The sequence below is a fragment of the Schistocerca americana genome, chromosome 7, assembly GCF_021461395.2.
Source record: "Schistocerca americana isolate TAMUIC-IGC-003095 chromosome 7, iqSchAmer2.1, whole genome shotgun sequence".
In the NCBI taxonomy this organism is placed as follows: domain Eukaryota; kingdom Metazoa; phylum Arthropoda; class Insecta; order Orthoptera; family Acrididae; genus Schistocerca; species Schistocerca americana.
Genome location: NC_060125.1, coordinates 334,956,743 through 335,028,831, shown reverse-complemented (window position 1 = coordinate 335,028,831; position 72,089 = coordinate 334,956,743). Strand labels below are relative to the sequence as shown.

Below are 72,089 nucleotides of genomic sequence, written 5' to 3'. Positions count from 1 at the left end.
TTTGCAACCATGACTCACTGAACCAATAGTTAGGTAGTATTCACACTTGTCAGCACCTACCTTCATTGGAATGGGAGTTATTACATTATTCTTGTAGTATGGAAGTATTTCTCCTGTCTCATATATGTTACACAGTAGTTTTAATTGTCATAGCATTGCCAGATCTCCCAAAAATATCCCAAAAAGATCTCTACTGGAGCCTTGTTTCAACTTACGTCTCTCTGTACCTTGTCAAATTCTTCTCGCAGTACCATATATTCTATTTCTTCAACTGCTTCCTCTTCCCTCTCTATCGAAGTTGCTTCTCCTTCCGTCTTTCAGGTTTCTCTTCTATGCTCGGCTTACCATCTGAGCTTTTGATATTCATACAAAATACTCTTAGTAGCTCATTTCCGACATCTCTTTTCTAGACACAATTTTATTCGTTCAGCTGCTCTTCCAGGTCCCTAGCTGCCCCTGACAGATTACAATACTCGTTCAACCTTTCAGCTCTCCCTTATATGCTTAGCACTGGCTTACCTTGTAAGCTTTTGGTATTCATACAGCTCCATGCCTTATTTCTAAAGGCATCTTGTCGGCAGACGATGGTTGAAGTGATCGCTACAGCAATCAGAAATCTACATATACCAGTTTTCGAATTCTGGCCCCTGTTTTTACCAGAACCACTGTGGAACCTGTTGGTCAATGGCCTGAAGATGGCGTAGCATATCGCCGAAACTCGTGGGCAAATAAAATAAACTTGGAAACTAGACGGCTGAAAGGTGTTTGGTTTGATATACAGTATCTAATAGCCGAGTCTTGCAACCATCTTTGAAGAGATGGACATAAAGAAATGCATCTTCAGTTTTCTTATAAGTGACATCTGTCTTTTCCATAGTCAACCCTGCGCCATAGAAGCGTCATTTATGGAAGATAAAGGTTCTTCATCTTGCTCGACTTGATATTCGACAGGAGACTCAATAGAAATTGCTGTGGTTTGTCCTGTAGATGTTGCTGTCAGTTTTTACAAGGTCCGTAACAAGAACACGATCTGTATTCTTCACTGCTGCAAAATGATGTCCGCTTAACGCAACGGGATTTTAAAGCTCGATACCATTTTCCTTGAACTCATTCACTGCGTTACCGAGTGTACCCACTTTCAATACTCAAAGCTCCGTAAATGCTTAACAGATGATGGGATAGTGAATCTCGCCTTTGATCTTACAATAGTTGGTTGTGTTAAAAGTTTTTGACGTAGGATTAACAAGACATAAATGGGTAGAGACTGTGAAATTCTTGCTTTGTGACACTGTTAGGTAGAAGAAAGTAAAATGATATATCCACATTATTATTCTTTTAGAGAATATTTTTAATGCCCTGAAAAATACAAATGCCCTGAAAATTACAGCGCGTCAGCCAAAACACGTGACAGTTACCAAACACACTCTGAATTGGCATCAACGGTTGCACAGTGCGATCTTTAGTATCTCACTTTATGGATGTTAGCAGCACCCTAATGTCAGCTTATGAAATGCACTGGGTCCCGAGCGACAAAGCTATTATACATTCCTGGAAATTGAAATAAGAACACCGTGAATTCATTGTCCCAGGAAGGGGAAACTTTATTGACACATTCCTGGGGTCAGATACATCACATGATCACACTGACAGAACCACAGGCACATAGACACAGGCAACAGAGCATGCACAATGTCGGCACTAGTACAGTGTATATCCACCTTTCGCAGCAATGCAGGCTGCTATTCTCCCATGGAGACGATCGTAGAGATGCTGGATGTAGTCCTGTGGAACGGCTTGCCATGCCATTTCCACCTGGCACCTCAGTTGGACAAGCGTTCGTGCTGGACGTGCAGACCGCGTGAGACGACGCTTCATCCAGTCCCAAACATGCTCAATGGGGGACAGATCCGGAGATCTTGCTGGCCAGGGTGGTTGACTTACACTTTCTAGAGCACGTTGGGTGGCACGGGATACATGCGGACGTGCATTGTCCTGTTGGAACAGCAAGTTCCCTTGCCGGTCTAGGAATGGTAGAACGATGGGTTCGATGACGGTTTGGATGTACCGTGCACTATTCAGTGTCCCCTCGACGATCACCAGTGGTGTACGGCCAGTGTAGGAGGTCGCTCCCCACACCATGATGCCGGGTGTTGGCCCTGTGTGCCTCGGTCGTATGCAGTCCTGATTGTGGCGCTCACCTGCACGGCGCCAAACACGCATACGACCATCATAGGCACCAAGGCAGAAGCGACTCTCATCGCTGAAGACGACACGTCTCCATTCGTCCCTCCATTCACGCCTGTCGCGACACCACTGGAGGCGGGCTGCACGATGTTGGGGCGTGAGCGGAAGACGGCCTAACGGTGTGCGGGACCGCAGCCCAGCTTCATGGAGACGGTTGCGAATGGTCCTCGCCGATACCCCAGGAGCAACAGTGTCCCTAATTTGCTGGGAAGTGGCGGTGCGGTCCCCTACGGCACTGCGTAGGATCCTACGGTCTTGGCGTGCATCCGTGCGTCGCTGCGGTCCGGTCCCTGGTCGACGGGCACGTGCACCTTCCGCCGACCACTGGCGACAACATCGATGTACTGTGGAGACCTCACGCCCCACGTGTTGAGCAATTCGGCGGTACGTCCACCCGGCCTCCCGCATGCCCACTATACGGCCTCGCTCAAAGTCCGTCAACTGCACATACGGTTCACGTCCACGCTGTCGCGGCATGCTACCAGTGTTAAAGACTGCGATGGAGCTCCGTATGCCACGGCAAACTGGCTGACACTGACGGCGGCGGTGCACAAATGCTGCGCAGCTAGCGCCATTCGACGGCCAACACCGCGGTTCCTGGTGTGTCCGCTGTGCCGTGCGTGTGATCATTGCTTGTACAGCCCTCTCGCAGTGTCCGGAGCAAGTATGGTGGGTCTGACACACCGGTGTCAATTTGTTCTTTTTTCCATTTCCAGGAGTGTATATAAGCGGAAATGAAGAGGCGAGCAATCCACAGCTACTAATTGTTCAACAAAAATCCGAGTGTGCCCTAAAACTACTAATACACTGCAGTTGGGGATTACTCCCACCATCATTCACACCTACAAGTGGTATGCTACCCATGTTAACCCATGGACAACAACGCTTCGATTTCTGTTCTTCTTGAATTTATCACCCCCTGCTCTTAATCGTTCCGATTGTTTTAAGTTGGCAATATATCTCAAATTTCTAAAATATCCTGAGAAATTCTGGGACCTACATATTCCATCAGCTAACTCACTTTGACTTCTCACACTTCACCCAATGTAACCACTATCAAAACTCTACCAACGTACACCTTCCCTGTACCTTCACGCACTCCATATATTTTTAGTGGGTATCTTTAACCAAGTCTTACTTTGTGATTAAAAAACTCGTACAGAAATCAGATCCTGCCTACAAGCTACTGTCCCCCCTTATATGCTCCCTCTATGAACCAAGGTTCTGTAACCTGTCCGTTCCGATTCATAGTAATTGTCTTAACTGCCATAGCACTCACTTAGAAGTCTCTTTGCAATCCACCCGCAGGTGAATGACCTAGAGTTGCAGCTACCAATTTACCTGCAGTGAACAGCCATAAAGTAGTCACGTTCACCAAGATATCCATTTAAATCTAAATCGCTGTCTGAAAATAGGCCCTTAATTTTAAAAACGAAGAGTAAAGATATAGCCTGAAGAGTGTCATAATGTTATCTTACAGGTTTTTCCCATAATGATGGACAAAAAGAAAAATAAATACGGACGAGCAAGAAATAACCGTATTGTACCTATTCACGAATTCCTAACCAGCCGATGTAATTTAGCGGTATCTGTATTTCACGGATCGCAATATACGTTCGGAACACTCTTTGTATTAAGTGAATGTCATGGAAGGTATTGCGAAGGTTCGTACTACGGTACTGATTGGTCTCGTGCTACTAGCAGCCGCATGTTCGTAACCGTTCATTTCTGTGTGGCTAAACAGAGAGTTCCCACACTCCGTGTGGTTTTGATGGTATCGGTAACCACATTAAACCCAAATTCTCTAATATTTAGTTATATTTTGTTACTGCTGTCATAGATAAATCTCCGTAGCATTTTTAGCAAACGAATATGATAAGTCAGATCTTTAATTTCACAAATATTTAAACACATTTATGGTCTTTTAATTTGATTTTGTTGTTTGCACTGGTACTTCTAAAATAACAAAACACTTTGCTTAAAACTGCATTATTTTAGTAGCTTTGCTTCTATGCTCAATCGTACGAAAATACTTATATTACTAAAAACTTATATTTTTTAACCTTACTCAACTGAGCCTTCTACTCATTATGTGATATGCAGTGCTTTATGCCATCGGAGTCAATACAAACCGATCCATCACAGTATCTGTATATTCTTTGGCTGTGAGTGAGCTTTCAATTTGTCTGCGTATATTTGCACTAGGCAATTTCGTATGTCGCAGCAAGAGACCATTGGAAGGAAGAGAACCATTTGCATCAACATCAAGAGCTCAGATGGAAACCCAGTTCGAAGCAAAGAAGGGAAAGCAGAAAGATGGAAGGAGCATATAGAGAGCCTATACAAGTGCGATGTACTTGAGGACAATATTATGGAAATGGAAGAGGATGTAGATGAAGATGAAATGGGTGATATGATACTGCGTGAAGAGTTCGAGAGAGCACTGAAAGACTTAAGTCGCAACTAGGCCCCGGGAGTAGACAACATTCCGTTAGAACTACTGACAGCCTTGGGAAAGCCAGTCCTGACAAAACTCTACCATCTGGTGAGCAAGATGTATGACCCAAGAGAAATACCCTCAGACTTCAAGAAGACTATAATAATTCCAATTCCTAAGAGAGCAGGTGTTGACAGATGTGAAAATTACCTAGCTATCAGTTTAATTAGATACGGCTGCAAAATACTAACACGAATCCCTTACAGACGATTGGAAAAACTTATAGAAGCCGATCTCCGGGAAGATCAGTTGGGATTCCGTAGAAATGTTGGAACACGTGAGGCAATACTGACCCAGTGACATATCTCAGAAAATAGATTAAGGAAAGGCAAACCTACGTTTCTAGCATTTGTAGATTTACAGAAGGCTTTTGACAGTGTTGACTGGAATAATCTCTTTCAAATTCTGAAGGTGGAAGGGGTAAAATACAGGAGCGAAAGGCTATTTACAACTTGTACAGAAACTAGACGTCATTTATAAGAGTCGAGGGGTATGAAAGGGAAACAGTGGTTGGGAAGGGAGTGAGGCAGGGTTGTAGCCTATCCCCGATGTTATTCAATCTGTAAATTGATCTAGCAGTAAAGGAAAGAAAAGAAAATTTCGGAGTAGGAATTCAAATCCATCTAGAAGAAATAAAAACTTTCATGTTCGCCGATGATATTGTAATTCTGTCAGAGACACCAAAGGACCTGGAAGAGCAGCTGAACTGAATGGACAATGTCTTGAAAGGAGGATATAAGATAAAGATCAACAAAAGAAAACGAGGATAATGGAATGTAGTCGAATTAAATCAGGTGATGCTGTGGGAATTAGATTATGAAATGAGACGCTTAAAGTAGTAAATGAATTTTTCTATTTGATGAGCAAAATAACTTAGGATGGTCGAAGTAAAGAGGATGTAAAATGTAGACTGGAAATGGCAAGGAAAGCGTTTCTGAAGAAGATTAATTTGTTAACATCGAGTGTAGACTTAAGTGTCAGGAAGTCGTTTCTGAAATTATTTGTATGGAGTGTACCCATATATGGAAGTGAAGCGAGGACGATAAATAGTTTAGACGAGAAGAGAATAGAAGCTTTCGAAATGTGGTGCTACAGAAGAATGCTGAAAATTTGATGGGAAGATCACATAACTAATGAGGAGGTGTTGCAGAGGATTGGGGAGAAGAGAAGTTTGTGGCACAACTTGACTGGAAGTAGGGATCGCTTGGTAGGGCATATTCTGAGGCATCAAGGGATCACCAGTTTAGTACTGGTGGGCAGCGTGGAGGGTAAAAATTGTAGACGGAGACCAAGAGATGAATACTGTAAACAGATTCAGAAGGATGTGGATTGCATTAGGTACTGGGAGATGAAGAAGCTTTGCACAGAATAGAGTAGCATGGAGAGTTGCATCAAACCAATCTCTGGGCTGAAGACCACAAGAACAACCACTGCAAGTATGTGGAACCTAGAAAAACTTTAGTTGTGTATCAGATATCTCAATACAATACCTAATCTCAAAATAACGCAGCATCAGGTATCATGTCCTATTTTCCTTATATGGTATGCCGTTACGGGACCGTTTCTCGAAATGGAGCCACAACATGTATTAACAAGATTCAAATTGGGGATCCACCCTCAACCTGGGCATTTAAATGATCTTAAATGCACGAGTGATGGTTTGTTGTAGTAGTATAAAAACGGACTCGCATGCTATTGGGAAAAAAAGAAAGTGTTTTGGAAGCAAACTCGACGACACAGTCAATGAGTGGTACACAAAGACAGCCAGGAGCCCCTTTGTGCTGCTACTGATAAGGCACCACAAGAGATGGCTAATAAGAAAACCACCTTCAGTACCATGTATCTTCTACTCCTGTCTTCTTCTGCTTTTACTGTAAATTTTGTAGTATGTACAATTAACCAATATAGAGCAGTAGGCAATATTTTATGTTTTCTCTATGTCTAGTTATTGTCGAAATTCATTAGTGATTTAACCTTGATAAAGTCGCTATCAACTATAAAAAGCGATTACTAATTTTATTCATAATTTTCATAATTTTTCAATGTATTCTGTGGTCCGTCACTTCCAGTCCAGTCGATATCTGTACATCTCCACTTTCCCCTTCTCACTTCACGTTATTACGGTCATCCCAATAGTTGGCTGATGGTCCATCCTCGACAGTATTTCTTTCCAGATCGCACCTAACATGTGTACCAAATGGCGGAGAAACCGTTCCGGCAGCTTAGGATGAGCTTTTTACGAATGGATTTGCGATTTCTGCCCATGTTAAATGTATTTCTCTTATATTTAAAGTATTTCCCTTGTTTATGTACACGTATTTCACATGTATCGCTAGCGAATTTCGCCCAGCACTTACGTTTTCACGCAGCTCAATGTTTATGGCGTCGTTCTCCTGAACTATTCGATGTACAGTGATACTTTGCAAGTTCATCCAATTGTATATGAGGCTACTGTATGCGAAATGTATTGCTAATATAGTGAGAAGTAAAGAAGTAATCAATTAAAACATCATGCGTGATGCGGCAGATTTTCACCCATATCAGTATCTGATGTCATACCTCTTGAACTATGCTTCATTCAGGTATATAATGTTTCTGGTATATTCAGCAGTATATGTCAGTACTACTTCCAAAATGTGTCACGAACGCCGTTAATAGTAAAGAAAAGATAAATTAAAATGTCACGCTTCATGAAGGAATTTTACTGCATGAACAGCGGAAATATATTATGAGAGAAATTATTTTAGTTTCATCTTTTATTGGGGTTGTAAGCGAGAAAAAATTCGAAAAGGTTTGAAATCGTGTGTACAATTTGTTGTAAGTTCACTAAGTGCTCTCATTCTCGAATACTGGTTAACTAAAGTATGGGAATCTGCGCGTCGTGGTCTACACTACTCTTTCCCTTCACTCCCACCCTCACACCTTTGATAGGTAAGCGGTTAATACACCCAAAGTGATTGTCTCCAGACTACATGTGCTGTGTGAATCCAGTTTGGTTGAGATCGGTCCAGTGGTTTAGACAGAGGTGTGGAAACATGTACATACACGGATCAGCCAAAACATTATGTCCACCGACCTGCTATCGATGTAAACTCGTCCAGGCGATAGCAGAGTCACCTGGCGAGGAAAGACTGCTAGTCACCCACACACACGGTGCCTGTAGTATGCTGAGTGTGCTATCCTTGAGTAGCAAGGGAAAGGTGAGCAAACTATCTGAGTTGGACCGAGGGCAGGGCCGGCCGGAGTGACCGAGCGGTTCTACGCGCTTCAGTCTGGAACCGCGTGACCGCTACGGTCGCAGGTTCGAATCCTGCCTCGGGCATGGATGTGTGTGATGTCCTTAGGTTAGTTAGGTTTAAGTAGTTCTAAGTTCTAGGGGACTGATGACCTCAGATGTTAAGTCCCATAATGCTCAGAGCCATTTGAACCATTTTTGAACCGAGGGCAGATTGTGATGGCCCGGAGGCTCGGAACGAGCAGTTCGGAAATTGCACGACTTCTCGGATGCTCGAGGAGTGCTGCTGTAAGTATCTTCAACACATAGTGAAGCCAAGGTGAAATCGCGTATAGACGTCGTGGGATTGGACACCCTTCGCTCATTAGAGACGTCGGAGATCGTAGGCTGGGAGGACTGGTAAATCAGGGTAGGCAGCAATCTGTGGCGGAACTAACGTCAGACTTTAATGCTGGGCAGAGTACAAGTGTGTCTGAACAGACAATGCACAGAACACTCCTAGCGATGGGCCTCCGCAGCCGACGACGCATGCAAGTACCAATGTTAACAACACGACATCGGCAGCTACATTTGAAATGGGTACGTAACCATCGGCACTAGATGTTGGGCAGTGGAAGAGCATTGCATGGTCTGATGAATCCCGATACCCTCTTCATAATGCCGGAAAGGGGAGGGGGGGCGAATCTGGGGGAACAGCTCCTTAGCATCTGCACTGCAGGACTGAGACAACCTGGTGGCGGCTCCGTGAAGCACTGTGGAACATTTACTTACGCAGCCATGGATCGAGAAGCTCAACATGACGGCCAAAGAGTATCGTACACCGGTTGCAGACCACATTCACCCCTTCATAAGGATCATGTTTCAAAACTACAGTAGCATTTTATAACAAGATATCCAATAGCCCAGGTCACAAGGCCAGGAGTGTGATGGAGTGGTTCTAGTAACACAGTGATGAGCTCCTATTGATGTGCTAGTCCCCCAAGTCACCAGATCTGAAACCCGTCGATCATATGTGTAATATGACTTAAAGTGGCGTCAGAGCTCGTCACCGCCCTCCCTGGAATTTACGGGAATTAGGTGCCTTATGTACGCAAATCTCCCTCCAGCGGCGTACTAAGGCCTCATCACATTTATGCCATGACGCGTCGCTGCTGTTACCACTGCTAAAAGCCGACATACTGGCTATTAGGTAAGTGGTCACAATTTTCTGGCTGATAAGTGTATATAAGGACTCCATTTTTGTAATAAGAATGAATGTCGGCAGGGGAACATCAGCTGTTTCTACGAGGAGTTCTATGAATTAGGTAAAACGTTCTGCTGTTGAAATATTGAGAATACTCATTACTTAGTTTAATTGAAGAACAGAGCAGAATAAACCCGTCTGAATTTTCTTATCTCATTTAAGGCACCTTTCCCATGTTTTCTCACACCTTACCCGTTCACCTCTATACGCGGAGCATAAGTCTGGAAACGGGAGGTACTTGTGCACTGCTGACGAACTTCCCAGCATCAGCTCTGAATTTGCGCCCTCGTACACTACCTCAAGCGCAGACGTCAGCACAGCATGACGAAGAGTAAACGCAACTCAGAACGGACGTTAACTATTCAGCAGCGGCAAGCATTTAACATTCATCGAGCAAGCCAATTTGCATCGTGCTCCGGCATGCGCACCATAGCGCAGCGATATTTGTTCCCTGAAACACGTTTACCACCTACGTTTTCTCCAGCTCCACGGAATTGCAGCTATTGTCTGGATTTTCGATTGTGCCCATTTACCAGACTATCTTAACGCATGACATCATGTCGCGACATTAATCCCGACTCTCACCTCTTTCAGCAATCTAGTTTCCAAGTCTGACAGCCCTCAGTTATAGAAAATGCAGTCTCTTGGGGATGTACGTCTCGTCTCTTTTATGTAGATGTCTGCGAAGCATGTAATGAGCTTAGACCTACTCACAAAATCGTTCCAGGAGTTCATCCTTGGGCCCCTTTACACTACGACATTCAAAACTTCTGTACATAGTAAAATTCTAATTTGCTTAGCCATAATGACAAATGGAAGCAGCCACGCCAGACTTTTCAGCTAGATATTACCACTGACAGATGATTATTACTGGAGCAGCATACAAGTCACGCTTTCCAATAAAAATGATTGTAATTTCTCATATCAGTCGGTTCGCTGGTCTGTTAGTAAGAGGGACAATTTTTGTTGCAATAGTAGAGTGGTGACGAATTTGAATTAAATTAATCTCTAACAAATTTTCTGAGGGGAAGGGCAAAGGTATAATCTGATTAAAACACGGCCCTAAAATATTCTTCAACGTTAATCTACATTATTTCCAATTTGTTAGACTATCATCACCATCACCATCACCATCACCATCATTTAATATTTAAGATAAAGGAACACTCCACACATTCTTATGCAGAATAGTTGTAAATTGTGTGTCTTGAATAGAAGTAAATTAGCCCTGTGAGCAATTAAAATAATGGTCCTGACATTTTGAACTATGCATCAAGTGCGAACGTTTAAGCCGCAGAATGCAATTGGAAGCGCATTATGTTAGACTGGTGTTGGGAGCGGCGCAACAGAGAATGTGGACAGTCTGAATTTTAGTAGATGAAATTTGCATATAAAAATTTGATAGTCCCTCTATGCTGTGTGACTGATTTGAAAAACTCGGATGTATTGTCTGAATGACCTGTGGTTCCACACATATAATGAATAAGGATGGCCATTGTAAATCTATATATACAAAGGCAATGTCCTGACAGGCTGACTCACTGACTGCCTCATCATCACCAAGCCCGAAAAGTCAAGGAGAAGGTGTGGATGCTATCCTGTAGATGTCGTTTCAGAAGGAAATTTTCCAAATTTGAACCCTAAGGGAGTAAAGTAGGCGGAAGGTTTTGATTGAAAAATGTTGCTCTTAAGGCAATTTTGAACCTAGGCTTACGAAAATTGGTTCGAAATGGTTCAAATGGCTCTGAGCACTATGGGACTTAACATCTGTGGTCATCAGTCCCCTAGAACATAGAACTACTTAAACCTAACTAACCTAAGGACATCACACAACACCCAGTCATCACGAGGCAGAGAAAATCCCTGACCCTGCCGGGAATCGAACCCGGGAACGAAAATTGGTGTTTGATCTCTCGGTCAAAAACAGAGAATTATGTGTTTCGGAATTGTGGGAAATTTAACTCTATGGGCATGAAATAGTGGATGAAGGTTCTTTTTCTTAAAAAAAATATCGTTATTAAAGAACCACTGTGTGTTTTTACAAGCTACATCCGTGAACATTGGTTAGAGATAAAAAAGTAAGTGTTTCATAGTTTCTGGATATTCATCTCTTAAAGGAGTGCAATAAGGGATGAAAATTTTTGTGAAAGTATTTTGTTACGTTAAAAGAAATTTAAAGCTAAAATTATGAAAACTGTTACGTTACTTCCGGGGTATATATATAGAAGAGTGTTTGTTAGGGGATGAAAGTTGCTATGGAAATATCTCCACAAGGCAGAATCTTCGGACACCTGGTACTAGAGTCGCTTTTTGGCCTAAAGCACATTCGGAAAAGACAATGCTTATATGGCCTCAATTAGCGTGAAAAGTTTGGACGGTGTTGCAGTTTGTGAACAACATAAAAATTCAATTACGTGAAAACAAAAAATTCTCTGGAGACCATAGTCGAGCGATGAGCAGGCGCTACGATAGCTAAGCTGAGCTGGCGGATCCGTACCACATCGAAGTGATGCGTCTTCCCTGCGAGACATGCTTAAAATCAAAACTCATGACACAATGAATAGTGAAATTAAACACATGAATTGGTTAAATGATAATGAAACAGCTATTACGCAATTCAAGATAAGCTAGTATATTGTGAAATCACTATAACTGTAGTCTACGATGTTTATAGTATGGAACTAGTAAGTAGAAAGGCAAGTGGCGTCAGACGAGGTTCAGTGACGTCTTCATTCGGCGCCAGGCCGGCTAGTATGATCTCGAACCGCTCGCAGAGCATCTTAAGATGTTATTTTATTTTACTTTGAAGACTAAAACTTTCAGCACTTCACTTTGGATGTCGTGAATTCAATCGTTACACTAGTGCTTCATTCCAAAACTTGATAGCAGCTCTTGCTGTCAAGTCTTCGAATGAAGCACTAGTGTAGCGATTGAATTCACGATATCTAGAGATTTATGGATCTATATGACGTTTTAGTTTATTTGGAGAGATGCACATGGGACCTGAACATGGAACAGTGAAATACTGAAACAGGTAGCCTTGAAAACAAAATAAGATGACGTCTTAAGATAAACGGCTCTTCATGAATTTCGTTTACATTGACAACTGCATTTTGCGGCTGGCACTCCGTGACCTTCGGACGCGGCACACCATGTTTACGTGAAGTGGAGAATTCTCAGTGACGATCTGTTTTGGACATGCATTTTGAGTTTCTGTACATGGGTATGCGCTAACGTCCCCTTGGCAGCACACGCTTGAAGGAGACGGGTTCAGTCCGTGCTTAGTTGTGTTTTGTGTAAGCCTGCTACCGGTGTTTACTTCGTATATAGTCCAGTACAGTATGTATTCGTGTGTTAGCGTGCTACGTTTGGATGATGCAAGGTTCACCGTGCAGTATGTCTGTGTGAGTGTTTTCAGTTATTGATAGGACGCCATTCTCAGGCTTTTTACTATTTACTCCGTTTTTTATCAGATCACCGCCATCTTTACTTTCTACGTAAAGTGCCCGTCATACCATTCAAAAGCGTTAAGCACTCACCAATGTGTAAGGCTGAGGTGCACCTACGCAAGGAGAACGATCTTACATCTATAGAGGCGAGAAATACTTGATATTATAATAAACATGCAAAAAAAAAAGATAAATGTTAGTTGGTGTTACCGCATATCTTCTTCCCACTGATGCGTGTCTATGTATGCAGTCATACAATAACAACACCATAGTTTGTATCACAAATATATAAAAGGCGTTGCATATTTAATGTTTATTCTAAAACGAAGCCAGGATTCGTGACGTTTCACGTTTTTCAATTTGTTCGACGTTCAGTACGAAGAATATTCTCGTAGCTAGTATTGATTACCTTTTGTTTTGTTTGTTTACTGGTTTCGTGTAAGTTGAAATTTCTTCAGTTCTTTGTGTGGATACAAACCTTGAATCTTATAGGTTCTACAATTTGTGAGCTAATAACAACCTGGGTACGGGATGCGTGTGTTGAAATATGGTCCCTCATAAAGTAGAGTCCACTGGCCGTTTTTACGTTTGAGTATTCCTTACACACAGAGGACCAATTTCTGGTTTAATGGAATAAGTATGGTGATTTTGGTCTCTATTAAAGCTGTATGTGTTGAGATATCACTGTAAGTTCAATACGAGTGAGAATTTATTTTAATCCGCAGTGAATTTTCACTTACCTTGTACGCTAGGGACAAGTACTGTCCACTCTTCGTGTCCATTCCTTGAGGCAAGCTTCCGCAAACGTTAGTAGTATGTGCTCGTCATTGTATGCTTTCTTAATTAGTCTTACTGTTAGTGTGTACTCGTCTGTGTACTCACGGCTATAGTTTTACCACCTCGATTGTGACGGCACTTCACTTAAGCATTCTTTTATTTCATACGTTGTCATAGTTTGTATAAACAATGAGATGGTGTTTTCTTTTTTCCTCATACAGTACATTGTTGGGGGAACGAACTCCCATTTAAAGTGTATGCTGAGAAGAAACTTCTTTTTGCTCGTTGAGAAGATGTGAGTTAGTAGTAGCTGTCGTTACTACTTACTAAGACATCTTTTCACTGATAGCAGTGCAACTGGGTGAACAATTTACATTCCTTTTCCTCAGGCCAAGTGTCAGTGTTATACACGGGTGAGCAGTGCTACACTTATAGGTATTAATTATGTGCTTATATTTTGTGTCAGTTATTATCGTACTGGTTTGCTGTCCTGGTCAGATTCATTACAATTTCCTCGCAATCTGTAGTCGAGTAGCAAGGTTCAGAGGAGAAATCGTCTGTTGCTTCCTACCCTTAATATTCAGGTCCTATGGATGGGCATTTTCTTTTACTCCATTTTCCCAGTTACCTTATACTAAAACTATACCCTAACCTTGGGCGACTAGAAATTAACAGCACTGATGCCTCAGCATACCTGACCAGGTTACCGCAGTATCGGCATGAAACGTGAGTCTGTGGCTACAAAACGTGCAGTATGATAGGAAATAACTGATTGCTCTTGCGTATAAAATTATTTACGTAACTCTATTAACACTGCTCGTGTCACGGTTTGAAATGCTTTACTTGAAAGCCAACTATACTCTGTATTTTCTCAGCTAAGGCAGATTTAAGATGTGTGTCATCGTTTTAATTTAATATACTTACTTATCTTATTCGTTAATGTTTCTTTAGAGTTTTTTTTTTTTTTTACTTTTGTATGTTGAGATATGTTGTTCCCCTGTCAGATCCATGGTTAAACTTATAATAGGTCATATTGTGCACATTTGGTGTTGCTTATTTGTTACTAGCAGCAGATTGGTTACACTGTTTGCTGGACATCGGAAAGTAATATGGAGTATCATTTGGCTGTTGTTTTTAATTACATTTTACTCGTAATATTGCTACGCCGTCGTTAATGCAAGTGAAAGTTCGGCTAATACCACCAATTACTTCTTCCTTTTCTTGTAGTCGTACGGGCAATGAATTAGTTTCCGTGCGACTGCTGGATTCTTTCAACAATGCTTTGACCCGAATTATGTATTAAAAATTCTCGTGTAACATGATAACATCCTAAAAATCTCATTAAAGCATCCAGATTATGCAATACGTGTTAGGGCAGTGTTTTGTTCTGCTTTGTCATGCATGTTGCTACGCTGGTTGATGTTATTAAAACGTTGTCAGAACATGAAATTACTAAGAAAACAAGCAGTGCCCGCAAATCGTATGGCTGGTTGTGACAGGACACCTTTCTGCACGGCATTCAGCCTTAGAGCTTGGTTGCCAAATAGTCTTTCGTGTTCACTGAAACATCGCTGAAATTTGTATACACGTCGTCGACCGGACGTATGTCAGGTACAAAATGCGCTAAAATTCAGATCAAGTGACACTATGTTCAGGAGTGATATGAGTTTATATGGCCTTATCTGTTCCTTTCTTAGATAAATTCTTTTAAATTTCTTCACAAGACTGACACAGTTCACATGCGTGGCAAATGTATCTTGCAATAGCCCATCACTTGCATTCCGCTTCACTATGGCTACTGAGCCCTCCATGAACCATAGACCTTGCCGCTGGTGAGGAGGCTTGCGTGCCTCAGCCATACAGATGTCCGTACCGTAGGTGCAACCACAACGGAGGGGTATCTGTTGAGAGGCCAGACAAACGTGTGGTTCCTGAAGAGGGGCAGCAGCCTTTTCAGTAGTTGCAGGGACAACACTCTGGATGATTGACTGATCTGGCCTTGTAACACTAAACAAAACGGCTTGCTGTGCTGGTACTGCGAACGGTTGAAAGCAAGGAAAATTACAACCGTAATTTTTCCCGAGCGCATGCAGCTTTACTGCATGGTTAAATGATAATGGCGTCCTCTTGGGTAAAATATTCCAGAGGGAAAATAGTTCCCGATTCGGAACTCCGGGTGGGGAAAACTCAAGAGGACGTCGTTATCAGGAGAAAACAAACTGGCGTTCTACAGATCGGAGCGTGGAATGTCAGATCCCTTAATCGAGCAGGTAGGTTAGAAAATTTAAAAACGGAAATGGATAGGTTAAAGTTAGGTAGAGTACGAATTAGTGAAGTTAGCTGGCAGGAGGAACAAGACCTTTGGTCAGGCGAATACAGGGTTATAAATACAAAATTATATAGGGGTAATGCACGAGTCGATTTAATAATGAATAAAAAAAGTAGGAATGCAGGTAAGCTACTACAAACAGCATAGTGAACGCATTATTGTGGCCAAGATAGACATGAAGTCCACGCCAACTACAGTAGTAAAAGTTTATATGCTAACTAGCTCTGCTGATGATGAAGAACTTAAAGAAATGTATGATGAAATAAAAGAAATTATTCAGATAGTGAAGGGAGACGAAAATTTAGTAGTCATGGGTGACTGGAATTCATTAGTAGGAAAAGGAAGGGAAGGAAACGTAGTAGGTGAATATGGACTGGGGGTAAGAAATGAGAGAGGAAGCCGCCCGGTAGAATTTTGCACAGAGCACAACATAATCATGGCTAACACTTGGTTCAAGAATCGTAAAAGAATGTTACATACAAGGAAGAAGCCTGGAGATACTGACAGGTTTCAGATAGATTATATAATGGTAAGACAGAAATTTAAGAACCAGGTATTAAATTGTAAGACATTTCCAGGGGCACATGTGGACTCTGACCACAATCTATTGGTTATGAACTGTAGATTAAAACTGAAGAAACTGCAAAAAGGTGAGAATTTAAGGAGATGGGACATGGATAAACTGACTAAACCAGAGGTTGTACAGTGATTCAGGGAGAGCATAAGGGAACAATTGATAAAAACGGGGGATGAAGTAGTGAAGGCAGCAGAGTTTCAAGTAGCTAATAAGACGAGGGCTAGCAGAAATCCTTGAGTGACAGAAGAAATACTGACTTTAATTGCTGAAAGAAGATAATTTAAAAATGCAGTAAATAAAGCAGGCAAAATGGTATACAAACGTCACAAAAATGAGATCGACAGGAAGTGCAAAATGGCTAAACAGGCATGGCTAGAGGACAAATGTAAGGATGTGGAGGCTTATCTCACTAGGGGTAAGATAGATACAGCCTACAGGAAAATTTAAGAGGCATTTGGAGAAAAGAGAACCACTTGTATATGTATCAAGAGCTCAGATGGAAATCCAGTTCTAAGGAGAGAATGGAAAGCAGAAAGGAGGAAGGAGTATACAGAGGGTCTATACAAAGACGAGGTACCCGAGGGCAATATCATGGAACTGGAAGAGGATATAGATGAAGATGAAATGGGAGATATGATACTACGTGAAGAGTTTGACAGAGCACTGAAAGACCTAAGTCGAAACATGGCCCCGGGAGTAGACAACATTCCATTAGAACTACTGACGGCCTTGGGAGAGCCAGTCCTGACAAAACTCTACGATCTGGTGAACAAAATGAATGAGACAGGCGAAATACTCTCAGACTTCAAGAAGAATATATTAATTCCAATCCCAAAGAAAGCAGGTGATGACAGATGTAAAAATTTCCGAATTATCAGTTTAATAAGTCACGGCTGCCAAATACTAACGCGAATTCTTTACAGACGAATGGAAAAACTGGTAGAAGCCGACCTCGAGGAAGATCAGTTTGGATTCCGTAGAAATATTGGAACACGTGAGGCAATACTGACCCTAAGAATTATCTTAGAAGCTACATTAAGAGAGGGCAAACATACGTTTCTAGCATTTGTAGACTTACAGAAAGCTTTTGACCACGTTGATTGGAATACTTTCTTTCAAATTCTGACGGTGGCAGGGATAAAATACAGCGAGTGAAAGGCTATTTACAATTTGAACAGAAACCAGATGGCAGTTATAAGAGTCGAGGGACATGCAAGGGAAGCAGTGGTTGGGAAGGGAGTCAGACGGGGTTGTAGCCTCTCCCCGATGTTATTCAATCTGTATATTGAGCAAACAATAAAGGGAACAAAAGAAAAATTCGGAGTAGGTATTAAAATCCATATAGAAAAAATAAAAACCTTATGGTTCGCCAATGACATTGTAATTCTGTCAGAGACAGCAAAGGACTTGGAAGAGCACTTGAACGGAATGGACAGTGTCTTGAAAGGAGGAATAAGATGAACATCAACAAAACCAAACCGAGGATAATGGAATGTAGTCGAGGTAGCTCGGGCTATGCTGAGGGAATTAGATTAGGAAATGAGACACTTAAAATAGTAAAGGAGTTTTGCTTTTTGGGGAGGAAAGTAACTGATGATGGTCGAAGTAGAGAAGATGTAAAATGTAGGCTGGCAATGGCAAGGAAAGCGTTTCTGAAGAAGAGAAATTTGTTAACATCGAGTATAAATTTAAGCGTCAGGGTGTCGTTTCTGAAAGTATTTGTATGGCGTGTAGCCATGTATGAAAATGAAACATGGATGATAAATAGTTTGGACAAGAAGAGAATAGAAGATTTCGAAATGTGGTGCTGCAGAATAATGCTGAAGATTAGATGGATAAATGACATAACTAATGAGAAGGTATTGAGTAGAACTGGGGAGAGGTGGAGTTTGTTGCACAACTTAAATAGAAGAATGGATCGGTTTGTAGGACATGTTCTGAGGCATCAAGGGATCACCACTTTAGTGTTTGAGGACAGTGTGGAGGGTAAAAATCGTAGAGGGAGACCAAGAGATGAATACACTAAGCAGATTCAGAAGGACGTAGGCGGCAGTACGCACTGGAAGATGAAGCAGCTTGCACAGGATAGAGTAGCACGGAGTGCTGCATCAAACCAGTCTCTGGTCTGAAGAACACAACAACAAAAATGGCTACTGAGTCAATATTTTCACTTTCACTGAGCAAATGATTGTCTGCAAATGGCATGGCGGAAAAGCAGTTTTTAATTATTATGTAAGTCTGTTAAATCTGCAGTGGTAAAAGGTAGGACAGAAAAGTCGTTTCAACAATATTTTTCTACGCTAGGTTCATCTGATTGTTCAACATTTGCAAATGGTATTAAAGAGATATCATGTTCTGTAGTTTCTGTCTGTTTGCAAAAATTTGAAACCTGTGTCTGCAGATTAGCTACACCCGATGAAAGTCCTGGAATTTAGGTGGTGATATTTAGTGTTACCTCATCTAACTTTGTGGTCATTTAAGCAGAACACCATCGCAGCAATTTCAATTTTGATTTCATCTTTAAAAGTGACAATTATTTATTTCATTTTTTAATGTCGGCTTTTTGTCCTTAGTGGTCATATTCGTTAGTATTTTTTGCAATGTTTTAGCCCTATTTGGACCGCTGAAAGTTTGTGCTGGCGTGATTGCGAGGTCGGGTCAGGGTCGAACCACTGCGTTCGCCATCTGTTCGCCACTAATGGATGGTCGCTCATAGTTGTGTAATGTGGCATTTTCGGAATGCATACTGCTTTCACTCACAGAAGCATTAATATCTCATTTATTTACGACCATTTCGACTTAGTTACTTACTTCGTCTAAAGTTGAGTACTCTAAAATTTTTTGCTGATGCTTTGCGTTCCTTTGCCAAGTTTGACCACAATAATACAAAAAATGATGAATCGCAGTAAAGCATCTTTTGAATAAGTGACATTAACTGACGGCGAAAATATTAACACCGCTGCTGAATAGCGACTGAACTGACTCATTTATGTCAATAACAGGACGCGCCAGAACGTGCAATGTAAAACAAGAGCGTCCATCTTGAACCAGCTAAATTGCATCCTGTTAAGTTTGTCACTGTTACTGAACTGTATTGTTTTGTATGAAAATATGTTACTAGTTAAGCTACTAAAGTAATGTACTGCTGACGTGTTGAAATGAAGAAGCATAGTTTTCAGCCTAGCAGTCAGTAGTCTATAGCAAAGCGCATTAACGACTATGCTCTTACCATGTAGGCCTTTATTCTGGTTCCGTATTGACTGTGGGTATTTCTTTCCACATATTTCCTCTTTATCTATTTCTAGATGTTTCAAGTTCAGGATTGTGTTTAATTTATATTGAAGGAGTACTACTTTCAGCGATCACCTGGCTATTAAAAAGACCAACAATTAGCAGAATGAAAACAACGACAATTACATGCAATTTGCGTTATTTAATAACTGTGGGGACGCGGTCGCCAGCATAAATTGGGCTTCCAATTCTGCCAACACTAATATATTAAAATTTCACTGCCAGAACGAAGATTGTCGTCCGAAACTATTGTTGGGAGCGGCGCAAAAGAGGATGTGGACATATAGGATTTCAGCAGATATTATACGTTTGTTTGCATGGTCATCTTCCGCAGAAGCTTCCAAAATAAGATATTAATGCTTTTCTGTATTAAGCTTACTGCAATTTAATAAAAGATAATTATACCAGACACGTTTCGCTTTTAATTATAAAGCGTCCTTCGTGGATATTCTGCAAACTGGCTACAGATGATTGTACATTTTGCTTCTTTTAGACTGAAAATAGAGTATTGTTTATTAAGTTGGAGTACAAGCTACTTACGATGTTTCTTCACATATTCTCCAAAGCACTGCTTCTTTATCAGCGGTTGACGTCGAAAAACCTCGTTTCACATTTGCACTTGGCAGTTTTTGCAGTTCTGTAGTATTTGTTGTGCTGCATTTGGTTTACTTAACTTTTGTAAACTAAATCACATAGGAAAACAGAAACTAAAGAAGTGAGGTAAGCACTGGTGTGACGAGAGAGAGGTAGTCAGTAATGAAATCAAAAACCTAATAAGACATTTGAAAGAGAACAGACCAAACCAATGCAATACAGATTCCATAACACTGTCGAAACTTTGGAATAAACTATAGGAACACAGCACCATCATCACAAAGGCAGATAAAAAAACAGAGTGGCTCTCTTCGATACAGAGCGATGTATCTATAAGATGCAAGAGTCTATCACAAGAAATAAAATTACAAAACTAAAACCAGATCCAACAAAAAATTCCGAACAAAGTTGAGAAATACTCTGAAAAACTTTGAACATGCAATAGAAAACAATCCAGAAAGAAAACTGCTACAAACAAATCCGAGTGCACCTTCCCTCCAATGCCAAATAAAGCTACGCAAGAAAGACTTCCCCGTCAGCGCTGCTGCGAAATACAGAAACGCTCCCACATACCCACTTGCAAGATACATATTAAAAATCTTATCAGAAACCTACAAATTATAAGAGCATACAACTATAAGAAACAATATACAATTGACACATTATATAAAAGAGATACAGGTTCCAGATACAGACACCCTCCTGTCATTTGACGTAGAAATAGAAATTCCAGTATACAGGTAACTGAAACAACAAACACTATATAACAAAATCTTCACCCACACATTATTCTTCCACATGAATACATAAAAGAAACGGCCATGCTGCTATAGCTGATAGTAGAACCGAACAATTTCCAGTTCAATAATGAGTTCTTTTGTGAGGTGACGGATTACTAATGGGATCCCCAGTGTTTGGAAGCTTAGCAAACATATTTATGAACCATGTAGAACAGATTATATTTAACTAAATGGTGCCAAATATGTACAAAATCCTATACCGGATTATATATTTGGATGAGATTTTGTGCCTGATGAACCAAGCAATAAATCTGACCAGTTAAACAGAGACATAAATCATCTTCATAACAAGACACATTTCACAATAGAGAAAGAGTGTATTATATAGTTACATGTCTTCGGAACCATCATAAAGTTTCGAAACAACCAGCACAAATTTCACATTTCCCGAAACCCGACGACAACAAACACAATTATGCATGAGAACTCACAACACAACAGTTCTAAAAAGTAGGCAGCACTTGGATGCATGCTCCACAGACCAAACACACTACCATTACATACAGACAATAGCCAAAAAGAAATGAATACCATACCACAAATAACCACAAACAGTGGATACCAAGAAAAATTAGTAACAGAGCAGAACAATGAAATCAAGAAACACAAAAGAAGAAAAACCCAACTGTCACCAACACAATGACAGATTCCCACATAAATAAACACATAAAATACAAGATCAGGAACAGCACAAAGTGAGAAAGAAACAGAAAATAAAAGATGGTACAAAATGACATACAACCACAAATACACACACAGAATATCCAATGTTTTCAAAACGCAAGACATAAATATAGCCCACCAAATCAACAATTCAATTCAAAGTTACTTCACAAAAACAATAGGAGGAATTGATCCATATTAGAAATCAGGAATATACCAACTGAAATGCAATACATGTAATGGAAGATACATAGGTCAAACCAGGAGGACATCTGACACCAGATAGATATCGAACATGTAAGGGCATGGAAGTATAGGACAAATAATTCAATGTTTGCAGAACACTTGCACCAGTACCAACATAAAATTACCACCAGAGACGTTCAATTGGAAATCATAAGGATAAACAACAACAAAAAACATCTCCACGCCTTACAAGAAAGCAACCACATTCAGATAACCATACTAGAAATGAAACAACTTATAAATGATCAGACTAACCTGGCAAAACACACACTCTTTAATCTGGTTGAATACTTAATAAAAAATTAAATATATACATACAACCACAGACTCCATTTACCACTACTGTCTCCTCCCAGGATCTGTCCTATAATTACAATCCAGCCACCCCACCCCACCCCCCAAAAAAATCTTCCAAGCAATCACCTCCTCCCCCCGCCACCTCTCAATCTACTCTCTCATACCTATTAAACATATTCACTAATTTACAATATGTCATACACACACCACACACATTCATTCTCTCTCTCCACTCTCCCATCCCATCTCGTTCTCTCACTCTCTCTCTCTCTCTCTCTCTCTCTCTGTCTCTCTCTCTCACACACACACACACACACATACACACACACACACACACACACACACACACTCATGAATTTAAAAAAAAAATCTAGTTTTACACTTTAGCAACGCTCACAAACCGCACGAAAACAAACGAACAGACATAAACGCAGTAACACTGCGCAGAGGGAGAAACACACATGACTTCAGTTCAGTTTACGGAATTGAAGTGTAAATAACGCAAGTACAGTGCAAGAAAAACCGCAGAAAGGGAAAAACTGACAAGTACGTACATGAAACGAAGTCTTCCGACGTCAGCCACTGGTAACAAGGAAGGAAAAAGCAGTGCTTTGGAGAATATATAAAGAAACATCGTACGCAACTGGCATGCCAACTTTGTAAACAAAACGCTGTTTTTAATCTAAAATAACCGTATTGTACTAACATATGTATCCAGTTTGCAGAATAGTAACGCAAGATGCTTTATAAGTAAAGCGACACTACTTTGCTGCAGTTCTCTTTTATTAATTTGCGGCAATCTCAGGACAGAAGACTGTTAATAACTGATTGATTAGATCTAATTCGCAAATCATACTTTGGTAGTCGCTGTATGCTGTATGATTGATTTCAAAAGACTTTTGCGCATGAAATGAATAACAATGGACATTGTAAATTAGTAATAAAATCACGACAGTGGTGAGTTGGTGTCACATCGAAGTGTTGCGTCTTCTCTGTTAGGCTACCGAGAACTGAAACGCATGAGACGACGAAAAATGGAATTAAACAAGAGAAGTGAGCCACTGATAACAAAACAGTACATAAGTAATTTTTATATTGTGAAATCACTGTAACTACAGCTCACGATGCTTACATCATGAGGGTAGACAGCAGAAAGTCAAGTGCCAAAAGCAGTGCTTCTTGTGGCTCCTCACAAAAAATCTGAAGGCTGCGCCTTCTTTTATCACTCAGATGATAAAAACATGAACATCGACTCTCTACCCAGTCCTTATATAAATGTTTTCCATAAAACAATTTGTTTTTGGAAAAGGCCCAGTACAGCTTCTTTATCTCGCTCCCTCTCTGTCTCTGTCTCTCTCCTCTTCACCCCCCCCCCTCCACACACACACAGTCCTATACAATACAAGCGGTACACTGACTGTGTTGTCCAATCTCATCATTTAAATGTTGATTAGTAAGTAAATTATTAATCTAGAAACTGGCAGAGAATTAAGTAATGGTTTGCTTTCAGCTTGTAGAGTCCAGCAGTGCAGTGAGGTAATCACCTCAAATATCTAATCATTGATTCTAGGTATGAAAGTCTAACTCATCTACCAAAGTCAAAATATAAAATAAATCATTTCCATCTAATATCCGAGAAGGGTGCCTGATTATGTCGTAGCACCCTTAATAACAACCGACCGCACCAACTGCAGTGTCCCACCTAGATTTTAGTGTCTGAAAAGAATTTCGCACTAACAGAAAATAAATATTTCCGGTGTTGTGCAATTATGAAATTAATTCAGTGAGTGCCATCTGATACATCAGAATATTCATGACGAGGAATGATCAGAATCAATTAGTTATGTGCAACAACTTGTAGGTAGTAAATACTGATGGCCCTAATTTTATGAATTATTTTATTTGACTTCCATTTGGGTGCACTGTTTTCGGGACCCTGCATAAATCGACAAAATCAAGCTTACAATTGACAGCAAGTTTCACACGGAACTACATTTGCCATTGTTTGAAATAAATTAACTACACATATACATTAGTAAAGAATATAAGAGGGGAGATGAAAGATATGAAGATGGTAGACTAAAATCCGTGACGTACAAACATTGCTCACAGAAGTGTCATGTATCAGTTAACTGTACTAATGAAAACTCTTACAATATAATGATATTAAAATAATTTTACGAAATAAACTAAATGTTCTCACGCTGTAGTAATTAGAAAAGCCTTTACTGAAAAAATACAAAAAATTATGTCTTACAAACAAGAGTATTACATGAGTGGTCGTACTGTAACTAATCCTTCTGAAGACCGAGAACTTGACTGAATGCATAAATACTGAACAATAAGGAATGATGTAGTAATCATGACAATCCTAACCGCAGCACAGTAGCTGAACTGTGATGGAATGCAATAACTGTTAAAAAGACTATAGAACCATAAATAAACCCTGCATTTAGTTCAAAGTAAGGACCTAAGACCAGAAAAGTAATTTTTGTTTTTCTTGTAGTATCTAACTGTGATCCGCATCTCCCATTACAGGTGCGTCATATCGAAAAAAAGAAAAAAAAGGTATACAATGTAAGAAAATATAAAACCAGAAGCGATCAATAAACTAAATATCCAAGTTGTATATGTTGGCGTAGAAGCATACAGAAAGCGAAATCGAGTGAAGTCAACCCTTACAGCAGCCATCACTATGTAATGTGCGAATTCCTGTTGTAAAAAGGCTTATCATTGGTGATAAGTTGTAATAGAACAGAATAAAATAGTTTAAGAAGGAAACTGATATGTTAAAATAATCAAAACAGATCGTGAACAAAATAACAGATTTGCTGTCTATATTAAGCTTGATTTTGTCGATTTATACCGATTCCTGAAGATTGTGCCAATGAGGCACCGAAACTAGTGGACAGATAAATAATTCATAAAATTACGGCAATCTGTATTTACTTTCTTCAAGTCTTCGACCAGCCGCAATCCCATTCCAGTTAGACAAGATGGAACTTCTGGAAAGTAAAAGCAACGTAGGGGGATATATGCATGGAACGGTATTACAAATAAGAGAGAAATAAACGACTGTTTTCAGAGAGAAATAATTGAGAAAGCAGTTAGTTAATGTATAGATATATTGTTACTAAAACGGTGGAATTCATTCACAAACCCACATTGGTCCTGAAGTAAGTAACACATGGGTAAATTTCGAAATTAGCAATCGGAATACTAAACTCTCAGTACACAACATTCAGCAGTGTTACTTATAATCCGTCTTGATTGCAAAGTATTTATTCGCATGTCCGGTTTCGGTTCCTCTAGAACCATCTTTAGATCCTCATGTTGGGTTACAGGAGTAACCCGTCCACACTCAGCAACCTTCACATGCTGCGTTACAGTCAGCTGAACAATAACTCTTTTACAACTGAGGAGAGGGTGATAACTTTTAATCTACTGCACGACGGATGGAAAAGACACTATTCGCCGCTATAAGGGGCTTCCATTTGGTGAAAGCTGAACAACTTAGTAACAGCTCAATACACACCAAATAACTAGTTTCCACAACACTACCATAACCCCTCGCACGTATTGCTGACATACGAAGTTCACCTTTTAGTATTTTGTTTACCAACTACCGCTTACATGGTTGCAGATTACATGATGTTCGCTAAGTAAAAAACGGCAACAGAAAAAAAAGTGCACAGAAAATATGTCGCAAACAGCGGCAATAATTGCTTAAAACATGCTGTAACATAAAATAAATAAGGTAGTATGAAAGTATCAACAGTCAACTATATTTAAAAAAACGTATAATAAAAAAATGTAATAATGTGCTTTGTGTATGTTTAACCATGCTTTTTTCTGCATGTTTTAGATTAAAAAAAAACCACTGATGATGGTGATATTTGTCGCCGAAACTAGTTTGGAAAATAAAGAAATAAACGAATAACAAGGACTTTTGCTGCAAGGCGGACTCAATTTCTGTTATTACTGTTTTTCTATACAAACACGGACCAAATGGAAGAGTTCCAAGATGAAATAATTGTTAACGTATGAGTGTGCATTTCGCCACGTGGAAGACCACAAACCTGTAAACAGTGTAGCAGGCAGTTCCGAAATAATGCTACCAGTTCACCTAAGCATAACCACGGGAAGCAACTGAAACTATGTCATCCTGTATCTGCGTTATGGTAGCATGTTCTAACAGGCCCATATCGACTATAGACCAAGCTAGTCTTCCCTCCAGACCAGATTTCTCCCCAGCATTCACAAGCATCATGAAAGACAGAACTTGAAAGGCGGAAGCCTGTTCAGATAGGGTACAAATAGCGGCTCCCAAACCACGAAAGCTTTCTACTCTCTAATAGACAAACCTGGATTCCGTAAATGCGATAGTGTCTCAGTGGTCACTCAAAGAGGTTGCTCAAACCACTTATTTTTAACAGTGGAAGCTGAGTACAGTAGAGTTAAGTAAAGTACTGAAAGGATAACTGTCGTCATCTGCTAAAAGTAAATTAGGTAGATAGGGGTTAAAATGTCGAATCGACAGGAATCTTTCACACCCTCCGGCGACGCCCACCCTTACTACTTCCGCGTATTTTCTAATGTGATTTGCCCAACTTCCATTAGGATGTTACCTTTATCTTTACTTATCTGTTGTAATTCAACAAAGAACCTCGTTTGTCCATCTACTCTATGTTCATCCGGCTACATGTTGCACATTTCTGTTGCTATTTTCATCATTTGAAATGTGATGGAAAAACAGACGATTATTTCATGAAGGATAATGCAAGAGCACACTACGTCTATGAGAGTAATAAGATATGTTTTTGGTGTGAAGGTAGTTTCTGTTGTACAGTAGACCAAAAGAACACCTGAATTTCGTAAAGAAATTTCTGAGAATTTAAGGCACACCATTTTTATCGAAGATTTTTAATGTGGTGTTATAGCATTCTGAAAATTATGTGGAGACTAAAAAAGGTGCAATTATTGCGCGAATTGATAAGGAAATGAAAATATGGAAAACACTACCACAGGGAAGTGACACGTATATATATATATATATATATATATATATATATATATATATATATATATATATATATATATATATATATTGAAACACGTATGTAACATAGCAGCGATGGTGAGGCACGTTAAAATCTTTGACCAGAGAGCCTATTATCGTGGTTAGTATGCGCTTGACCGCGCGAGTGTTGCGAGCAGTACGCTAGTAGTAGTCGTGCAGTGCAGTACAGTAGTAGTCGTCGTGGAGTACGCTTGTAGTCGTCATGCAGAGCAGTCGGTCAGTAGTAGCAGCCCAGTGCGGTTGTGTGACGTAGTCTGTCGGCAATACTGGTCAAGATGCTGAATGAGGTATATTGTTAATTAAGGTAATCATCAGATAATGTAAAGTTTATTTATTGTAATTAATTTCCAACAAGTGCCCCAATAATAATTTTGATTTCAAAAGCAATTTTACAAAAAAAAATTTATTTAATTGAACTAACGATTTCGTTCCACTTCCCTTAAAGAAAAGTTTCAGTTAAATTACAAAAAAAAAGAATATTATTATTTGCAATGCAGCTCCTCCAAGCCGTGCGCAAGAATAAGAGCAGAAATTTGACTAGCAGTTACAATGAGGTAAGAATTTAATTCTGATTTTTGCACAGGGCCAAAGACCGATATTTCGGTTTAATTGAATTATCATTATCACTGAGATTTTCTTATCACTGAATTGACTTTCATTATTTTCGTGAGTAACTTATACTTGGGTCAGATTGCGATTCTCATTTTTTATTGTCATTAAATTTAATTGCTAGGGAAGTTACGTTTGGCTCCCATTCATTTATTATTTCTGTCTTTAAAATTTCAGTGGAGAGGTTACACTTAGCGCAATGTCCATTACCATTCTTAAATAATATTGTCATTTACAAAATTTCGGTGGGGAGGTTACACTTGGCGACCCTGCCAGGATCGTATTTCGTTGAGAGTCTTTTGAAAAACAGTCAGAGATCTGCTCTTATTTGCGTAAGTATAATTAGGATTTGGCGCTACGCTTTTACTAATCTTGTGACTTTCTTTCTACAGGTCAACGGCAATTCGTTGCTCTATTGTATTTGTGTGTTGCTTTTGCATTTGTGATTATTTGTTTTGTGAATAATTGACTGTTGTAAAAATGCCGCGAAAGACTATGAATAGTGTATCGCGAGGTATTGTGAATGAATTTATCGACTTAAACAACGTGACTGATACTAATTGTGACACACAGAGTAATGATGACAATCCTGCGTTCACTAACAATCAGTGCATTTCAACCACTAATGATGACTTTTATCTTAATGATGAACAAACGAACTCAATTGCCTCCTCTGTTAATTTGACGACAATTGATGACGCGGGACGCTCTATTGTAATGAGTGCTGCCCAGCCTAACACAACCGGTTTGGATAATTCAAATAATGTACAGACAAATTTTTTTAATGAAAGTAGACAATGTACTGAAAGTACGACGGATACATTTAATTCCGAAATAGTGACCGACAGTGTAAATCCGACTGGGAAACCTTCGTGTAAATCTCAGAATAACCAAATGGTTACAGAAAGCGAGACAATTCCAGATCCACCATTAAACAGCACAGAGAATAGAAATGCTAATCTTGTGTCGTATCCAATTATGGCATTGTTGCTACAAATGAGTAAACAGCTTAATGAAAATAGGGAAGATTCCAAACAACAGAGTGAAGATCTTAAACAACTTAGTGAACAGGTCAAACAACAGAACAAACAGCTAAATGAAAAATTAGACGACAATTCCAGACAGCTTAGTGAACAAATTAGAGCCGTTGCCGCGCAGTGCCATGACACTAAGGAACACTTGCGCGTGGAAATTGAGGCTTGTTCAAAAAAAAGTAGCGAAGAAATTAGGTCTGTTGCTCAGGAATTAAGGGAAATGCAAACAGCCGCAACAGAAACACTCAGAGACGAAATTAGCGGAGTCGCTAAACAATGCTCTGAAAAAGCTACACAATTACGGGACGAGTTTAAAGCAATGACGGTAGAACTTTCGCGCACAATGGACGAAAAGATAGACGCGAAATTCGAACAACAGAACTCTCAAATTAACGAACGTCTTAATCACCATATACAAAACAGTGATACGCGTTTCCGCAAATTTATTCAGGATCAAAACAAAGTGAAACGACAAGTAATGGAAACAATCACTGCACAAAGACAAGAAGACAAACGTAAAATGTTCGCGAAAGCGAAGACATATGTAGACAATAATATTACTACAGTGTCCGACAAAATTAATACCATAGAACAGTTGAATGCGGAATTACGTGATGAAATTTCTGATCTTAAATCAAAAACAGATACACACACAGTAAATATTCAAACAGTGACAGACAGATTCGAACAATTAGAACTAACACATTATTGCAATGTCATCAAAGCTGATGTTAAAAAACTGAGCGAAACTACACGTAAGTTGCAAAAACAGATTAATGCGTCTGATTCTAAAACCGATGATCAGGTTAAAATACTGACTGAAAAATGTGATGAATTGACCAGTCGTATTGATGTTATCGAAAATACTAATGACAACAAATCAGACGATACTACACCAGTTTCATTTAACCAAACACCTGAATTTCAAAATTTACAGCAGACAATTAATGAGATCGATTCGTCTAATAACACGCTGCGTAGGAAGTTGTCAAGTTTACAACAAGAAGTAACAGAGATGAAAAGTATTTCAGTTAATAACACAACACAGCAGACGCCAGTTAGTGAACATTTGTCAGGCTCACGCAGCGCGTATAACTTAAGCAATTTATGGAGACTACGCGATTTAAAATCTGAAAAGCCACGCGACTTAAAATCTGAAAAGCTATGCAACTTGAAATCCGAAATGGCACAGACGAACAGATTCACACACAAACCTGAACGTGTTCTCAAACTGAGTGACGAGAACGTAGATTTCGAGCAATTTGCATTTGTAAGAAAATGTAAGGAATTTAATAATGACAGAACACAGGTACACGCTTTGAGCTGTATACGACAATTTGTTTTTGTACTTTCACCGCTATTGCCTGTAATGCAGAAGCTAACTTTGAACCTGATGCGACAATTTGCTATTGCATTTTCATCAGCATTGCGTGTAATGAGGAAACTTGAATTAACGTGCTTACAACAATTTACTTTTGGAATTTTACCACTATTGCTTGCAACGCAAAAGCTAAAATTTATTTGCAGTGCGTAATTGACCTCAGGGGATTCATTACGCTTTAATGAATATGTGCCGTAGCGAGCATCATCTTTAGTTTTCTGCACTGCTGCCTTTTCTTCTACTATCCTTTATATCTATCAAAACTGCTCTTTAACTATTGCTCTATCTAGTATTAAGAAACGAGTAATGAAAACCCGATGTGACAAACTTTTACCGAATGTGACAATTTTCAGTAGGCACTCCCGTAATAACAACTACCGCCGTAATTTTAATTACAGATAAAATCGTAATCATCAGTATGTGTAAAATTATTAGTAACAGGAACCACATTTTTGTAACAATAGACGTTTTTCACCGCAACAGCATGAAACTCAACCGCTTAGCATACCTAACCAACAATGCAGTCTACAAGGTCAACCAAACTTTAATGTTCCGCCGCGTGCACGTGTAGTCCCAGCTCCAACAAATAGTAACGCATGGCAGCAAAGAAATAACTACGTACAGACAACACGCTATTTCAACTCGTATCGCAATGCGCCGTATAGAAATTACTATCATGACAGACGTAAAAAAATGATGAGCACAATTTTCAACGTACATTTAATAACAGTCGATCTTTTCAGCAGCAAGAACATCAACAACAACATATTATGATGAATGAAACAGACAATAGGTGTCATCTATAGCGTAACACGTCAGTAAGAAATAACAGAACAGTTCATATAGTGGATATGCCACAACATTCTCCCGTAAATAATAGCACGTACGACAGAATTTGACCAGACACAGTACAGATTGCATGTTCCAGTAACGTAAGCACTACTTTAGACACGCAGAATGTTATTCACGAAAATGTAATTACTTTTGACGACATACGAGACACTCTTTTACAGGAAAGACCAGTTGTTCAGAAAACTATTTCACATCCTGTTATCGAAATTAAAATTGGTTCATCGAAATTCTCAGCAGTAATCGATTCTGGATCAACTATATCAGTAATAAATGAGGAGACTTTCAACGAGTGCAACAAAGAGAATACCTATCCGACATTACTTTTAGGCAAAACAAAAGTGAAAGGAGCAGTACCGAGTAAAGGAGTAGACGTCAAATTACAGACGCATTTATCATTTTGTAGCGCAGGTCATACTTTTCACTCTAATTTTTGGATTGTTCCTTTATTGACAACAGACGTTATTTTAGGTACAAATTTTCTGGTGCAACACGAAGCAGTTATTGATTTCCAGAATTCTTATTTAATGTTGAAGGATGAAAATATACAATTGGCTTTGGAATTTTAGCACTCTTTATCTGCGGAAGAACAAACAATTAACCGCTCAGAGGTCATTTCCGCAACACGTAACATAGACTGTAATCCCACATTGTTCACGGATACGTACGTACACAACTATAATACTCCAGACGAAGCTGACTACGACGTAATGCAATTGATTTCTGATAAGGTTAAACAAAGCAGTGCAAATACAGACGACGAACGCACGCAACTACGCAAAATTCTTTTACAGCAAGCTATATGGACACGCATGTTACGAGCTAGAAACATTTCTCCGATCTATATATCCAAGTACCATGCTTCTTCGAACCCTTGTGAACGGTTAATGAAAGAAATTGGTAAGCTGTGCCGAATATACTGCCACAAAAGACATATTGATTGGGATACACACATACTCTCATTCCAAGATGTAATTAATTCCATTCCTAATGAATCCACTATGCTATCTCCGTCTGTTATACTGAAAAACGTTGAACCACCAAACAAAATTAAAGAATTAGTAAACTTCCCTAAATGTCGTCGACTAAGACATCACGAAATAATTGACATTGCGCTGAACAACATCAAACGTGCCGCAGAGCGCCGGAGAAGACAGCAAAAACAGGTTTGTACACGCCGCGACTTTCACGTTGGACAGAAAATATTAGTACGTACACACTATTTATCCAGTAAATTAAAAGGTAAGTGCAGTAAATTTGAACTTATATACGCAGGTCCATATCGGATTCGCAGCGTCCCTCACCCCAATGTTGTACACGTCGAAACTTTGAGAACCAGAAAATCGAAAGGCAATCACCATATCTCAAACATTAAACCGTTTATTGAATGAATACACTTTGTGATTCAACACACTATGATGCCATTTACTAATTTTTATGACCATTTATGCAATTATATTCACCTGACTAATTACTGATGATTATCGTATTTTTTCTTGGCAAAGTGCCCGGCAAGGTAAGGTTAGCAGGTCGCTCTTCTTGTCGTTACACATCTGACCGTGCATATTTTTCCTGACGAACTTACGTATTTTATGAATAATTAAGCAATTGTGTGTAATGACGTAGTAATTTTATCAAATTCTCTCTCCATTAAAGTCTTTAATTCTCGCCTCTATTAACTACACTACATACAAGCTGAACACAACGAACGTCACATTTTGTCTTTTTATGTATGATTGTATTCCAGTTTTGTTTGTATGCACTGTGAAATAGTTAAGATATGACACACACCAGTCGACTTTGACTTTTTTTTTGCCTCATGACATCTCAAGATCGTGACTGTTTTACATTTTTTGCTGCCGCATTGTATTATTCTGTGTACATTTTCTGTCAATGTCTTTGACATATTACGTTTTCTGTCATGTTATGCTGTTTAGTTAATTATGTCACCATAAACCTGTCATTATTTAGTGGGTATATGATTTAAATGCAGGACATTAATCTTTGTTCATCAATTTCAGAAAGAAATGATGCGTGTAAGAAATAAATTCAACAGAAATGGGAATTTCACCTACGGAATAAACGAAAGAACCTGCAATAACTTTATGAGGAAGAGTAAATGGATCAGGATTAACAAGCATTAACAAGAATATACTATACTCATCGTAGAATAGCAGTCTTAACTAATTTTTTCTTTCAGAATACAAGGTGATTGATACAGGCTGTCAGACAGAACTACACATCTTAGTTTTAGTGATGAAATATGCTAGAGATAAGGAATAGTTGTGTAATGAGTAATGAAGTGATTTTTTGCAGATGATAATGAATGCTGATGAATAATGATGAAGAATATGCTGTTATGAATAATGAAGTTTTTCTTTACAGGTGATGATAATAATGAAGTTATGATAATATGGATAATGAAGTGACTGATAATGAAGTTTTTTCTTTACAGATGAGGATAATGTTGAAGTTATGTATTTAGGCTATGTAGTTGTTTAAGTATTTGTTGCAGTTCGTTTTGACAGCAGGTGTTATATTGCACAGTATAATGACTGAAGGTTTTGGAAAGGACAGCTATGGAACACATTTTTATACACATTTCACTACCTGTTAATTCGAAGTTCTCTACTTTTCAGCATAGTGTGCGCTTCTACTTTCAGGTCAATAATCCATTTTGTATTTTTTCAGGAGAAGCTTTTCATGATTCTTACTAAACCTGTTACTTATTATACCTGTTCTAGTACTTGCATTTTTATTTTTTACCCATTTGTGTTTATCATTTATAAATGTGATCACATATACTGCCTTGTTACATAACCTTGCTACAGCTGACTCATGACGAATGACGTTACCTATCCTCATTTGCAGCAATAGGTCAAAAGCAAGTAGTGTTATGCCTCAGCAATTAATTGTCGATCCCAACGCAATGCATTGCTAACAAAAAAAAAAAAAAAATGTATTACCAGTCCCAAGTAGTGATACCAGTTTGAGAAAGTTCTGAGTAATACTGATTAGCTCTGAATAGTATGTCACTTGAGTAATGACTTCTTAATGAGACAAAAAATATATATATATAAAATAATGCTTTGTAACTGGCTAATAACTGCCACTGTTTATTGTAATGAGACTACTTATAATGCCCATGATTATTAATGCTATGACTGTAATTAACTGATTTTTAATAATGACTTCGTAATGATATGAATAATACTGAATGATGAACAATGTTTTATTCTATTCAATACTTGCTGGCCACTGAGTGCCAATAATTAATGTCACTCAATGAATTGTTATTAATTATGCCATTAATTAGCTCTTGTTTTCAATGTTGATACTTTGTAACTGGAAAAGAATGCGATTATTTTATAATGCTTTGTAATCAGGAGAAGGCTAATGATTCTTACTATATATTGAAATGACAAATGATGCTATGCTTTGTAATTAGAAGAAGGCTAATGATTCTTAATTACTGTTTAATAATGCTTTGTAATTAGGAGAAGGTTAATGATTATTACTATATTGGAATGAATGCTTTGTAATTAGGAGAAGGCTAATGATTAATACTATACTGGAATGACAAATGATTAATTAACTATGCTATGCTTTGTGACTGGAAAAGAATGCGATTATTTCATAATGCTTTGTAACTAGGAAAAGAAGATTACTGATTCTATGTAAAACAATTAATGAACATTTTTCTGTAATACTACATACATGGTACAGAAATGTTCAATAACTGGGCTATGAATGCCGCAAACTACTAATGAAGACTGTAATTGTCAATGGTATGTGACATAATGTCCTTCACCTTATGAGCTAACTACCCTGAATTACTGCAATGTCCATTTGTCCTGTCTATCCTAGTGATCATGGAGCACTATATTTGGTTTTGCACTAATTCTACGTTGGTGTGCCTTGTAAGAGCGTGGTGTTGACACGACATGCTGTCCACCACCGTGAGCGATGAAGACGTTATTATGGTCCCACTGTTTGGTGTACCTAATGTACTGCCAAAATGAAAACATGGAATATTACTACGACAGTTCAGTGTCTTGGCCACGCTGATAAATTCTGATGGGAAAAGAACTTCAAGTTGTGTCACTTGGTGTTGTACTTCTGTGGAAAGATATGGACTTTCAGAACAGCTGTGTGCAGTCTAAAGTGCTACAACCACTTGCAATCCTTCCCTTTCCTATCCTAATTCTTGTCACATAGTGAAAATCATTTTTGCTAACATCATTTATGTTCATGGCTATACATTTTTTTCAATTCGCTGAACTCCAGTGCGAGTACACTTATGTCACTGGTCGACATGATTTTTTGCTATTATGTTTATTTATTGCCAAAATGCTAAAGACATTTTTTCGATTTGTTCTGAAGTACAGTATATGTGCACTCTTGTCTTTTATATTGTATATACATTTTTTATTTTGATGATATGTTCTGAACTACAGTGCATGTGCACTTATGTTAGGTGTTAATATGTTTTCTACTGAACTTCAGTGCCTGTGCACTTTTCTCATTTTTCAATATGATTTGTACTCATTCTGTATGTTCAATACTTCAGTGTGTATGATTTTTTTTTTTGCCATTCTGTTTATGCTAAAGAATTTTTTCAGTGCATGTGCACTTTGTTTTCTGTCAAATAATTTGTATATACAGTTTTCTGATTTGCTACTATGTTTTGTACTCACATCCTGTCTTTGTCTGATATATTTTGTACTCGGTGCGTGTGCACCACATTTAATTTATGTACTAAATTTGAATATTCTGTAAATTGTAAAAATTTCTTGCGATGGCAAGTCCAAATGACTCACCGTCGCTGCCAAATTTTTGCCCCCCCAGTGGAGGGTTATGAAACACGTATGTAACATAGCAGCGATGGTGAGGCACGTTAAAATCTTTGACCAGAGAGCCTATTATCGTGGTTAGTATGCGCTTGACCGCGCGAGTGTTGCGAGCAGTACGCTAGTAGCAGTCGTGCAGTGCAGTACAGTAGTAGTCGTCGTGGAGTACGCTTGTAGTCGTCATGCAGTGCAGTCGGTCAGTAGTAGCAGCCCAGTGCGGTTGTGTGATGTAGTCTGTCGGCAATACTGGTCAAGATGCTGAATGAGGTATATTGTTAATTAAGGTAATCATCAGATAATGTAAAGTTTATTTATTGTAATTAATTTCCAACAAGTGCCCCAATAATAATTTTGATTTCAAAAGCAATTTTACAAAAAAAAATTTATTTAATTGAACTAACGATTTCGTTCCACTTCCCTTAAAGAAAAGTTTCAGTTAAATTACAAAAAAAAAGAATATTATTATTTGCAATGCAGTTCCTCCAAGCCGTGCGCAAGAATAAGAGCAGAAATTTGACTAGCAGTTACAATGAGGTAAGAATTTAATTCTGATTTTTGCACAGGGCCAAAGACCGATATTTCGGTTTAATTGAGTTATCATTATCACTGAGATTTTCTTATCACTGAATTGACTTTCATTATTTTCGTGAGGAACTTATACTTGGGTCAGATTGCGATTCTCATTTTTTATTGTCATTAAATTTAATTGCTAGGGAAGTTACGTTTGGCTTCCATTCATTTATTATTTCTGTCTTTAAAATTTCAGTGGAGAGGTTACACTTAGCGCAATGTCCATTACCATTCTTAAATAATATTGTCATTTATAAAATTTCGGTGGGGAGGTTACAATATATATACACTCCTTTACGAGGCGATCATCGCACAAGCTTTACCTACATGTCTTACCTCATAATGTTTCCAAATTACATTAACGGATTATCGTTACATGGTGGTATGGAGTGTACCTATAATTCCCTTATGTTGTAATCATGGTAACAGTTACAACAAGCATCGATATCGTGATACTCCTATTTATGCAGATATCAAATGTAATTTGCAGTCAATTAATTATTTATGAGGCTTTGTCCTTTCTTTTGTCTCAAAGCCCGTTAGTAAAATTAACTTTTGTACCTTCAGAGTTCTGTTTTTATGTATTAGACTCCTCCGAAGTGAATTTATTCCTTAGCAAAACAATACTTTTAAGTCTGTCATAACATACTGATTACACAATAGTATTGAAATTATTAATGTTCGTAAACATTGCCTTCTCTGTGTTACTCCACATGCTCATATCAGAACCATACTTCAAAATAAACGGTAGTAAGACTGTCACTATTGCTGTCCGTATACGTCTCATGTGGAATTCTAAGCGCTGATCAGCAAAACTATACCGGTTATCTTATACTTCTCTTTGAGGTGGCCCGGATTCCATGTATGACGGTCAAACCCTGGGCGCACTTGTTACAGCGCGGAAAGGGTGCCATGCGACCACTTTTCGGTCAGGTATTAAACCTCACTTATTTTCATGTTATTACCAATACATTATTATGTTATCACCAAAGTAAGACTTTTAGTTTTATTATTAATTTAGTAAAATACGGATTACACCCACATCACACTTTATAGGCTTTATCATATTGTTGATCATGAATAAATGCGAAATTATCTCATATAACGTATCTATACTTCGCAAGTCACCTCACTTTGTGAGACAGTAGTTCGTGTACCACCATCGTCGACATTAAACTTTAGTCAGTTCCGCTGGAAAATTAAGCGAAGGAAAGTTACTGGTCTGTAATCGCCAATAAGAGACCGAGATTCTCTGATATACCGTTATTGTCATTTCCTGAGTCATAATTGGAAGCCAGTAATTTACTGCTTCAGTCATCTTTGAACTTTACCTTTTGCAATTTAAACAGTCACTCTCCCAGCGTTGCGCACCTTTCTTGGATGATTACTTTAGTGGCGTTCTCGCTGCTATTAAATAAACCGTTTACCTAAAATGCTGCTCCCTTTTGAATTATTTCTAAATCCTCTATCAGACCTTCTTATTCCAGGGCAGGTGATGTGTGTGTGTGTGTGTGTGTGTGTGTGTGTGTGTGGGAGGGGAGGTGGTGAGCAGGAGAGGCGTAAAAATCAAATATCGATTAAATAACCATGTAATCTTCTATTGCTATGATGTGTGAATTTCCCATAGCTGGTTATAGATGACCGTTCCACTTGAAATCGATTAATATACACAATGCAGGTAATTCACAGCTTTGTTTACAATGAATAATAATCGTGTTTTCAAGAATCTCTTTTACCCGATTGAAAGAGACCTGGTTTTTTTTTTTTTTTTTTTTTTTTTTTTTACATGAATTTGTATTAAGGGGTACGTGCTAGCGACACTGTCAACAGTAAAGGTCAGAAAGCAAGATTTGTACATACGACAGAGTTCGCGATTTTATTATTTTCTTTAGTTGTCCTGCTGCTGAATCTGAATTTTGGTGCTGTTTTAAAGCGTAAGTACTTTAATTATACCTATCTATTTTTGTGTTTCCTAGGCACCACTAGAGAAAGGCCATGCCTACACTTGTTCAGGGAAATAAATAGTGAAGGTGCGCACCTATAATTTAATCACGTTGTTCCTACAATTCTGTTTAAATTTTGTAACTTCTTGAGAATAATCCTTTCCTCTGCCTTGCTACTTTTGAAGCACTCTTTCAACTTCCCCAGCTATTTAATGCATGTAGATAAAGTAGCGATGTGCGTTAATTCATAACTGAAGTGTAAACGGTACTTCTTAATAAAAGTGTGTCATGATTTACCAGATTACATTTATCTTCCCAAAAACTCTTATACCGGACACATTCTTAGATTATCAAAAAGCATTTGCTTGTATGTCATGGCATCCATCAACCTCAAAAACTGGTCCATCATTAATATTCAGAAACTTTGTATGTGACAGTTTTGAATTGTAAATATGATACGTCAGAATTATGGATCCTTGCAACACTCTATTTCCCAGTTCCGCTGACTGGTCTTCTCTCTTAACCATGATTTTTTTGTGAGGTAATGATACATGCAAGGCTAGATGGGTAGCAAGAAATTAACGGCTAGTGAGACCTTCGCTTCTTGGGCTATGAGGTCATACTTCTACGTGCAAAATGTCACTGAAACCAAACAATGCTCCGGCTTCGAGTGGTCCGCCAGGGTGAAGAACGCTAAAATTGGAAGGAATTCGCATGATTTGCAGATGCAGTTACTGTATCATAGCCTCATACAGAGAAGATGCCATACATAAAGGCTAATTACCATGAGGCAAAACAGCCTTTAAAAATCTAGGCGTTGTACCAAAACTATCGTATCAAGAGAGGTGTACCATAATACGTTCCTCTTCCTCAAATATATTTCATTTATTGCTTTCACTTCATTCACACTCTGTGGGAAATATTCACGCCTTTCTATCAGTTTCCATTTTACATCAAGTGAAATGTACTAATTTTGGCGTATTTTAGAGACAGTTCACGAAATATACCTCCTTCATGTTCATTATTTCAGGTGTCCTCTAACTCCACCAACAGTATTAAACGCTGCCCTATATTAGGCAACATAAATTGTTACACTAGGTTTCTGAGCCACATATAAACTATGAGGAAGTTTAATTGGAATAATTTCTTCTTATGAATGCATTCCTGTTATTAAATAATTCAGGCAATGGTTTCGAATTGACATTTTAATGGTTAGACAGGTGTTGACATTTAAAGTTCCATATACCTTAAACTGGTGCTGTTATAAAAGTTCCTTAGAATGGTGGTCCTCTACAGAAAAATATGGATTTACGATAAAGAACTATTTTACACTAATTCACAGTAACAATGATCTAAAACATCTTCCTGTGATAGAAAGTTAATCAGTTTTGTGTTAATTACAGAGAAAAATTTTTCGTATTTTTATTGCATTGTGGTTGCTTTTTCGGAAGTGCATATTTCGCTGAAAGGTAAGAAAGATTTAAGCCTTTCCTGAACTTTGAAAGCACAGATAGTGTAGGGCATCTCACACAAGCACACGCACCTATTTATTTGGCCCACATAGATGCTTACATAGAAGTATTACGACTTACAGTGTGAACAGCTACCTCATGATAAACTTGTTGGTACGAAACCGGTAACGGCGCTATTTGTTGTAAATAAATAATATTACTAACAAGTAATATTATTAATAAATAATTTATAAACAGTGCCGGAGAGCTGGTTTTAGTTTATTTTACCAATTAACTTGAATTTTCACTCAGCTACGTAATCACGTAAATAAATAACGTTATTGGCAGTGTCTGGTTGCTGTTTTAACTTTAATGTATCCATTAACGTGTATTTTCACACACCGGCGGTCTCATCACGTCAATTTTACTATGCTCTAACATATCCGATCAGTAGATAAATTGCTACAAAGTTGGCAGTAACCTTTAAGTACATAATGTAATGTGGTTACTATAAGGTAACTCGTCACAAGAAAAAAGAAACTGACTGCATGACAGTATACAGCAAGAGAACTGAGGACACCGCCTCTATTTGTTTTGTCACTCCACATGCGGTCCACGATAAATCATAGGTTATACTCTGGATGGAAGCCGTTCTCGTCCGCTACGTAGGAGATTTTGTACTCTCTGCCGTTTTCGTCCTTCCACGTGATGATTCCGCGCATCTGGATCGCCTCGTCTTTGGTACCTGGATTTTTCAGGACTGACTCCTCTTGGCGCACCAACCCGTCACTAGTCTTGAAACTGCGGAAAAAACAGACAGTTCATAGTTGGAAATGACACATGTAATCAACGACAGTTCAAATGTACGAACTACTCCAACAGAAACATTTGATCGTTAATGACGCTGTCATGTTATAATTTTCTGTTTTTTTTTCGCTATCAGCAATTCCGTCATACTTTCGGAGACAGACCAATTTCTAGCACATTCAGTTAAAATAGCTTGGTTTGTAAAAATGCTATAGTGAGACGCTAACTTATATACAAAGCTGAATCTCGTTGTTTTTCGTTGTGTTGCGCAGTTCCACAAACAACGAGATAAAGTGTTCTGGACTCTGTACCACAACAGTAGCTAAAATCATTTGACTTTACTTTCTCATCAACTGCAAATTTTCATTGTTTTTTTTAATTGAGTAATCTTTAACATTATTTTATTTATTCTTTATGCTAATACACGTGATGGTGAGAAAAACATGTTCGTAGCGTGTTTCGATGTTAACACGTCGTTTTGCCTATTTTAGCTTTAAAATCTTCAAAGGTACCTATTTCTTTAAGGTAACATAAAATTATTTTATATTCAAAAGACTATGATTCCTTTCAAGAATCGAAGGTAGGAGGTCTGAGTGCAATATTAGAATAAAAAAAGTCCTTTTGCCTATTTCAGCTTTAAAATCTTCAAAATCTTCAAAATCCTTTTGCCTTTTGCCTATTTCGGCTTTAAAATCTTCAAAATCTTCAAAATCTTCTTTAACGTAACATAAAATTATTTTATTTTCAAAAGACTATGATTCCTTACAAGAATCGAAGGTAGGAGGTCTGAGTGCAATATTTGATTAAAAAAAGTCCGCATCTCACAGAATCATGGCCAACTTTCTAAGAGAGATATTCGTAGCTAGAACTGACCACAGATTAAGAAACCGCAGGCCCAAGAGCAGAGTTAAGCTGCCTAGCCATTGTTGTCAAGGACCTCACCTCTCTCGTTGCTTGTATACGGACTCTCGTTGCAGGAAAGCGAGGCCATTGTCTAATTTTTTTATCCAGTCGCCAATCTAAACTGGTACTTAGGAGTACGGATGGATTCATATATCCATATATCCATGTATGTAACAGGTTCATGGTGCCAAATCGATTCTAGTTTCAGTGCACGAATAGTTCAACAGAAGCAAATGCCTACAACAGCTGCTTCAGATTCTAATCGGATACGAGTGTGGGTGCCAGAGTTTCTGCACTATATGATGGAAAAATTTTATTCTGCCAAGCACGGAAGAAAGAGATTTGTTGTTATTCTCTATTTTTCTTAGTGTTTCTTGTCATTTCGGAATTGCGGATTTCTTATCACATCTGTAGACACGAGAGCAATTCTGGAGCGGATTATTTTATAAATATTGTTTCATATTATACTGAGAGACACCAGGACTCAGTTGTTCATTTTTATTATAATATTTAAGTTGCTGAGTTTAGTTTGATAAGAAGGGAAAGTAAGCAATGTGAAAATATCATATCAAGTTTTAATTTTTTTAAAGTTTTGAGATGTAACAAAAACCTATTCAACGAAATGACGGTTGGAAAAATAAAATTCATAAAGTATTTTTATGCGTCTCCTAATTTTTTGTTTTGCTAAAATTGAGTGTCGGTGTCCCCTAAGAACACCAAATACTTTTTATACTCACTTCTGCACAGCAGCTCGAATTTTCCTTTTTATTAATTTTCGAGTGATTAAAAGTCCCACTTACATCTGTATGCAGATGGATCCTTACATAAGGCAAATGTTTTACGAAAATCAAAACTGAAGCAAATGCTTTTAATAAAGACATCTGATGAATCATCCAAAAAGAACCAGTTCTGCAGTGACCTGTGTCTTGTTGTTGTAGCAGCAAATTTCCCTTTTCGAATACTTTCTCGAGAAGTGCTGCCATCAGTCTGTTTCTGCAGAGTCAACATTGTGTAAAAATTATGTGGACTCGACTTGCACTGCACAAAATCCGAGACGATTCGGGGAGTCTTACTTACGGATCGCTGTTGACAAAACTATTGAAAATCTGGACAAGTACATTGAAAGACTGATCGTTAGCAATTTGGACACAGATGCGCTATCCAGGGCTTATTTGATTTGTTCAGGACATCTTCAAAAGGCTAGTAAACAAACAACAGCCCACTTAGTCAACAATGGACTCAAGGGGCTATATCGAAATGGCGTGGATGAAAATAACGTGCGTCTGTTCTACACTGACGTCGCGACGTCTATGGTTGCAGCGCTTAAATTCTGCACCTTCTGACGCTACATGTAACTTGTGTAACACATGGTATCAACTCTTTATAAGAGTAAGTTAGGCTAGAATTTCCTAAGGTAAGTAAATTTATCTCCTCGGAATGAATTTTTGTAACGTCACCACAAAGGATCAGGTATTCAAAGAACAACTTACATATGTTCCCTTGCCACCTGAACCCGTTGTTACAGACTTGGGCACTTGGTTAGCAGCAGTGGAATTCTGCAGTAAGCATCTCCCAACAGTGAAGAAGGTAACTGAATATCTTAAGTGGGATGCCACCTCTTTAACTTCAGCAAAGAGCAATCAATCCTACGGTACTTGACTTACGTTGAGCCAACTACACATTAATAGCAAGAATCATCCGAATTAAAATGGCCAGAGAAACCAATATACGACAACATTTCTTGACACAGGAGAAAGTTAAGAAGAAAAGTAATGAAGAATTCCCATATAACATGTGACGAAAGTAAAGTACCGGTACGTCTATGTCACATCCGTCCACGTACATCGTTCCTTTTCGGCATACAAATTAATACTGACTGACAAGTGCCATAGGTTTTCTCCGGAAAATCGAGAAAATGTTTCAGCTGCTGACTGTAAAGCCAACTATCGTCCGAATATTCGAAACTATTGCTTCATCCGTCATTGATTAAATTACATGATTATGTATTTCAGCATATCGGTATGTGTTTTATACTGGATTTTTAACTTGAAATAAAAAGGTTTGGGATTGGTTTGAAAACTGAAGCAGTGTAATGTTTTATATGTTGTGCAACTGTGCCTGTTTTCATTCTCCTTACTTTAAATGAATATTAATATGCTAATAGATCAACATTGTATTTTACATTTTGTTTTGTTTTTCTGTACAATACCTTTTTAGCGCCTATTCTGTGTTTTATATAGCCTAAATGACGTGCTGAAAGAGCATATTTTAGCCACCTAAACTGCACTTTTTACGAGCAAGCAATCTGCTGTCTAGTCATAATCTTTCGGTTTAAACATAAATTAGGCTTTAGTTTTAGAGTTGTTAGGTCTAACTTCATACTAGTTCGTAGGCTTTGTTTGAGTTTGCGCCCAACATGTTTGATGACACGCTATGGCCATCGCTCCCGGACGATTGAGAGAGACGTCCATCCCATCATCGGGACAGATGACCATCCCATAAACGTGTTATATAATGAAATTTGATTTAATCGTTATTTTTTGTACAGATGCCAAGTAAGTACATTCTTTTAGGAGATCATTGAAAAACGAAGATCTTAAAATTGCATTATTAAAGTAAACAAAAACGGTTATTCTGAGAGAAAAGCTTCCAAGGATATTAATATTTCCAAGAAAACTCTTGAGAGAAAATTAAAGACAAGCTGTGATTCCAAAATTCCAATTCGTCTTAGTTCTTGTTTGGGTTCAGTTAATGGTCTACGACTTGTCCACCACGTAAAAAACACTACAAGCCTATGGTTTATCCTTAGCGAGGGACTGTGTACGAAGTGTAGATTATTTATTTTGCTGTGCAGCTTGGCCTAAAACATAAATGGATTAACGACAAGGGGAAAACATGCGACTATTGGTCACATTATTTCGACATTTAGATCTAGGGTCAAGAATGAATCGTCATGAAGTCAAGGAATATTTCAATTTACTTGCAACCCTAATAGTTGAAAATCGTTTGCTCACTGAACTGGGAAGTATATTTATCATGAATGAGTCAGACCTTCAGTTAAAGAGCCAACCAGTCGCTGTTGTAGCAGAAAAGCGTGCAAAATTAGTTCCTGTTGTTACTTCGTCAGACAAAGGAGATACTTTTACAGATTTGCAAGTATTTGGGCAAATTATAACTGAAGCGACAGGTGCAGTTTATTTTATAGTATGCTGCCAATTTAATCACAACACCTGATGTTATATCACAGTAATTTTTCATGACAGCTTGATATTTCTTCAACGACTAGCGCCCTGAACGTGGAACGCACACTGGCGTTCGTAACGTACGACATCGTTAAGCGCATGAATCACGGCAATAAGTCGTGCACTAAGGGGCACTGTGACAACACTTTTACACTTGACGAAGGGTGCTAATAGAAGTTACACCTTATAAATGGCCATGAGGCTGTAATGGTGCTTGTTGTGTGTGGTAGTCTCTTGTGTTTATTGTTTTAAGGCAAGGGAGCGAGATGGCCATATCCTTCACGTGATATGTGTACTCGTCGTACATGTTCGTATATGACGCTATTCCGTTGTGCCCTTGCAGTATTAGCCATTGAGGGAAACCCACGGCTAACGCGCACCATCGCGGTGAGGAATCCCTATAAATTTCAGACATCATAGCGATTAAGTCATTGCATAAACAGTTACGCGTCCGTACCATATCACAGCGCTAGGCGGCTTGGTTATTCATGAAATATAAAGCAACGGTGAGTTTGGTTGCGTGAGAGAGGAACTACCACATGAATGACGTATGTAGAATAACGAAGATTGTAGTTACTCTGCACTGTTACTGGTCCAGCAGTCCGTGAAGTTCTCTGGCGGAACCTCGGGTTCTTGAAAAATAATCGCTAGTTAAATTTCTAAAGAGACGCGACCATGATATTTGATTCGTTAGTGTTACAACAGTTATCGTTAGCTCCACAATGAATTATAATACAAGACCTGACACTGGGTGGAAGAATTGTTAGGACCATGACACAGCAACGACTGTCCAACTCCAGTGGTCATGTCACACTCCGAAATGTCATCCAGCTTAGGATCTAGGAGATGGTTGTTCTCCTTGTTAAAATCGCTTTTATTCGACATTACTGATAGGCTACATTAAAGTGAGGTGTTACTGTGTCATGAAAAATTTATTAACAGAGATTTTTACTTTTGACAGTTACTGCCTTTTGTTAATAATTAATACTCACTGACATCATTTCGCCTATTTATTCAGCCAATTCCTCCAGCACTACGGCCAACGCTCGTTCTCACTCCTTCAACTATGCTCCTCCATACCCCCTCTCCAATTCCACCTACCACTCACCTAAGGCTACAGAATAACCGCTTAATTATCTGTTGTGGTTTAGCATACGAACGAGAAATGAGAAAGTGAAATGAGGAAGTACTGTTAAATAGCCGACCTATTCACGTTTTACAATGACATGTTTACCGCTGTTAAGCTGTCTCCTTCGAAGCTATAAACGCTTATAACGAATGCAATAAAGTGAAGAAAACGTTTTATTTTTATAACAGAGATGCCACAATCGCAGTTCCCTAAGTACCTAAGGAAAAACGTTTTCAGTTGCGGGCAACCGCAACCATATGTCCACACTTTAATAAGAAGGCGAGAACATCAATCTGGCCTAAATACCTTTTTTATTAAAACTACGATCTAATTCACACCAATTTAGTCGTGAGCACGCACCGATATTTCTCTGAAACCGGTCGTGGTTTTAATAAAAATCTTTCTACAGACAGGGCGGTGTTTCTTTCCTTCAAATGGTTCAAATGGCTCTGAGCACTATGGGGCTTAACTGCTGAGGTCATCAGTCCCCTAGAACGTAGAACTACTTACACCTAACTAACCTAAGGACACCACACACATCCATGCCCGAGGCAGGATTCGAACCTGCGACCGTAGCGGTCGTGAGGTTCCAGACTGTAGCGCCTAGAACCACTCGGACAGTCCGGCCGGCTTCTTTCCATCTTGTAAGAACCTAAGCAAAACGTGCAGTGAGAGAGTTTTGCCTATACGACCCACAGTAGACAACTAAACTTCCACCCTTTATAAAATGAGCGGTCGTGCGGTTCCAGACTGTAGCGCCTAGAGCCGCGCGGCCACTCCGGCCGGCTTCTTTCCATCTTGTAAGAACCTAAGCCAAACGTGCAGTGAGAGAGTTTTGCCAATACGACCCACAGTAGACAACTAAACTTCCACCCTTTATAAAATGAGCGGTCGTACGGTTCCAGACTGTAGCGCCTAGAGCCGCGCGGCTACTCCGGCCGGTTTCTTTCCATCTTGTAAGAAACTAAGCAAAACGTGCAGTGAGAGAGTTTTGCCAATACGACCCACACTAGACAACGAAACTTCCACCCTTTATAAAATATGAACTAGATTTAGAATGTGTTGAAGAAGCGTATCAAGTAGGCAGACGTTGAACGCCACGCCCCAATGCTAAATAGATACTAATTGGTGGATAGAACTCTATTCCACTTGCCTGAGTGCCCTGATTTGGAGCCAGACAGCTAATTCACTGAATCATTGGTTGCTTATAGCTGAGTGCCAGCAAAAGGTTGCATTCGGTGCAGAGAAGAACAGAGCATAGTTCCCACAATTGTCCGATTGTCCGTGTCCTCTGTCTCTGTAGCACAACACTTCCTCCAGACATTGCCTACCCCAGTAACTGCCAACGCTGGGGGAAAACGTCACATTGAGGCGTTACTTTGGCTACCAACTCTCCTTAGATAAATTTATATATTCGGAAAGCTATGGCTACAGTTACTTAACGTGATACATTTATTGCTTGCTTTGTGTCACACATACATCGGCTGCGTATCTTGACCATACTACACTAGCATTAAAATCTATGCTAAATATTCTACACGCTTCCCGACTCGCACACTACGGACAGGTGCGGCATAGTGTTGCTACTGGCTAGTGTATCACTTGGTACACCGGTCATTGCAACAGCATAGCACTCCATCACATGCTTCCTTATGTTGGTACCACTATAGATGCAGGGTACTGCAACCTGAGCTCTCTCGACGACGCTAGGGCACAATCCGATGGCTGATGTTTCTCCTGAGGTATCCGGGACTAGTGCTGTCTTGCTTTCAAGTCGTCAGCCACTCCAGGCAATATCATAATCCTGGAATCCTCGTGCTGCGATTTCTAGCCTGTGCTGTTAGTGAATACATCCATCTTCCTGGAAAGCTCCCTCTATCCTCTAAATGATGCAACGTACGACATAGAACTTCCACCCACGTCTCGTTGACATACCACCCTTCTGTATTAAGATTGGAGGACGCTATGAATTTGGCACAACACATGCAATCAAAACCACTACACCAAGGTTCTCGGCCCAATTGCCATGTCCCGAGCATAGTAAAAGACTGCCTGATGATGTGCCTTGTATGTCACTAGTTTTTATATTATGTCACCGACATTAAATCATTCCAGTGTTGCTGCGAAGCTGTACTGTTCTAAGTGCTCGACAATGATAGGAAGTATGACAAGGGTTTATCTCTAGGTGGACGCCAAAGTCATTAAAAACTGTGCACAAATTCGAAGTGCGGAATCATGGTGAAGGATATACGAATTTCAAAAGGACCCCTGTCACAAAATGCCTTTAAGTGATTTAAGGAAATCACGAAAAAGATAAATGCGGATGATTGGGCTGGTACTTGGACCGTCATCTTCGCGAATTCGCCATATCTTACCCCGGTACCGCATCGCTCGCTTCACGTACTTTTAGGTCCCTATAACGATGCTCTCATATCTCGAAGCAATATCGAAACATGCACAACAAGCAAAAGTTTTCGATCACCTACCACAAGTATGGATTTGTAGTTGAAACAAGGGTTTCTTTTTGAATATTTTATCGTATCCCCTTTAAGATGACACAAGTATAATCATGTAAAGGCCAAGCGCCTCTGTTATGTATCTGAGTGGTTGTTCATATAGACTGGCACTTATGAGTATCCGCAACAAATCTGGCGTAACCTTACCTAAGACGACTCTGTTATTATAGATCTCATTCGTTCAGCTTTCTATGTAGCAACCAGTTCGAATTAGTTTAGAGTGCATTGTGTGCCTCTAGCAGGGTATTGGTCTAACTGATCCGGTAAGTACCGTATTACCTCACACGTGGATGGAAGAAGGAGGCTGGAATGGAAAAAGGTGCTGTAATCACAGCTCTGCATCTTAATAGCTATTCTATTAGGAGAGTAGCCACAAAAGTTGGCGTAGAGTGGTGTATAAATCGCAGTGCTTCAAGTAAGCTGCTGCCAATGCAAATGTTTTGCGATATGAAAGGTACCGAGTAGCGTGTACAGGAAAGATCAGTTCATATGTGTATAGATTAAACGTCAGAGAACTATCACTACACCCGAAATTCGCGAGGAAATGAGTAGTACGCGATCAGCTCCAATCTCTGTCTCAACAGTATTGCCGCCTTCTTAAACAAGGTTTAAAAGGATGAATAGCGGTCGAAGAACCTTTAATACACTTATAAAATAAGATGAAAAGATAGCTGTGGCCACAACAACAAAAACGGACGAACCTACCTTTGAAAAGTATTTGGAAGCCATCGTCGAATGTTTGTTCGTTGATTTCGTGGAGAACATATGAAGAGTCAGTGGGTGACGCCAACAGTGAAACATGAGGGAAGGTCGATCGTGGTTTGGTGGTGTTTTGCAGGTGATAAGGCCAGTAATATAGTGTGAATTAATGGAATATTAAGGAAGGAAGTACGTTACAGGAAGCTGCTCAACAATGCATCTCCACCAGGAAGGGGAATTAATTGGTCGTGGGTTTGTTCTATAGCAGGACAATTATCCCAAATACGCTTCTGAATCGTACAGAGCGTATCACAATAGAAATGTGGGCAGCTGAAGAATGTGATTAGGTGAAGTCAGTCATCTGACATAAATCCCTTTGACCCATTACAGAGTGAATTTGTGAGGGAGCCCATAGCACTGAGGTCATGTAATGTTGAAGATATGTGTAATAGTTTATAGAGGTGTTAGACTGATGCTTAGACTTCGTACAGCAGTTCTGAAGGTAATGGGTGGAGACCCTGACAAGGTTAAAATCTAAACCATATTCTGTTGTAGTTAATGATATAGAGAGAAAAATATGTAATGGTCTTTATTTCGTATATGTGAGTATAATAAAATAAAGTGTATAATTTTTATTGCGAATGATGAAAGGCTTTTGACCGGTAGAGTAAATCATCTGCAGTATCGATCATATTACGATATTTGTGTGCATGAAAATAACTCACAGCAAACAGTCACTCATAAATTACCCATCGTCCTCAAATCCTTCACAGCGTATGAAAGATATCTACCTCGTTATCCGTAGATCTCTCGTGTTCAAGTACTTAGAGGCAGTGTACTGGCTAATTTCTATTAAAAAAAAACATGTTCTAAGAACCTAATTTTCGTTCCTTAGCACTGCTGTCGACGCTCTTATGCCGGAACGTTAAAATCTCACGTTCCCGGATAAGTTACCCTTTCTCTTCGTCGCTGTGGGACAGAGTGCAGTGTCTGTGACGCATTGACTGCCCAGCTTTCCGCAGACTGACACAGAACACAAATCTCCACTTGGCCATCCTCATTTACGTTTTCGATGGAACCCCTAAATCACTTTAGCTGAAGAAGGCAATGAATCTCTGAAGTGGGCCACTGCCAATTACTTACAAACTTCTCTCCCCAAAGTACTTTGTCTCGGCAGGATACTGAACAGTAAATTACCTTTCAGTGGTAAACGGTGGAGAATACAGCGTTTATATTCACGTTATCATTCTTTCACCTAGTTTGACGTACACTTCACACACTTTGAACTTGCCAATTTATGTGAATTTGTTAATTCTACTGCACCAACAAACTTTCACAAACTCTTTCTCGAGGCCCAGTATTAGACTGCAGTTGAGTATCTTTAATTTTCACCTCTGTTGCTCTTCCTAGCTTCACCTTTTTTTCTTTTTTTTTTTTTTTTACTTTTACTGTAAGTCTGTATTTCAGTAACTCATTCTGTTTTTCATAACGAATCTCATGGACTTTGTACACCGCCTACGACACATAGCACTTAAACAGTTCAATATTTCATTTACTTTCGTATTTTTAACGGCTTCCTTGAACTCCGTATCTTGTAAATTTCTACATTTAATACTTTTAGCTTTCTCGTTGTAAATTTCATGTCGTAGAACACCTTTCTCAATTTTATGTAAGTATTTACTCCCACTCCCGTATAAGACTACTGTGCGTCTTTATGGCGTCATGTAGGTGACGGCGGATGAAATGAAAAATTCAGGAGGGGCCAAAACTTGCAACTAATCGACGTCTGTTCCGCAAAAGCTGCATCTAACAATAAATTTGAAAGATAATGTATTACCACGACACTGTGTTTCAAAAACAGTCACGACGATAAGTCAGAAGTATGTTTAGTGATCTTGTACATCAGTGTCAATGGCATCATTCCACGCAGACACATTTAAAATGTCGTCATAACAGAAATTCTTTTGCAAACATTTAAAGAAAATTAGATAAATGGAAGTTCAAGTATGACGACCTTGTTAACATACCTAAATAGAGATGACTGTAAGAAAATGGGAGAAAAATTGTATCAGATTGTAAAGAGTGAGCTATGTTGTTATGTTTTCGGTACGGAGAACACAGAGAAGATCAAAGCCGGAGTTTAACAACTAGTAGTATTAGAGATGCGTTTAAATAAAATTAAACAAATCAAAAAAATATTTAATAAAGGTCATTGACGGAGAAGAGCCAATAGAATAAGTTACTTAACAAAACACTGTCTCCAAGTACAAGTTTATTTGATTACGAAGAGGCACTTCTACCTAGAAATCATTGACAGTGTGGTCTCACCGCCAGACGCCACACTTGCTAGGTGGTAGCTTTTAAATCGGCCGCGGTCCGCTAGTATACGACGGACCCGCGTGTCGCCACTGTCAGTGATGGCAGACCGAGCGCCGCCACACGGCAGGTCTAGAGAGACTTACTAGCACTCGCCCCAGTTGTACAGCCGACGTTCATAGCTACAGTTCACTGACAACTACGCTCTCATTTGCCGAGACGATAGCATTGCCTTCAGCTACAACTGCTACGACCTAGCAAGGCGCCATAATCCTTTGCTATATACAGGGTGTTTCAAAAATGACCGGTATATTTGAAACGGCAATAAAAACTAAACGAGCAGCGATAGAAATACACCGTTTGTTGCAATATGCTTGGGACAACAGTACATTTTCAGGCAGACAAACTATCGAAATTACAGTAGTTGCAATTTTCAACAACAGATGGCGCTGCGGTCTGGGAAACTCTATAGTACGATATTTTCCACATATCCACCATGCGTAGCAATAATATGGCGTAGTCTCTGAATGACATTACCCGAAACCTTTGACAACGTGTCTGGCGGAATGGCTTCACATGCAGATGAGTTGTACTGCTTCAGCTGTGCAATTGTTTCTGGATTCTGGCGGTACACCTTGTCTTTCAAGTGTCCCCACAGAAAGAAGTCACAGGCGTTCATGTCTGGCGAATAGGGAGGCCAATCGACGCCGCCTCCTGTATGTTTCGGATAGCCCAAAGCAATCACACGATCATCGAAATATTCATTCAGGAAATTAAAGACGTCGGCCGTGCGATGTGGCTGGGCACCATCTTGCATAAACCACGAGGTGTTCGCAGTGTCGTCTAAGGCAGTTTGTGCCGCCACAAATTCACGAAGAATGTCCAGATAGCGCGATGCAGTAATCGTTTCGGATCTGAAAAATGGGCCAATGATTACTTTGGAAGAAATGGCGGCCCAGACCAGTACTTTTTGAGGATGCAGGGACGATGGGACTGGAACATGGGGCTTTTCGGTTCCCCATATGCGCCAGTTCTGTTTATTGACGAAGCCGTCCAGGTAAAAATAAGCTTCGTCAGTAAACCAAATGCTGCCCACATGCATATCGCCGTCATCAATCCTGTGCACTATATCGTTAGCGAATGTCTCTCGTGCAGCAATGGTAGCGGCGCTGAGGGGTTGCCATGTTTGAATTTTGTATGGATAGAGGTGTAAACTCTGGCGCATGAGACGATACGTGGACGTTGGCGTCATTTGGACCGCAGCTGCAACACGGCGAACGGAAACCCGAGGCTGCTGTTGGATCACCTGCTGCACTAGCTGCGCGTTGCCTTCTCTGGTTGCCGTACGCGGTCGCCCTACCATTCCAGCACGTTCATCCGTCACATTCCCAGTCCGTTGAAATTTTTCAAACAGATCCTTTATTGTATCGCTTTTCGGTCCTTTGGTTACATTAAACCTCCGTTGAAAACCTCGTCTTGTTGCAACAACACTGTGTTCTAGGCGGTGGAATTCCAACACCAGAAAAATCCTATGTTCTAAGGAATAAACCATGTTGTCTACAGCACACTTGCACATTGTGAACAGCACACGCTTACAGTAGAAAGACGACGTACAGAATGGCGCATCCACAGACTGCGTTGTCTTCTATATCTTTCACATCACTTGCAGCGCCATCTGTTGTTGAAAATTGTAACTACTGTAATTTCGAAAGTTTGTCCGCCTGAAAATGTACTGTTGTCCCAAGCATATTGCAACAAACGGTGTAATTCTATCGCTGCTCGTTTAGTTTTTATTGCCGTTTCAAATATACCGGTCATTTTTGAAACACCCTGTATATTGTGGTTATAACATGTATCATCAAGAGCGATTTTCTATAAATGTGGATTAAAGTTAAGTATTCCAGAAGCTACGTACTTTTCTTTATAGCATTCATTACGTATCCTCTTTCAGACCTCACGCCTGCCTGCGTGAGTTTAAACGCGTGCCTTTCGGTTACCCGTCACTGTGGACTGGCTGTGTTGTCAGTCCACAACAGACAGTATTCGGAAAATTATAATAAAACGACGTATCTGTTCCGAGAGATGTCGAAGTTTCTTACAACGAAATGAAAAAATTGAACGAAATTTGGGCAGAAGGTAGGAACTGTGATACAGTGCAACGATTAACAGGGTATCGTAATTGCTAAAGCAGTTTTGGAACACGATATATCGGAACATGAGTAGCACCTTATGTTATCAGTAGATCTGAGATGGGCTGGACATCATTTAGGCACGGGAAAGCATTTGCTATTAAGCCAGCAGCAACTCCAGTCCAGATGTACCTAGAAAATAAAGGCTACAGATAGCTGTGTATATCATTCGTTCCTAGAAATTGGTTAAAAGCCTGTAATATTATCTCCCTCAACTCCACTCTTTTATTTCAGTTCTGATATTTTCAAACATTCATTTATTAATTTTTCGGACTGTGCTTCTTTATAAAATCTTGGGAAGCCACTGTGCATCTTCATAAAACCTTTGGAAGCGACTGTGCAGAGTACAATGGGCTGAACTCGTACTTGCCAATCAATATCTTACACCATTCCAGAATGGAACGAGAAAGATATGACAGTTTGTATGTCGTTACTGGTAATGTTCTGCCAGGGTTGTCGGAAATATGTGATATATAGATACCACAAAATGTTTCTGGACTGCGTTATCCAATTGTGAAGTTCTTTAAAACAAGGAAAGACAAATCATTATGTCACCGTACTACATGTATTGACAAACATGTAAATCTGTCTTCATTGCCCCCGTAGTACTACATATCTGAATATCACTATACCACTAAGCACTGTCAAAAGTAAAAATTCAGGAACAAACATTTACTGTTAAATATATGAAACTCATCTTTGGACATCTCATCATGATGATGCATAACACTCCCACACAACTCAATTATGAAGTGAAGCCTCTCACCTACCAAAGACCGTACGATCCTGTAACGTACGTATCCCAGTCCGCAACTGTGCTACTGTCAACAGTAAAATCATTGAACTCTATGTGTCAGGTCCTAAGAAACTCGAATAGTTAGTATTGCACTTGCTTTGCATTGTAGTCAGCCGTAAAGAATGAACAAAAGGAAATGTTAAAACCACTAAGTACACTCGAGGAGAACATAACTTTGGTGAATCTAAAAATGCGCTTTGTATACTTCTGTCTTTTCGCATAACACGCTGACTCTATTTCGTCTAAATTTAACTGAAACCACCCTTTTTCGTCGAAGTGAAATACATGAAAATTATCTGGATTTGAGGACAGCGGACAAAATTAACAAGCTTGAGATAGGATGATACAGGAAACCCATGTAAGACTTTATGCCGTCCAAATAAATACAAAATAGTATTCTTAAAAAGTGCATTTCGTAAGGCTAATATCATACGGCTACCCTTCACATGAGAACAAAGAAGTGAAAACACTTTACAAATAGGGTTAGAAAATTGTTTTGAAGTGGATTCAGTGGATACGATACATGCAATGGCTGGGCACAGAAAGCAAGTAAAAGAGAGAAATCCGCAGAAAGAAAGAGATTTGTCATACTACAGAATTACATCAAATAAACTGGCGAAGTTAATCAACGGCATAGGGGTGAAAATACCATTGAAAACGGACAACAAATTGGAACCGAGTCTGACACGTAAGACTGGCAAGGTGAAAACCGGATTTGGAAAGAGAAGTTTATGGAACAATGTTTCAGGATTATAAGTTGAAGTATGTGGGATCAACGGGAACAAAGTTAAAATAAAGTTTTAAAGAGCCCAATAATAAAGAGTGTGCATAATCAGTGATAGAAAAGTACCTCAAGAATCAGCAGCATTCGTTAGGAAGCAGCATTTTTGCCAACGCGAATGGGAACATGGTAAAGGAAAGCCCGTCGGTAACAGATGCTTTTAACAATCTGTTTTTACAAATAGGAGAGAAAATTCACCAAAGAAAGAAAAACACTACGGTGAGGAAGGCAATTGGTGAATCACAACTTTATCTGTCATTTTATCTGAAACATAGGCTCCTGTGGTGGGAATAATATCTCCAGTAAGACTCTAAAAAGATGTGACTGGATGTTCTTTGCCACCTATGTAATGTATCATTAACTCTGAGTGTTTTTCCATAAATCTTTGCTATTGTTATGCCTCTCTATAAAGAGGATGAGTCAACATTCATCAATAATTGCCGCCGACTGTCTCTTCTTACATCATTTTCTAAAATTTTTAGAGGGTTATGTACTCCAGGATTGTCGCCCACCTGCGCAGTAATGGGACCCATAGCCACTCAGTGCTTGGATTCCAAAAGAGTCAGTCTACCAAGTCAGCTATTTATACATTTACTCAGCACACAATAAAATATATAAACAATAAAACATCACTAGTTAATGTAAATGATATGCCTTTCATTTGAATCAGGGTGCGGAATTAGTCCTTGTGCAGATGATACAAGCATAGTTACGATGCCGAAGAAGCAAGTAACAACAGAGAGTATAATAAGTGATGCTTTTGTTGAAGTTACTAAATGGGTCTGCAGAAATGGGCTGGATTTATACCTTGATAAAATCCTGTTCATCCAGTTTTATCCTGCCAGCAAAATCTCACTTCATATTATCCTTATACACGAAACCAACAACAAATAATAAACAATGTGCAAAGTTGTTAAGTCCTTAGGTGAGTGTACTGATGAAATCTTGAACTGGGAAAACTATGTAGCAGACCTGCTACAGCGTTTAGGTTCGGCTACTTGTGCTGTAAGACAAACTGCCAACTTTGGGGATATAGAAATCTCTAATTTAACATACTCTTATTCATTGTTGTCTTATAGGCTAGTATTCTATGGTAAGTACTACCTTAGGCAAAAAGTATAATCACACAAAACAAAATAAACAAATTAGATGTAGAGTTGCAAGTTTACATCTTGGGATATCTGTTTAAGTAGCTGGGAATATTACGGACAGTGCCACAGCATATTTATTTGCTTGTGACATTTCTTATGAACATTCCGTATGGGTTTGAGAGTAACACAGATATTCACAAGTACAATATTAGAATAAAACAATCAGTATTGCCATTTAAGGAATCTAGCTTTGGCACATAAAGTGGTGAAATATGGGGCTATAATATTCTTTGACAATCTAACCATAAAAATAAAATGTCTGACAGATTGCGGATATTTTTTCATGACTATATTAAAGAGCTTTCACCGTAAGAACTCTCTCTGTGCCCTACAGGAATTCTTGACTGGAGATAATTTGTCAATCTTTATCTTTTTACTTAGTTTTGATTAAGAGTTCTGCGTTCTGTTGAGACATTTCACATCATAACGTTTGTTGTAAATTTGACCTGTGGAAGAGGTAACTAAGAAGAAGAATGTATTGGACTTTGAAAAAAAAAGTGTAGTTGCTCTCACGTTTCGAGGACATCAGACTTTTGTGCTCTAACAGAGAAAAGACAAAAGAGCAAAAAGAGAATTTCTGGCCACAATTTTATGATATCCCCCTTGAGAAGAAGCTACAGATGCACCTTCAGCACCATGCAGTTTTTACTCGAATCGTATTGATAGTATGTTGAGCTGTTTATTACCCGTGTTTCGCTTTAATCCATGTCAATGCCTCCAGGAAAACAAACATTAAATTTATTTTAGATGTTAAAATGATTATCTTTCTCACAAATGAATTTCTCGTTATTCCCTCTCTGCATATTACATCCAACCTACTTTGTCCATCGTCACTTATTTTCCAGCCCAAGGAAGAAAATCTCTATCACTAACTTCTGGTGCCTCATTGCCTAATTAAATACTCTCGGCAGCACCAGATTTATTTCAACCCTTAGGGGCCCCCTAACCCACCCAATATTGGAACTTCCAGCCACCAATAATTCCACCCTCTGTGACTGCTCGGATACTGCAGGCTGAGAGACAAGCGACTGTATCTGGCTGACAGACATCGTCAGCCGTGGGGAGCATGGGAACCTGTTTGTCGGACTAACCGGGGATGCCTTATGTTCAGCCCCCACCCCACCAAGTTCTCGCAGCCTGCCACGTCCTAAAGCGACCTCCCAAAGGTGAGTGGCCAAACTCAACGTGAGCAGTAACAGGGCTCGCCACCGGTACGGACCGATAGGTCGGCTCGTGTGTCGTGCTGGACGTCCGCCGGATTCCCACGGCCGGACCACAACAATGATGTCCAACCACTGTCGCCTCAAGTTCTGTAATCAAAGCCAACGCAGCCCAGAGCTAAGAACGAAGTATCAACAACTCAGCTCGTATCCGCACACAACAGTCACAGTTCCTAACCGGACTAAAGACGGTGGAAAAGTACACTACACAGAGAAACAAATGACGAGCGACACAGGCTACGAATCTCTACTATAGATACTGACGGAAACGCAAGAATTGTGTCTAGGAATTTTTATTAAAACGCAGAAATTGGGAAACTAAACTATCAGAGCTCACAGGTGAGACAACCTAATTCGCTCCTTGTTAGGAACTTGTAAAATGTCACGGAATCGGTTACTTTCCGGCGCAAAAGAAAGCGCGAGCATTGTATCTACTAAAATATTACAATGACACATAGAAATTTGAAATCTGAACTACTAAAGCACACAGATGAAACTATGTAATGCGCGCCTCGTTAGGAACTCGTAAAATGTCACAAAATCGGTAACTTCTCTCTTGCTGCACTATCGGCAGCACTCAGCGGAGGAGCACTTCTGAGGATGTCCAGCGCAGTCCTGGACGAAACGTCAGGAACAGAAGAGTTTCTTGGAATACGACCTCACATCCCGAAAGGTTTATCAGCATTAATGAGTATGTTATATCAGGCGAAGATTTTCTGTGACAGCTAAAAAATAGCATTAGTGGTTCTACAGATGTTGTGACTTCGCTACCAATGCCAGCTGGTAACTTACCCGTAGCTGTATTGACCCATTCCGTCGTTCTCGTGGCTCATCTCCAGGATAACCGCTTCCGACGGTTTTCGACCTTGAGCAGCAGCAGCAGACACGAGGGCACACAGCACCAAAACCTACAACAAGTATAACATTTGCTGAGGTTGTCTGACTCCATATGACGTTTTCCGTCACTAGTTAAGGAGGCACATGATCAATGGAATATGCATTCATATTCCATATAGTATGTTACCTCAGAGAATGAACTGCCAGTTGGTAAACCGAGGCAATGGTTATCCATTCGAAGCAGACGTAATCAGTTAAATTTCTCTTTTGTGGGGTGTTCTACAGTGTTGTGACTGGTTCATTGCGGCCCACACGAGCTTCGTTTAGCGAGTCACCAACTTCATCTCAAAGTGGGAGGTCTATATGAACTGTAAAATAGTCGCTACAGCCACCAACAGTCTCTAATAGACCATAAGAAGAACGCAGGAAACGGTTTTGCAAGAGGAGCATGCGTCTATCATCTGTGTGGCCTACAATTTTCAAATTTAAAAAGGTGACTTCACGGAACTGCAGCCCACAAGACATTTCCTCAAATCGACGCCAAAACACTCAGCAATTCCGGAACTCCTTCCACAATGGTTACCGGATGATTCTCCACAGAAGAATGTATTGTCGTAGCCAGTCACTGTCAATTATCTACAAACGGATTTAAGGTAGTCTACTGACTCTGGCACAGGATACGAAGACATTCATTACCACATGCTAATTAATTTACCCACAAAAGCGAAACACGTATTGACAGACATCTACCAGCTATGGGAGAGTTTGACCTTCCAGGTGACTGCCTTACTAGGAAAATGAAACACTCAAAAGTAGAGGGAGCGAAGTGAAACTTCACAGGCCACTTTTCAGTATGACGCTCAACCTAATCTGAACTGGATGCATGCACTCGTTCGGTTGGGAATGCTATCACAAATCCGCTACTTCCTCTTCAAGATGTGCTGATCAACAGCATTTTTGACTGGTTCTTGATATCCTGGATACTGGCAACGAGACAGTGTTGATATCCGAGCTGGTTCCAGACCTGTTCTGTTCGATACAAATCAAGGGAACTTGCTGGCCATGGGATTAACTCAACATCACATACGCAGTTTATAGATACACGTGCCACGTGTGGTCAAGCGCTGGCCTGTTAAAAATGATACTGTGGATCGGTCGCATGTGGGATAACAAGTAAGGACGTGAGATTTCCGTGACGTATCAATGGGCCATCAAAGATCAGTCAATCACTATCATGTCACCCGGGCTAACACGCTGTCCCTCTTCAGAACTTTAAAAGAATAGGACATATCACCAGATCGACCCCATACTCGCAGATGATAATCATCAAGGTTAGCTTAGAACCGAGATTCATCGCTGAACGTAATGCGATATCAATAACCAGCAGCAGTCTATGCTTCCATGTCACGGCACCACTTCAAACGAAGCTGTTTGTGTTTTGCTGTTAACAGTAGCTAAAGTATGAGGCTGTAATTCCCCAGTCCGACCGCTGCTGTTCGTTGCCCAGTGATGTGGGATAAAAAAAAAAAAAAATGTTCCAGCACTTGTTCTCTGATAGCAGGCGCAGACATGAAGCGATTATTAGTGCACAACACGGTGGTCTACCCTTTCGGCGACTTGCCAATTAGCCGAGCATTGACGTCAAGTGGCTTGTCACGCTAATAAATTTCTGCTTGTAATATGCATCCATTTCTAAGTTGAATTTTACTAATTTGTTAGTGAAACTGTTGTTTTTTTCTTAAGTCTTGGCATAGTTTGTTACAAGCAATTTTTTGTACTGGGAAGTAGGTTGTATATTTGTTGATCTGTTTCTCCTGATCAGAAGCTTAAAACATTTGGCTATGGCCTCTCCCCTTGTGAACAATTATGGTTGTTGTTGTCGTGGTCTTCAGTCCAGAGAAAGGTATGACGCACCTCGCCATGTTACTATATCAAGTGCAAGCTTCATCATCTCCCAGTACCTACTGCAACCTACATCCTTCTGAATCTGCTTAGTGTATTCATCTCTTGGTATCACTCTACGATTTTTACCCTCCACGCTGCCCTCCAATACTACATTGATGATCCCTTGATGCCTCAGAACATGTCCTACCAATAGATCCCTTCGTCCAGTCAACTTGTACCAAAAATTTCTCTTCTCCCCAAGTCTATTCAGTACCTCCTCATTGGTTATGTGATCTACCCATCTACTCTTCAGCATTCACAAATAGCACCACATTTCAAGAGCTTCTATTCTCTTCTTGTCTAAACTATTTATCGTCCATGTTTCACTTCCATACATGGCTACACTCCATACAAATACTTTCAGAAACGACTTCCTGACACTTAAATCTATACTCGATGTTAACAAATTTCTCTTCAGAAACGCTTTCCTTGCCATTGGCAGCTTACATTTTATATCCTCTTTACTTCCACCATCGTCAGTAATATTGCTCCTCAAATAGCAAAAGACATCTACTACTTTAAGTGTCTCATTTCCTAATCTATTTCCGTCAGAAATACTGGATTAAGTTCGACCCCATTCCATTATCTTTGTTTTGCTTTTGTTGATGTCCATCGTATATCCTCCTTTGAAGAAACTGTCCATTCCGTTAAATTTGCTCTTCCAGGTCCTTTGCTGTCTCTGACAGAGTTACAATGTCATCAGAAAAACTCAAAGATTTATTTCTTCTCCATGGATTTTAATTCCTACACTGAATTTTTCTTTTGTTTCCTTTACTGCATTATCAGTATATAGTCTGAATACCAACGGATAGGCTACAAACCTGTCTCACTCCTTTCCCCGCCACTGCTTCACTTTCATGTTCCTCGACTCCTGTAACTGCCGTCGGGTTTCTGTAAAAATAGTAAATAGCCTTTCGCTCCATGTATTTCACCCCTGCCACCTTCTGAATTTGAAAGAGGGTACTCCAGCCAACATTATCAAAGGCTTTCTCTAAGCCTATAAACGCTAGAAACGTAGGTTTGCCTTTCCTTAATCTATCTTCTAAGATAAGTCGTAGGGTCAGCATGGGCTCACGTGTTCCAACATTTCTACGGAATCCAAACTGATTTTCCGCAAGGTCGGCTTCTACCAGTTTTTTCAATCGTCTGAACAGACTTCGTGTTACTATTTTGCAGCCGTGACTTATTAAATTTTCACATCTGTCAACACCTGCTTTCTTTGGGATTAGAATTAATATAATCTGCTTGAAGTCTGAGTGTATTTAGCCTGTTTCATACATCTTGCTCACCAGGTGGTAGAGGTTTGGTGGGGTAGGCTCCCCCTAGGCTATCAGTAGATCTAATGTAATGTTGTCTACTCCCGGGGCCTTGTTTTGACTCAGGTCTTTCAGCGCTCTGTCAAACTCTTCACGCAGTATCGTATCTCCCATTTTATCTTCATCTACGTCCTTTTCCAATTCCATAATATTGTTCTCAAGTACATCGCCCTTGTGCAGACCCTCTATACACTCCTCCCACCTTTCTGCTTTCCTTTCCATCTGGGCTTTTGACAATCATACAAGTGGTTCTCGTTTCTCCAAAGATCTCTTTAATTTCCCTGTAGGCAGTATCCGTCTTACCTCTACTGATATATGCCTGTACATCTTTACATTTGTCCTCAAGACATCCCTACTTAGCCATTTTGCACTTCCTGTCGATCTCATTTTTGAGACGTTTGTATTCCTTGTTGCCTGCTTCATTTAATGCATTTTTATATTTTCTCCTAGCAACAATTTAACAATATTTCTTCTGTTACCCAAGGTCTTCTACTAATCCCCGTATTTTTACCTACTTGATCCTCTGGTGCCTTCACTATTACACCTCTCTAAGCTACCCGTTATTCTGCTACTGCATTTCTTTCCACCGTTCTTGTCTACCGTTCCCTAATGCTCTCCCTGAAAATCTCTACAACCTCTCGTTCTTTCAGCTTATCCAGGTCCCGTCTCCTTAAATTCCCACCTTTTTGCAGTTTCTTCAGTTTTAATCTGCAGTTCATAAGCAATAGATTGTGGTCAGTGTCCACATCTGCCCCTAGAAATGTCTTAAAATTTAAAACCTGGTTCCTAAATCTCTGTCTTTACTCAACTCCTCCCGAACCAGCCATGAAAGTCCAACGGTGCTGACCGGCCGTCGTGTTATCCTCAACTCATAGGCGTCACTGGATTAGGATTTGGGGAGGCATGTGGTCAGTACACGGTTCTCCCGGCGGTATGTCAGTTTCCGAGACCGGAGCCGCAATTCTCAGTCAAGTAGCTTCTCGGTTTGCCTCACAACGGCTGTGTCCACCCAACTTGCCAACAGCGTTCCGCAGACCGGTTATTAGCACTTCCAAGTCCTAGCCAAACCCGACAGCGCTTAACTTCCGTGATCTGACGGGAACCGGTGTTACCACTGCGGCAAGGCCGTTGGCTAAATCTCTGTCCAACATTATATAACCTATCTCCAAGGTTCAACTGTCTCCAGGCCTCTTCCATGTACACAACCATGTTTAATGACTTTGAAACAAGTGTTAGCCATTATTAAGTTATGCTCTGTGCAAAATTGAACCAGGCGGCTTCTTTATCCATTCCTTACCCCCATTCCATATTCACCAGCTACTTTTCCTTCTCTTTGTTCCCCTACTATCGAATTCCAGTCACCCATGACTATTAAATTTTCGTCTCCCTACACTATCTGAATAATTTCTTTTATCCCATCATACATTTCATCAGTCAGTTCATCTGGGGAGCTAGTTGGCATATAAACTTGTACTACCGTGGTAGGTGTGGGCTACGTGTCTTTCTTGGCTACAGCAATGCGTTCACTATGCTGTCCGTAGTAGCTTAACAGTACTCCTATACTTTTATTCATTATTAAACCTACTCCTGCATTACACCTATTTGATTTTGTATTTATAACCCTGTATTCACCTGACCAAAAATCTTGTTTCTCCTGCCACCGAACTACACAAATTCCTACTATATCTAAATATAACTTATCCATTTCCCGTTTTAAATTTTCTAATCTAACTGCCCGATTAAGGGATCTGACATTCAGCCCTCCGATACGTATAACGCCAGTTTTATTTCTCCTGATAACTACATCTTCCTGAGTAGTCCCCACCCGGAGATCCAAATGGGGGACTATTTTACCTCCGAAATATTTTTACCCAAGAGGACGCCATCATCATTTAATCATGCAGTAAAGCTGCATGCCCTCGGGAAAAATTACGGCTGTAGTTTCCCCTTGCTTACAGCCGATCACAGTACCAGCACAGCATGGCCGTTTTGGTTAGTGTTACAAGGCCAGATCAATCAATCATCCAGACTGTTGCCCCTGCAACTACTGAAAAGCTGCTGCCCCTCTTCAGGAACCACAAGCTTGCCTGGCCTCTCAACAGATACCCCTTCGTTGTGGTTGCACCTACGGTACGGCTATCTCTGTCGCAGAGGCACGCTAGCCTCCCCACCAACGGCAATGTCCATAGTTCATGGGAGGGGGGGGGGGGGCAATTATCGTATGTAACATTTAATACAACATATTAAAAGCTGTATGATTCAGGTACCACAAGCACATTAATCTTTTTATTTGTGTGGCTCTGCATTAATAATGAAACATTCTCATTTAAGTGGTTCCAAAGTTTTGTTGTGAATCTATATTTGTATTTTTAAATGACTGCTAATATGTTCTGTACCACGTCAAGTAATCTCATCTGGGGCTATCTTTAATGTTTTATGGGCTATATTTAATGTTTTATTCCGTTCGCTTTAGCGTAATAGCCTTGTTATTAATTATAACATGGTCCTTGCTCAAATAGCTCTGAGGACTACGGGACTTACCTTCTGAGGTCATCTGTCACCTAGAACTTAGAACTACTTAAACCTAACCAACCTAAGGACATCACACACATCCATGCCCGATGCAGGATTCGAACCTCCGACCGTAGCAGTCGCGCGATTCCAGACTGTAGCGCCTAGAACCGCTCGGCCACCCCGGCAGGCTATTGTTCGGGTGTGATCGTTTATAAGCACATATTGCTTCTTGCGTTTCGTTCAGAATTTGTGATCGGTTATGTCAGTGGATGAGAGTGGCCGAAAGTGATGAATCCTATGAAATTCTTCTTTGTTGCATCTAATCTTTGTGTGTTATCTTTAACTTTGCTATTTCAGTGTACTGATCTGTAGCTTCTGTGCCAGGTACCTGCCTCAAGATTACGTTAGGTATACCCCGGACTGATGGTTGCGCATCGCCTGACCAGCTTTCTCTATGTATTGTCTTTCCTGTTTAGTCTTTGGTGGCCTGCCGAACGGAATTTGTCTACGACACAGACGAGCTGTTACCGTGCTATAAGTCCCATCGTCCTCTGTTTGGTGGCAGAACTTGGGACTAGGCCACGGCATATCGTCCGGAACTTTTCAAATATTTTGGCATGGGCCTCATGAGTCAGTACTCCTAACGGATCAAGAGGGCATTTAATAACTTGGTCATTAGTTTGTACACCTTCTCTGGGACCAATATTTGCCTTGTTCTTCTGTATGTTATTCCCTTTATGGGAGCTGCATTGGTAGTCTGATTGACCTGTTCATTGAGGGCAATGTACAAGGGTTGCCCAGAAAGTAATGCAACGTACTTTTTTTTTCTCAGTCAGAAACAGTGCTACTAATGCGAAACGTTACGTATGTATTATTTGAAGCCTCCTGAGTGGAGGCTTCCAGTTTCCGACATTTCCGACAAATAGCGTAGCTGCAGGACAGTTTCTGTTGGTGACGTACGTTACAAACAACGTGCCGTCATTGAATTTCTCACTGCAGAGAAAGAACTATGGGAAATATTTACAAACACTTGTGCAAAGCCTATGGAGCATCTGCTGTCGACAGAAGTACAGTTAGTAGCTGGGCACGGAGGTGAAGTCATCAGAAAACATTTCAGCGGAGCTCTACGATTTGCAGCGGCCGGGGAGTCTATCCACGGCTGTCACACCTGGCAGCCCTGACCTACCCTAGCCCCCTCGGACTTCCACTTGTTTGCGCTATTAAAGGACGCCGTTCGTGAAAGACATTTTGAGAACATGAGGAGGTGATTCGTACAGTGAAGGACTGGCTCCACCACAGGACAAGGATTGGTAGCGACAGGGCATACAGCACTTATTTCACGCTGGAGGAAGGCTATAAAACGGGGTGGAGATTACACGGAAAAATATGGTGTGTGGATAAAACATCATTCTTTCGTGTGTGTAATTTTCATTATATTAAATAAAGGACTTCTGAAGAAAAGAAAATGTGGTGCATTACTTTCTGGGATACCGTCGTAATATCAATGTACTGCTCAGTGTTTGTATGCCGGAAATGGCTCAGCCTTGCTGCTTATGCTATAGTTAACCAGTTAACGAGAGACATGGTGAAGCTTCCGCCTGAAACGAGCAGCCTTACGCCTCGTTTGTAGCAATAAGAAAGGCACCCAAAATTGCACTGCATTATATCAATGTTGCTCTGATACTAAAAAGTTGGCGGAGCGCCCCCGAAAAAACAGAACGTTGATTTCGGAACTTTAAAACGAACTATTAAGTCTTCGATACATAGGAACTAATCAGCTTATACAAAGAGTAGAAAAGAGTGCAGCCCCTTTAGGTCAAAGAGAAGCCCTCTAACGGAAACAATGAAATAACAGACCAATTAGCAAACACTGGCATCACGGAAGGATTACCTTTCTTTGTGCTTATATTTTTTACAGGCTTCATAACCATTGCAGAAAGGGGACTTTCGTGAATGGTGCTGATTCTGCGAAACCTTCCAGACGAGGATTAGTACACTCCTAAACGTACATAATATTATAGGTATAATCTTCAGAACGACATACCATATCAATCAGAAGAATGTGAAACGAACACGGGTATTATCCTGCATATCTCAACAGAATCGAAGCTTTAACCTCTGCGTATTACGAAGAGCATCCCACAGAACTATTACATCCAATTCACATTCTGCTCAGCTGTTTTCCCTGATAGTCAACAGATCAGCTCTGCACGGTGAGTGTCAAATTTGGAATTCCCATACCGACAAGTGCCATCAATCTCTCCAAACAAAATACGTCGACATCCCTAGATACTTTGAAAAGACGGACATTCTATATACCAAAGTGTGAAGAAACCATGCCACAGTATCTACAACAGTTGATTGATTCCACAGGCGCGTCCAGCACTGATAGCAGAAGACGAAATCGTATGCAGTCAGTTTCTACCAGAACGAATTTCCACTATGCAGCGGAGTGTGCGCTGATGCGAAACTTCCTGGCAGATTAAAACTGTGTGCCGGACGTGAACTCGAACTCAGGACCATTGCCTACTGCGGACAAGTGCTCAACAAACTGAGCTACCCGAGTACAACTTATGACCCGTCATCACACCGTTCCTTTCGCCAGTACCTCATCTCTAACATTCGAAACTACACAGAAGTTTGCCTGGCAAACTTGCAGTTTTATGTAAAAAGACAAAGGTGTACATCTCGTTCGTGTCGTTTGGTATCTGCAACTTTCCAGACTAATAGTCAGTGTCACAGCGGTCATCACTTAAAGTGAGATCATGTAATTAATATGATTTGATGCTACACGTTTAAAGTTGAAACAATTTACTCATTACCGTAATCATAATGAATTAGTCATACAAATGCCAAGATGATGTTTCGTAGCCTGAAAATAATCTGCCCGATTGAAAATTGCATCATAATAAAAAAATTCATTCAATAAGTTTCGGCAGGTTTTCACTTCGTGATTTTTATGGCAAATTATGGATTTTTCAGTCTCGGCTGCTCCTTGGCTTATTTTTTATAATATTCCGAGGAAGCAAAAGGTGACAACTATAGTAGATTCTATTTTTATCCGTTACGCTGTAACCAGTTTGTTTTGAACGTTCGCTTTTTCTGAAGAAAGAGTATGCATCATTCATGAGCTACTTGAGTGTAGATGTTGCACTGCAAATCTAAAAATAGTAAAGCAACTTTTATGTTTGGTTTACTATCAGGGAGAGCAGGAAAGTTTCTTAACATGCGGAAATGTTAAAAAAAGACAAATATGTGTAAAGTAAAATATTCTATTCCGAATAATTAATTACCTTTGCTCCGACATCAAGCAAACGGCATTTGGCCAAATACGGATTTAAGAAACTTTGCTGAAGGTCCTAAAGGGTATCAAAATTAATTATGTAGAAAAGAGACTTCCGTCTCTAGCCAGCGCTGTAATAGAACTTAAATATATTGTCTTAAGCCTTTTTTAAATGATAGCGTTCACTTTACGTCCAGCTTTTTTTTCCTGAAATTGCAAAAATCGCCCCAAAAAAGTAACAATTTTCCAAATGTGGCATGTACCTAGGAACAATTACATTTAAAAATGCTGGAATCGACAAAATATAATCATCGTAGGATTTCCTAGTGTATGTGTTACATTGTATACGACATACCTACCATCAGTAAGTGAAATCACATTAAGATGTATTATCAAATAACAGTTACGGGTTAACAATATTTTGAAATAGAGACTGTTGGGAGCTAACTCGAATTTTTAGTTTCGAGACAGGAAGAACTATTACGACCGTAAAGAAACTCGGTTCATTACCAAACATCACGTGTTCCTTGGTAAAGAGACCTTCTGTACAGGATGGTGCACGACTCACGAAATATGGCGTAACCGTCCACGCGTGATGGAACTGGTTTAAAAATGCACAGAATCTTAGTCGCCGTAAGACTCTGTAATTGATGAATTAACAGTAACCACCAAACAGCCTTAATAAAATTATACAGCGTTTACATAGGTAGAACCGGTAATACTTACAAACCCTGCACAAAACACAACTTTATGTCTCATAACAAATAATACAATAGAAAATGACCTTAGCTGTTTATGGCGGTCTCTACAGCGCTATGCTTCGTGTGATTCTAACATCAGATGGAAACACCGGACGTTCCTAGGTACACTATCCTCCAGGAACAACGAATTCAAATGGCTATGAGCGCAACGGGACTTAACATTTGAGGTCATCAGTCCCCTAGACTTAGAACTACTTAAACCTAACTAACCTAAGGACATCACACACATCCATGCCCGAGGAAGGATTCGTTACCTGCGACCGTAGCAGCAGCGCAGTTCCAGACTGAAGCGCATAGAACCGCTCAGCCCCAACGGCCATCCCAGGTGCAACACCTTCCCCTAATTACGACAAGGTAACAAGAGACAAAACTCACCAGCTTCATAACGGTAAGCCACGACCTGCACTGCCGCTAAGAGACAGATGTGAAACCCAGAAATCTGCGGCCGATGTGTGGTGCTGCTACGTTTGCGCTGTTTTATATACGAACCGTTCGGCTCCTACGACCTGGAATGGAACGCGACGTATATCACAGCCGACCTTCCCCCACCAGCCGAATGTTGTCTCGTCCTGCCAAGTTTCGTAACACTCGTGCCGTCGTTTGCAGCGTCCTCACACGCTCCTGTGAGCTGGGTCACCAATCATCTAGGATGTCTTAATAAAATGTTTACCTCTCCACTGTCACTGTTCACGCACGTGTAAAATCCTTTTTTTAGACATACTTCGGTGTCTGTGAAAGCCTCGGTAGTAAACCCGTTCACTAACTTAATCAGAAATTCTTGATTACTGTCTCCTCTTGGGAATTACTTACGTCATGATGAGGCATAATGCAAATTAAACTTAATAAATTAGAAAGGATGATTGTCTGGGTACGCATACAGATCGTTCTACATGGACGTTTCCGATCTTGTCTGCACAACAGAATATTACGCAGAGTAGAGAGACTTATATTTGTGTTGTGCAGGAGATGCTTCAAAGGATTTCAGTAAGAGGTTTGCGAGAAAAGTGATGAGACAGATCTCTTATGTACCAAAGTATTATATTCCTTTCAAACAGCAATATTTTCCCCTTGAAAGTAGTTCCCTTCTGCTGATATACACCGGCGGTGTCGTTGTTTCCAGTCTTGGTAGCATCGCTGAAAGGATTCAGATGGTTCAAATGACTCTAAGCGCTATGGAACTTAACATCTGAGGTCATCAATCCCCTAGACTTAGAACTATTTAAACCTAAATAACCTAAGGACATCACACAAATCCATGCCCGAGGCAGGATTCGAACCTGCGACCGTAGCAGCAGCACGGTTCCGGACTGAAGTGCCTAGAACCGCTCGGCCACAGCGGACCGCTGAAGGCTTCACCTGGTAGGGCCTATGTAATATAGGTCCCTTTCTTGTCAATGTTCTCCAGTCCCAAAATGATTTTTAAGACTTTTTCAATTTCGGCAAAATCAGGTGAATGGGACCACTGTACAACAAAATGGATGTCTTTTGAGGTTAAAAATTCCACGATGGAAGTTGCTGTGTAACATGGGACTTTGTCATGTTGCAGCATCCAATTACCTGCTATGTCTAGTCTTACTCCATTGCCCTTTTCCTGAGACTTTCAAGGACAGCTTTGTAAAACACTTGGTGGAGGAATTAATTACTTATGCACGGTAACTCTACTGTCAAAAAAGAAAATCTACATTGGTTTCATCTTTGATTTTCTCGTTAGAGCTTTTTACAGTCGAGGATATCTCTCTGTGCCACTCCCCTCTTTATCGCTTCGTCTTAGGATCGCACTCGGAAATCCACAGTTCGTCATCTATGATCAGGCGATCGAAAAATTCATGGTCATTGGTGCTGCTCTCAAGATGGTAAATGGACACGTTTCTTCGGTAGTCCTTCTAGTCACCTGTGAGGTTCTTCGGTGCTATTTTCGCACCAAAGTTTCGTATGTGCAAATCTTCGGTCAACGTTTCAAGCACGGGGAAAGTGTGTAATAGGTCACCCATCACCTTTATCGTTAAACGTCGGTCTGATCTCACAAGAGCATGCACACGTTCGACGTTTCCGCCGATTTTTGAAGTTCTCCCGGAGCGAGGTTCATCTTCAACTGTTCTCGTCTTCCAAAAATGATTTGTGCCAGTGAAGAACTTATGCGTAGGGAACGATACCCGCAGACCTGTTTCAACTTTCCAATGGCTACACACGCGGATTCCTCTAGTTTAACACAAAAATTGATTGGATAGCGTTGCTCTAAATCCCGCTCTTCCACTTTCATAATACACAAAAGAAGCACGACTTTACTGTTGGCGCTCTCAGAAATCACGTGATGGTTGTACAGAGCAGGAAGTCGAACTGAGGCTCTGGAAGGCTTTGGAAGGAAAAAAAAAAACATGGGTCTACGCAAGCAGTATAACACAGCGTTGTCTGGTCGTCTACAGTGTTGTAAGTCTCATTACTTTTTTCACCCACGTCGCTTATTCATGTTTACGTGTTAAAAAGAGGTGGTAAAAACACAAGAAATAGAAAAAATCCTTTTTTCCACTACCAATTTCTTTCCATTTGACAACATAGAATGCTATAGCAACCTATACACGCTATTGTCCACTATGGTTGCAGTAACAAAAGGAATTTATGAAAAGTCATTCTCCGTCATTGTCGTCAAGGGTGAATCGCATGGACACATTTTGTTGTTGCAGGAGTAGACGACACAGAGGGTCGGGTGTCGAGCGAGTGAGGAACTTTGATGGTAAAAGCACTGAAAACTGACAGAATTTTATTTCAGATGATTCCTGGTATGACTGAGGATAGATGATGGTGTTAAGATGATTTTATAGACATGCGGCATATTTAGTAAAAGAGAACACAAGTGAATTTCTTACATGTATGCTGCAGGCTCTAATCGCGTTATTATTATGTTGTATGGTTTCCAATTTGTTCAGTAATATCCACTTTTAGCATATAGTATGAATAACCGATCATGTGTGCACAATCTAAATTACTGTTCGTCACCCTCCAATATTAGTTAAAAGCAGTTTGTAGGAAAAGCCAAGAGTAAATTTTGTAACTTAAGTACTGTCTCAGTCATTGTTCATTGTTCATAATAATGCAAAATATGATCATAGTCTTATGTCAATGAGACTCACGTCTGCGTTAATACGGAGACGTGAATACCACTTCAATTTAAAATAAAAGTTTTTACTCATTTACATATATTTCACTAAGTTTATCCTTACAGTCTGAATGCCAATCGTAACATTACGGCATTGTCACGTCTTGCTCTACTGCGTTGACAGTGTGCTTCATTTTTGGAAAGACTGCAAAATTCTCATTTAGTAGAGCACCTAGATAAATACTAAAGCAATTATCCGCTCAGTGATTTATTTCAGGTATATGCAGGTCAGCATTTCAAATTCTTATAAATGAACAAGACGGAGTGGAGCAGAATTGCCCATTGCAAGCAGACAACCTAGAATAAATGCTAATTCCATTATCAGTGCAGTTATTTATTTCATATGTATATAGTTAAACATTTCATACTCCTATATAACTAAACAACCGCCAGGTTAACTGAAAGCGCTAATGCGCTGCTGCCTGGACCTGGGTAGGTGCGCCAGACCCGTATCGAATCTGTCCCGCTAATTAACGACAAGCGCAGGTGTGCCGGCCATCCTGGATTTGGTTTTCCACATCC

General features: G+C 39.8%; 1 protein-coding gene across 1 annotated transcript; it reads right to left on the bottom strand.

Moving 5' to 3' along the window:
* Positions 1-40,401: 40,401 nt before the first annotated feature.
* Positions 40,402-68,855, bottom strand: LOC124622680 (endocuticle structural protein SgAbd-6-like). The gene is made up of 3 exons (XM_047148469.1): positions 68,789-68,855; positions 58,551-58,666; positions 40,402-40,810 (listed from the first exon to the last, which is right to left on the bottom strand). Exons 1-3 carry the CDS (start codon positions 68,795-68,797, stop codon positions 40,633-40,635), a joined length of 303 nt encoding a protein of 100 aa, XP_047004425.1. The 5' UTR covers positions 68,798-68,855; the 3' UTR covers positions 40,402-40,632.
* Between the last annotated feature and the right edge of the window lie 3,234 nt (positions 68,856-72,089).

Bases quoted from the DNA above. Each gene is read 5' to 3' on its own strand.
- LOC124622680 (XM_047148469.1), bottom strand. The intron at 40,811-58,550 runs GTAAGTTACCAG...TTTTTTCCGCAG, and splicing joins ATGGGTCAATACAGCTACGG to TTTCAAGACTAGTGACGGGT.